Source organism: Lycium barbarum, chromosome 4 (assembly GCF_019175385.1).
Source record: "Lycium barbarum isolate Lr01 chromosome 4, ASM1917538v2, whole genome shotgun sequence".
Taxonomy (NCBI): domain Eukaryota; kingdom Viridiplantae; phylum Streptophyta; class Magnoliopsida; order Solanales; family Solanaceae; genus Lycium; species Lycium barbarum.
In genome coordinates this window covers 138,183,649-138,255,737 of record NC_083340.1, presented here as the reverse complement: position 1 = coordinate 138,255,737, position 72,089 = coordinate 138,183,649, and the positions used below count along the sequence as shown (strand labels likewise).

The 72,089-nt window shown below is 35.5% G+C and overlaps 3 protein-coding genes, 2 long non-coding RNA genes, 1 other non-coding gene and 3 pseudogenes across 9 annotated transcripts in view; 5 read left to right on the top strand and 4 right to left on the bottom strand.

Annotated features, from left to right (window-relative positions):
- The window catches only part of LOC132637892 (putative late blight resistance protein homolog R1A-10), a 4,102-nt pseudogene extending 2,743 nt beyond the window's left edge, over nucleotides 1-1,359 (bottom strand).
- A 176-nt stretch (nucleotides 1,360-1,535) lies between these two features.
- On the bottom strand, nucleotides 1,536-8,017 carry LOC132637889 (putative late blight resistance protein homolog R1A-10; annotated as a pseudogene).
- Nucleotides 8,018-12,514: 4,497 nt separating this feature from the next.
- Nucleotides 12,515-13,420, top strand: LOC132638692 (cysteine-rich repeat secretory protein 38-like). The gene has a single exon (XM_060355487.1). The coding sequence runs from the start codon at nucleotides 12,559-12,561 to the stop codon at nucleotides 13,291-13,293; it is 735 nt and encodes a 244-aa protein (XP_060211470.1). The 5' UTR covers nucleotides 12,515-12,558; the 3' UTR covers nucleotides 13,294-13,420.
- A 2,972-nt stretch (nucleotides 13,421-16,392) lies between these two features.
- LOC132638865 (U6 spliceosomal RNA) lies at nucleotides 16,393-16,495 on the bottom strand. The gene has a single exon (XR_009581930.1). It is a non-coding gene; the product is annotated as a U6 spliceosomal RNA (small nuclear RNA).
- Nucleotides 16,496-34,862: 18,367 nt separating this feature from the next.
- On the top strand, nucleotides 34,863-55,895 carry LOC132637888 (cysteine-rich repeat secretory protein 38-like; annotated as a pseudogene).
- On the top strand, nucleotides 36,324-41,828 carry LOC132636626 (uncharacterized). The gene is made up of 2 exons (XR_009581354.1): nucleotides 36,324-37,243; nucleotides 39,881-41,828. It is a non-coding gene; the product is annotated as an uncharacterized LOC132636626 (long non-coding RNA).
- LOC132636627 (uncharacterized) lies at nucleotides 43,927-51,863 on the top strand. Of its 4 annotated transcripts, XR_009581358.1 has the most exons (5): nucleotides 43,927-45,009; nucleotides 45,500-49,220; nucleotides 49,711-49,757; nucleotides 50,517-51,603; nucleotides 51,693-51,863. It is a non-coding gene; the product is annotated as an uncharacterized LOC132636627 (long non-coding RNA). The 4 variants fall into 4 exon arrangements; XR_009581356.1 differs by having other exon boundaries at nucleotides 49,711-51,603; XR_009581357.1 differs by having other exon boundaries at nucleotides 46,302-51,603.
- A 2,013-nt stretch (nucleotides 55,896-57,908) lies between the features above and the next one.
- LOC132638690 (cysteine-rich repeat secretory protein 38-like) lies at nucleotides 57,909-58,830 on the top strand. The gene has a single exon (XM_060355486.1). The coding sequence runs from the start codon at nucleotides 57,911-57,913 to the stop codon at nucleotides 58,643-58,645; it is 735 nt and encodes a 244-aa protein (XP_060211469.1). The 5' UTR covers nucleotides 57,909-57,910; the 3' UTR covers nucleotides 58,646-58,830.
- Nucleotides 58,831-71,082: 12,252 nt separating this feature from the next.
- The window catches only part of LOC132637887 (uncharacterized), a 1,299-nt gene continuing 292 nt past the window's right edge, over nucleotides 71,083-72,089 (bottom strand). Inside the window, exon 1 of the mRNA XM_060354908.1 lies at nucleotides 71,083-72,089. This exon is cut by the window's right edge and continues 292 nt beyond it. Coding sequence (XP_060210891.1) covers nucleotides 71,083-72,089 — 1,007 coding nt within the window.

Genomic DNA, 72,089 nt, shown 5'->3' with positions numbered 1-72,089 from the left:
TCCCTGTCGGGAAGACCAGAGTCCTATCTTCCATTCGATAGGGGATATTGATGAATTCTTTATCATCTTGCCAGCCACTCCTTTGCCATGACTAAAGCATTGAACTTTTCAAAAGTGAAGAACAAAAGAATGACGTAGGAAAGTGTTTCGCTCAACAATAATCCATACGTTTTGTTTCTGATATCTCCTTTGTGAAACTAAATAATATTTGTGCAGGTTGATCTCAGTCTTTCCAGGGCATTAATAGTAGATTGATATCACAAAGAAAATCTTGTTGCGGATTATTTAGCCAAAAAAGTTGTTTTAGGAGAAGCATTTGTTATGATAACTTTTGGCATTTTATATAGATATTCAGGGGAGGAACCAGTAAGGCTTAGGGGGTTCATTCGATCCGAATTTCCTTCGGCGGAAAATTACACTAGTTACATATGGTTAATTTTTATTTTTTTATATATAGTAGATGTTGAACCCCCTTTGATTTCTTCGTGCGTTTATTTTTCATATTTTGAACCCTGAACCCTCTTAGTGAAAAATTCAAGCTCCACCACTGATTATATTAAGCCTGCATGGTGTGAAACCATCTCCAATAAGAGCGAGCAAGGTACAATTCAGAATATAAGGGGAATATATTTAAATAATTAAGTATGGAAATTCATGGATTGCCATATTAGAGAAAATGAAGTAATTACAGAAGTCAGAGTCTTAAAACGATAGGTTAATTCAAGATACGAATTCAGATTTACATGTAGATATTCTTTGAGTGATCTAATAGTGTAAAATTTAAACTGGTTAATGGAAAATATTGAATTCCAAGTTGCCACTGGACAAGAATATATACAAAAAATAAACTTAGCGAAGACCTATAAGACACAACACCTTATTTGGTTGGAATAATAGAACATACATGTCTCTCAACAAAACAAAGATAGTTGAAACTTGAAATTAGAAACAAACCAAATACAACCAAAACACAACTTTGTGAGAATGAAACAAAGCAAATACAACCATAACAGAATAGAGAAGATGTTACAAACGTAGAAAGCAAACACCTACAGTATCGAGAACTCGAAATGCAGCAGTGAGCGCAGACCCAAGAAGCCGACAGTGGAGCGCATTTATTCAACATCTCCAAAACCACCCAGAGACGAAATTTCAACTTCAAAATTCTTTAATAAACAAAAGTCAAGCAGATACCAATGAACACCATATCAGGTTGTCCATGACCCCAGTAAGGTCAATATTGTCCTGATTCTCTCTCCTGCGCAAAGGAAGAAAATTAGCACGTGTAGGAAAATTAGTAGTAGTATGTATGAGGAGTTAAATAATGATCATGAATTACAGATACAAACATGGAGACATTCTACCAAATGAAACACACACACACATTATATACATATACATCTATAGATGCTGTCTCTTTATAATATTCTCTACTGAAAACGGATAGGGCCTGAGGGGACATGAATATATGAACATACACTTAGTGATCAAAATCATAATAATCTCAAAACAAGATGAATTCCACTAACCTTTTTGATGAGCTTGACCGTGTGGTGTTGCATTCAGCTAGCTGCTCAGTTGGATGATCTAGTGAGCTTGAATATGAAACTCTCTCGAACTTCGCTTTCCGCAGCCTGCTTGTCTTTGCACATCTTTTTCTTCATGGCTTCGATAACTTGTGCTGATCCCGATGCTTTCTCTGTGCTCTTCAGCGTCATCTCATGAAGGCTATTTACACCAGCGAACTCAGATGGAACGGCCTCAAGCTCACAACATGATATAAGAACAAGGCGCTTAAGTGTTCGGAATGCAGAGTTTGAAGCCGTCCAAGTTTCAAAATCTGCCCCGTTAATCCACAATACCGTGAGTTTGCCAAAACCTACTGAATCCCAGGTCTTTTCACTACGGGTCTTCCCACTAAAAGCATTTTCATTCAGCTTAAGGATTTCAAGGCATTCTAATTCCCCTAGTCTATTCGCATCACTCCAAGCAAACTTTGTTTTGGACAAAGTAAACTTCTTCAGTTTGCATAGAAACTTGAGGAATATTGGAGAAATTTGAAGTTGAGGAACATTGTTCCTGGAGCTGCCAGAAACATTCAACAGCTTCAATTTTTTCACGCACTCTAGCTTTTCAAAATTGTTGAATCCAGCCTTGTTAGTTTAAAAAAACTCAAACCATATTCCCTTGAATACTCACTTTTTTTGAGATTACAAGCCCTTTCAAACACATCTTCTCTGCAATTTCCTGGTTCAACTCTAGAAAGGGTTTATAGGCGAGATGATTCTACATATCTTTTCTTTTTAGCAGGCCTAGGGGATGGCAACTTCGCAGGGACATTGGTGTGCAGATGTGTCAACTTTAGCATGCTCCATATGTCTGCTTTTATATCGATGGTGCGCATCTCTGTATTAAAAATAAGAGTTTCTATATTCTGAAACTCACCAAAGCTGAAATCCTTTTTGAAAAAATAATTGAAAGGTTCAACGACCAAGAACCTAATCAGAGGAGATGCATCAGGGAAGGGTGGAATGCTATCAAGATCCACATTTCCTATTTGTTTTTCGAAAAAACATAAGAAAGACCTAACATGCTCAAGATTTTCTTCTTTGGAGAAAATATTGTTCCTGTAGGTGGAGGAAGAATCTTTCCTTTCTTTGGAAGAGGAAAGATCTTTCCCTTCTTTGGAGTAGAGATCTTTCAAAAGAGAGAATTCAATGCACAATCGACGAGATGTATCTAGATTATCTGATATATTAAGATCAGATTTCTTAGATACTTCTTGGACAAGACCTTCATTTTCAGCCTCCAACTTGCAAAACTGGTGCAACATGTCGTGTAGACGACATGTTTTTACTTGACCATCAGCCCTTTTTTGCATTACCATCACTAAATTCCTATTGACAAGTTCATTCAAGTAATACTCCGCTATATCCTCGAGGGTGCCCTTTAACTTGGAGTACTTTATCAAACCCTCGGCAAGCAGGAATTTCAAATCCTCGTGGAAAGGCGGCACAATACAGGAAGCACGGCTTCATCTCTTCGTCTAGATGATCATAACTCATTTCCACATATTTCAAGCAGCTCTCAGGGTCATCTTCATTTATAAGGTACTGTCCTACATTGTCGCTAATCATTTCCCACTCGATTTGGTTTGTACGTCCTCTTAGAGCTCCTTCAACCACCACTAGTGCAAGTGGCAGTCCACCACATCGTTCTGCAATACGTATTGCATGTCCTACAAACTCATCAGGACACCTTCTATTACTGCCAAAAACTCTTTTTTGCAACAATTGAAAACTTTCATTGTCTTCCAAAAACTTCAAATAGTGAGGATCCTCATTGGCATATCTACCAACAGGTTTCACACGAGTGGTGATCAAGATTCGCTGGCCTTTGTTTTCATCTTCCGGGAAAGCTTTCCTGACTAAATCCTCAACCTTCGTATCCCACATATTGTCCAACACAATGAGACATTTACGTCCTCTGGAAATGTGTCCACATATTATCTCCAGCAGTTCATTCTCTTCCTTATTCTGATGTTCTTCAGTGATTTTTGTGTACGTTTTCAGAATACTAAGGAGGACCTTTTTTCGTATGAATTCCCGGCCTACTCGAACCCAAATTCTCTTGTAAAAACCAGGAGACTCATGATCAAGATCTTTATAGACTTTTGTTGCCAGTGTAGTTTTGCCAAGTCCAGGCAACCCCACCACAGGAATAGCATCTAATTTATCGGTTCCTTCAACAAGTCGTTCGATCAATTTTCTCGCTACTTCGTCAAAGCCCACAACTTCGTTTTCTTCCAACAAAGTATTCTGTTGGAAGACATAAAACACTCTTAAATTTGTTTGGTTCCATGTGGTTGTGGACTAATAAAAATTAATAAAGCTGCAGAACTATTTGTCTTGTAAAACAACTTTACAAACTCAAAATAGATATACTCACAGTTTCTTTAGATCAAGAGGTTGAACATTTTGTGATATCTGTTTCTTTATAACTTGGATGTGACTCATTCTATACTTGATGAAATGCTCTTATTTTTATGAGAAAAAAAATATTCCATTTAATTTGCAGTTGACATTGTAGCGAATACAAATTGATTCATTATGAACAATCCTTAATTACATAAAGAAAAAGGTACTCCCTCCGTCTCAATTTAAGTGTCTTACTTTTTTTTTTTGGTATATTCAAGAAGAGTTCCTCTTTCGAAATTTAGTAAATCGACAATTCAAACATTCTACATGACAAATTTATAATTACAGGATTTAAAGAATATTTTAGTACATTATATACCTCATTAATTTAGGATAACAAGATTAAAAAATTTCTATTTATTTCTTAAATTCCGTACCTGATCAAACTAATAAAAATTTCTATTTATTTCTTAAATTCCGTACCTGATCAAATTTCTATTTATTTCTTAAATTGTTCAAAAAATCAAGCTTCTTCACCAGCTTTGACCAATGGGCAATTACCCCCTTATACTTATGTAATTTCTATTCTGCCCTTAATTTTCAATGCCACCGTGTAGCAATTATAGTATATTTTTATATTATATGTCATATATTATTTTTTGACTAGGTGCTTTACCTTGTATTTATGTAATTGTAGTTAATCTAATTTTACAGTGTAATCCTTCTATTAATTAGTTGAAAAATTTGTCACTGTCTTTTATTGCTGTTATTCTATCGTTATGTGCAATTGTGCATTAAATATCAATTTGAGTATCTAGTCTCTCTTTTATTCTCTAGATATTGTGTATATAGATTTTTGAGTTTTGTGTGTCTTTAATGAATATTTTTTAAATTTGTAATTTGAAGCTCAAAACTTATTTAAATAATAATAACTTTTTTAGGAATTTGTTGTAAAATCATTCTCTAATATCCAATAATTGTTTTGTATCACAGAAGTTAAACATACATATACATATACGCAGGGTCGGCTAATGGGTGAAGCAACTAAAGCATTTACTTTAGGCATCACCCTTTTGGGGGCCTCAATTTTCTTTTTTCTTTAAATTGGAAGTAGTGGAAAGGAAAATAAGAGAGGAGATTACAAGGTAGGGAATCGAACTTTCACCAACAAGGTGGAAGTTCAGTTCACCAAGCGACTGAGCTAATAAGATTCCCTGGGGGCCCAAATTTACCTAAAGTAGACTTATTTAAATTTCTATGGGGCATTTTAAGTAAATGGTATTCAATTCGTCTCAATTGATGTGATACAAATTTTTTATTAGTTCATTTTAAAAAGAATGACATATTTTTATATTTTTAAAAAAAATTGAAGTTTAAAATTTTCGTTTTACGTATTGGGCAATTCGCAGGAATGCCCTTATTTTGGGGTGGTTTTAATTTTTCCCCAGCAAATTAGTGGTCTTTAATTTTTGTCCTTCGCCTAATATCATGAGATTTGGGGTTCGAATCTCGGCTTAATAAAAAAAAAACGCAAGGCAGAGTTTTGTAGCAAAGTTAGGCCTATTCGGGCAAAAGTTAGGCCTCAGGTAAGATTTTGAATGCAAAACTCTACCTGCAGGCAGAGTTTTGCAAGCCAAAGTTAGTCCTCAGGCATAGTTTTGCAAGCCATCAGGTAGAGTTTGTCTAAACTTCTGCCTTGTGATATCATTTTTTTTTGTATGAGCGAGGGTTTGAACCCGGAACCCATAGGTTTTTAGGCAAAGGACAAAAACTAAAGATTTCAAATTTGATGGCTAAAAATTAAAGATCAATGCTTTTGAAGGGCACTCCGAAAAAAAAAAATGTTAAGTATTTCACCTTTAATGAAAAGCTTTTATAGTCCACACAAATGTTATGGAGCCACAAAAACTTTTCCCTTTAAACTTTTAAGAAAACAAGTTTCGAAAAACTTTTTTTTTCTACTAAAACTTCATACCGAGTGAAACTATTACATAAATTAAAACACCATGAGTATTCTTTATAAATAAAAAAAGAAAGATAATATTTTGAGTTTTGATTGATCCTAGTTTTCTCTCTTTACTTTTCCTCGATAGAAAATGTGTAGATTTTACAATCTTTTTCTTTTTTTCTTTACTCTTCCTAGGTAGAAAATGTGTAGATTTTATAATCTTTTTCTTGAATTCTCTAAAGAGTCAATCTCCTTTTACACCTTTCTCATCAGAACGTGCAATACATTATTTGTAATCAACTTCTTGAATCATATATTTTCGTGAAAGAAAATATTTTCCATCATGCCAAACACTCTTCTAGATGATAAAACAAGAAAATTATTTTCCAAACACTCTTCTAGATGATAAAACAAGAAAATTATTTTCTCAGAATATAAATGATTTACCTATTCATTTTTTTTGTATTTGGTACGCTAATTAGAATAGAGCATTTACATATATTCAAAGTAAAACATTATTAGTTTTTTTTTTTTTTTTTTTAAATTTGGAGTGCAACTTCTGGTGGTGGGGGGGGGGGGGGGGGGTAGGCAAGAGGTTAAGGTTAGGTGGGGTTTGGACTGGTGATAAGTTGGTATTTTTCCAACTTAATTAGCTCTTCTTTAATCTTAGACTTCTGATTTGTTTGATTGAGAAAATAGTGAATTTAATGTTGTTTACTTCCAGTTTATAGGTTTATAAGATTTAGAAGTGATCGGGAAAGAAACCAAGTGAAAACAAGTAAAAAAGAGGTCAAATTGAAGAAAATGAGAAAAGTGGCTAAAAATGCAAAAACGTCAGATCTTCAAATCTGAAATTTTTGGGCTGTTTTGGTCATATTTGGATGTGGAAAATTGGGAGCTATAAGAGCATGACTTAGGTAGACATCATTCTTATCTTTGGCTAACCCTTTCAAGCTTAGGAGCAAGAGGCACCAACCACAACTAGGGTTTGAAGATTTGGAGGCACACAATGAGAAATTCTTTACCCATTTCTTTAACTCTTGCTATGTATTGAATATTTTAGTGTGTAGTATTTCATTTCAATACTTGAACCTTGTTTATGGAAGTATACATTGTTAAAGTTTGGATTGAATCTCTTGTTTTGCTTATGTATTAAATGATTTTTATTTCTAATGAAATGGGTTAATGTTTCTCTATTTACTCTTCAAGCTTTAATGTCATTTAGTGGTTGCAAGCATTAAATGTGTTTTTTACCTTGGCTTTGCATGGAAAAGAAAGTTAAGGTTAGGAAAAGAGTAAATCTGCAACTTAAAGCTTTATTCTCTATTTAATATTTTTGGTTAGGCATGTGAACATTAGAAGGTTTTAGGCATGTGAACATTAGAAGGTTTTAGGTAACCTTAAAGTTACAATCACTAAGTTCAACTTTAATGACGATTAGACATCCAATTGAGCTTACACGTCGATAATTCTTTCTTTTTTACATTATCGAACTTTGGTAGACGAATCGGAGAAACTTCTCAATTGAATAAGAGAATGTTAGAATAATAAAGCACCAAAAATCTGTTCTAGAAGCGAAAAATGTCAAGAGAGTTTATCAATGTGGACTATGATTTTTTTTGTTTCCCACCCTCTGTAGGATATTTATATTAGGCCCGATTAATCAGAAGCCGAAAGTCTCACATTGGGTGTGTGTAGGGGGTGGGGGGGGGGGGGGGGGGAGGGTGCTTCCTAACAAAGACAGTTTCAAATTTAGGGCTCGAACTGAGACATGATGGAGATGGTTACAACTTTCAAATAGCCAATGTCAATCAGTGTTTTCACAGCTATTGACATGGACTAGTCTAACTTGTGAATTTTGAAAGTCCATAACAATGACTTATTTCAATTATGGGACTTAAAAATGGCTAAGCCCACGTACTATGGTAAAGATTTATCTCTATGGAATAGTTGAGTCAAACCAACGGATGCATTTTATGTATTTGTACATACACTAGTATCACTTAATTATGATTAATTAATACATATATTTATTACTTTAAATTACTTAATCATTGTACATTAATTTAATTTGACATAAATTTTCGGTGCACTTAAATTTTTACGCCGCCAGAAGTTCAACCTTATACGCTTGCAAATATACAGCCGCCATCGCACTGCGTCTCTGTGTACATTTATTGGTCATCTAATCCATTACATTATATCCTAAAAGGCAAAGGATCTAATTCTTATCCAAGTATAACTTTGATGTCATCAAAATAAGAGTTACTTTGCGAATAATTCATGATATTGGAAAGAGCACCTAGGGAAAAAATTATAGATATTTAAGTTTTTTTTTTCTCGCTCGGTGTCCGGGATCTGCATTGGAGCCTGACTAAATCCAGATTCATGCTGCATATGCCCATTCGGGGAAAGCGCTCCCTACCAAGAATTTTTCCATAATCAGGGCTCTAACCCGAAATCTGTGATGAAAGGAGGAGCATCCCTATCAGCTGCACCACATTCTTTGGTCGTATATAGATATTTAAGTTAGTGAGTGTGAAGGTTGTAAGGTCCAAGGTTTCACCTATCAATTTTGATGATAACAAACCAACATAATTATTAATAAAAGAACATTTACTTGTGGTAAATTTACTTTTGGTACAGGTTTATTTGATGAAGAAGGATTTGGTGAAGATTTAATCAAATATGGAAAAGAAGGTATTACGAGATGGAATTTACGGAAGAAGATGTAGAAGGAAAATACTTACTCAAATCAAGGTGTAAGAATTATGGAAAGAATATTTACTACGATCCTATGGAAGAAAAATATTCTAGAAAAGGGAAAGATCGAGATCAATTTATTACTTAAGGAAGGTCCACAATCTTGGAGTATCAAGATATGCCAAAAGTCTTAAGTGTACAAAAGTGTTCATGTTCGGAGTGATCAAAGTCCAACTACTAGAAGACAGGTGTGATTACATTCAAATTGATATAAATTAAGATCCAAGGTGAAATGAAGAGGATCTTGAAATTCTCTTAGGTTGCTTAAGTAAGATCTCATATTTGTACAAGCCAGAAGAAGAGTTTAGAGAAATTAATGGGAAGAATGTTCGTTATGTTGGAAAGAAGATATTCTATAAAAGGGAAGAGATATTCAAATTTAGATCTCAAATTTGAATACACTTGCTACAACTTTGAAAGGAAGGTGTTGGATTTACACTACAAAATTATGGAAATACGAGATGCTGGAGAATATATTTTTGGGTGCTCAAATAGAAAAGGAATATACGAGGATTATTATATCAGGTTGGATGATGTAATCTGCAAAGATATTTGCAAGTTTGATTAAAAGATCCATCATCAAAGAATTAAAGGGAAGTGCAAGAATGGTCAAAGACTTATAAAAGGAAAAGTGCTACGTGAGATGTGATCTAGTATTAAGTTAATGAAGGAAAGATAGATATTGTAATAAAGGAGCATAATTGTCAAAGCTGTACGTATGGAAAGATTACCCACCAAGATGCAAGGAAAAGCTAATTTTGGATAATGCCAACAATTATGGAAGAGGGTCTGCTAAGAAGGCAATACAATTAGAAGCCTTGATTCAAAGAAGACAAAATAGAAGGAAAAAGATCTTTCTATTCTACAGGAGCAGATTATACATGGAATGAGAATTCCTTCTCCATCAATACAAAATCTGGAAGCCGAATCAAGGGGAGCATTCAAAGGAACGTTGGAGAAGAAGTCAACAACAAAGAAAATTCTTTTCCAAAATTAGAAAACAGTTCAACGACTAGAATATTCACAGACTGAGTATAAAAAGAGAAGACACTACAATAGTCGAAGTACGCAGCCACTTATACTTTCATCTCAACCTTCTCAAGTTCTTTGCTCTACTTTTCATAAGCATTGTAATCCTGAGTGACTTACTGTGTAAACAAAAAAAGAGAGGAGAGATATAATATAGTTGGTGAGGCTTTGTATTGAGAGGTTGTGTCATTGTTCGTTTATTTGGTGAGCGAGTGAAAACCAAAGAGTCGTTGTTGGTGAGCGAGTGAAAAACAACCAAAGAGTCGTTGTTGGTGAGCGAGTGAAAAACCAACTTTGTATGTTGTTGGTGAGCGTGTCAAAACCAAACCTTGTTCGTTGTTGGTGAGCGAGTGAAAACCAACCTTGTAAACGTTGGTGGTGAACGAGGAAAACCACAAAGGCTGTACTCAACTCAAACTACAAAGAGCTTAAAGAAATAACCTCCTTGCAACCCGAGGGGACTGGATTAGGATACCACATTGGTTCTGAACCAATATAAAAATTCCCGGTGTCATTTATTTTATTGCTCTCATATTATATTCTGCACCCTTACTATTTATTGTGGTTTATACTTGTGCAAATCGAAGGACTGATAATTTTGTGCAGGTTGTCTCGCTATCAGTCGACTGGCACCAAACAGTAGTCGACTAGATTTTTTAACAGGCTTACAATTCACCCCCCCCCCCCCCCCCCCTCTTGTATTTTCAATACTACTTAATGCACCTACTAAGGGTAATCGAAGTTATCAGAAAAATTAATTCAAATGAAAAATTGAACCAAACTGATTAAAATACTGATATTTATTCATTTTTTTGCGTGGATTGCCCTTCAAAGGCGTTGGTCTTTAATTTTTGTCCTTCACTTACAAAAGTGACCGAAATACCCCGAGATTTTGGGTTTGAACCCCAGCTCAGTAAGAAAAAAAAAATCGCAAGGCAAGACTTTCGTGAAACCTCTAACCCTAAGGCCTAACATTTACCCAAAATTAGGCTTATTCAGGCAAAAGTTAATTAGTCATTAAGGCAGAGGTTTACCTTAAGGCCTAATTTTGGACAAAAATTTGCCTTAAGGCCTAACTTTTGCCTGAATAGGCCTAATTTTGGGCAAAGGTTTGCCTGAAGGCCTAACGTCTACCTGAACAGGCTTAATTTTGCTACGAAACTCTGCTTTGCGATTTTTTTTTTTGATTGAGCCGAGGTTCGAACCCAAAACCTCGGGGTATTAGGCGAAGGACAAAAATTAAAGACCACATCTGAATAAGGGAAAACGTGCAAACTGCCCATATTTATTTGATTTAGCTTGATTTGGTTTTATTTTTTTTTTAAAAAATCTAACACTATTTAGTTTGTTTGATCTTATTAAAACAATCGAGAGAAAATGAAATTGAAGTATTTATATAAAATGTAATTAAAGCTCTTATATCAACATGTGGTGTAAAATTTCCTTTATATATTGATCATGCATCCAACGACTTTAATTTCTTGAAGTAGTACTACTCTCTACATTATATCACTTGTATGGAGCTTGACACTAAGTGCAAATTTAAAAATGTGCACCTTAAAGTAGCAATCACTAAGTTGGAACTTCAATCACAATTGGAAAACCAATTAAGTTCACAAATGTATTGTTGTTTCTTTTCATTTATCTAACTTTGGTGGGTGAAACTTCTCATTTGGATTAGAGAATATACTAAGCACCAAAATTATTATAGTTCTAGAAGCCATGTATGAAAAGAGGAGTTTGTCAACGTGAGATTGTAATACATGGTCATAATATTCAAACTATTACGCTCCCATAAACTCAGCCTCCATTATACTCAGTCTTAAAGGCAAATGATTGATTTCTCTGTCACCATCTATTTTGACTTAGATTATTGTATCCAATCGGATGACTCTCTTGAAGAGCTACTCTTATAGTTTGATTAGTAATGTGAAGATTGATCCCAAGTTCAAAAACATTTAAATGACTAATCGTTAGACGGTAAGATTGATTAGATCAAGGAGAAGATACATATAATACAAGAGAGAGAACACGTAATATTCCATCTGCTCCAATTTATGTGTTATACTTTTGTTTCCGGTAGATCCAAAAAAAGTTATACTTCTTTATTTAGAAATAATTTTATTTAAACTTCTTTTATTATCTTTAATAAGATGATTTATACAACAATAACATACCCAGTATAATCTAACCATGCGAGGTCTGGGAAGGGTATGTAGAGTGTACGCAGACCTTACCCCTATCTTGTGAAGTTAGTGAGGTTGTTTCCGACAGACTCTCGGCTCAAGAATAGATAAATTTATAACTTCATTTGAACCATAAGTTCAAAGTCTTTCTTTGTTAAACTCCGCATCCAATCAAATACGAATGCTTAAATTAGAACAATGAGAGGATCTACAAACTACTTACGCAATTAACCAAAGGACCAAATACACAATACCTTTTTAAATTTAATCTTCTATAAAGGTAGTACTTAATCAACAAATCATCTAACGATTTTTCATGCCCAATTGTACATGACACCGTATCCCTCTATCATCAGAAGCATACCAATATGGCATGAAAAAAAAAAATTGTGGTCAACTAACATAGGATCTTAGTGATTAAAGAGAGCAATTGAACTAGTGCAGAAATTTTGTCATGCCTAACAATTTTGTATTTAATGAAATTTTCAACTGCATAACTGTTCAAAACTTCATTAATAAGAAGAGCATATCAAAGAGGATATAGTCAACTTCCCACCTAAAACAATAGGATAATGCCGAAAAAAAAAAAAAAAAAGAAAGAAAAAGTCGGCAATTATGGCTTTATTCACGATTGCCCACTTCTTGAAGTACTATATAAAATGATGCACCATATGAAGTTTTATACCATAGTACCATACTCATTTTCTCTCAAAATATGGCTTCCTCAAAGTTAGTCTCTTGTCTATTTTTTCTTTCATCCATTACAATTCTTGCACAAACAGTGATTTCAACAAATCCACTCTTCCATTTTTGTTCAAAATCAGGAAATTTCACAGCCAATAGTTACTATGCACAAAATTTGAAAAATCTCTTAGGTGATCTCTACTTAAAAACTCCCCTAACAGGGTTCTCAACTAGCTCAATTGGCCAAAATTATGATAAAACAAATGGACTCTCTCTATGCCGCGGTGATGTTTTAAGTGATGATTGCAAGTCCTGTGTATTAGATGCTAGTGAAGAACTTGGAAAACGTTGTCCTTATGATAAAGAAGCCATCATATGGTACGATAATTGTCTTTTGAAATATTCCGACAAAGATTTTCTAGGAAAAATTGATAATACGTACAAGTTTTACATGTGGAATCTTCGCGTTGTTAGTAACCCTGAATATTTCAATGCAAAGACTAAGGAGTTGTTGGGAAACTTAGCTGAAAATGCTTATAAAAAGAAGAATTTGTATGCAACTGGAGAAACAAAGATTGAAGAAAATAAGAAATTGTATGGATTGGTGCAGTGTACAAGAGATCTTACTAATGAGGATTGTAAGAAGTGTCTTGATGGTATTATTACTGAACTTCCAAGTTGTTGTGATGGAAAAGAAGGTGGACGAGTTGTTGGTGGGAGTTGTAACTTTAGATATGAAATTTATCCTTTTATTAATACTCCTTAGAACTTAAGAAAATATATACCATATTGCTAATTATAATGATCAATACAGATGATATAATATGGAGGACTTGAACTAAAAATCCTATATTGATGTAATTTAGTTTGAATATCTTGTACTTCTTGAGCTCTTCTTGTTGCATTATTATTTGCTTTATGTAAGGTGAATAAAGAATGGACAAATATGTTTCGTAAGGTCAGTATATTATACACATTTCTTTTTTAAATTTGTTTTACTCTTTCTTTTTCAGTTCCTTATTGTCAAAAATAAATTAGAGTTTAGGGTTGCCAATGCCCATTAGAATGTGTTCTTGATAGTATTTCATATCAAACTAACACATGGCAATTCAAATAAGGCTTTCTCAGTTGCTGTTTTGTCCCCTTTCTAATCAGTGGCGGAGCCAGAATTTCCGCTGAGGGGGTTCAAACTATAAAAAAATAAACATACGAAGAAGCCTAAGGGGGTTCAACATCTACTATATATACATAAAAAATAATTTTAACCAAGTAAAATAATATTTTTTTTCCGACGAGGGGGTTCGGACGGCTCTATGTGGCTCCACCACTGTTTCTAATAGAAATGAATTAAAACCATTTGTTTCCTTTTAGATGGCATTAATTTTAGTTGGTATAATAAAAACTACTCCCCCGTCTCAAAAAGATTGACACTTTTCGCTTTTGAGGGTCACACAAGTTGTTTTTTTACTGTAATTTTTTTATATGTCTTTTAAATATTTTAAATTATTAACTATGGTGACTTATAGTATTTTTCATGTAATTTCTAAATATGTAGAGTTTATTTCGAAAAACTTAAAGATTCTATATTTAAACACGCAGTCAAAATTAACAAGTTTGACTCTCAAAAAACGAAAAATGTCAATCTTTTTAGGTTAAGAGGGAGTAATTAGAATTATTTTTTCTTTTTAAATAATATTAACTGTAAAATAAAGCTTGGCTAATTATCTCTCTCTCTTTTAGTGGACAGGCTTTTGCGATGAAGAAACCTAGTAAGTTTGCTCATTCTTTTCTTTAATTAATTCATCCTTATATTGCCATGCAACTTAATTACGTATTTTCGAATGAATCTCCGTCGGAAATCTCATATTTTTGATAATTTTTTTCATTTGAAGTCCCGTTTTCTTGATGAATCTCCATCGGAAATCCCATATTTTCGACAAATCGACATAAAAAATTCCATACTTTCGATGGACCTCCGTCGAAAATAATTCGTTTGTTTTTGGTAGTTATCCGATAACGTAGGTTTGCAATTGCCTCCTTCACACTAAGCCTTAGTGGACATTTATTGGCATCTAATTAATTAAACTCTAAAGGCGAATAATATCTCTCTTGAGTTTAGATTATTTTTCAGATCTAATTTAATGTGATATCTTGGTATTTCTAATTACCACATGCAACTTATAATGCAATCAAAGTGGAAATTACTTGTACGAATAATCCATGATATTATTCTGAAAGAGCACTTAGGGGAATGGTTAGCGACAGATAGTTAAATTTAAGTTAGAAGAAATAGTCAGCTTCCCACCCAAAACAAAAAACAAAAACAACTTGCAAGCTGGCTTAAGAGTGGTAAAATTATCATATGAAAGTATGATCTGTTTAACCCGTTTAATTTAGAATTGGTCATTAAATTACCCATTTATTAATTCAGTTCATTTTAGTCCAACTCATTTCACTCCATCTAAATATTGGACTGATATGTAACCCAAATTGACCCATAGAAACTTTGTTAAAATATTTTCAAAAATATTTTCTTTTGCTTGATATGTTATATATAATCATAATAAAGTTTTATAAGGTACTTACAAAATTATAAAAGAACAAATAAAAAATTAAAACTTAGTAACAATTGTGCGGGTTGGTTTATGACCCGTCTTTTGGTTCATTTTAGCCTAATCCATTTCAACCCAGTAGTAACTTTTGAACGGGTCACATTTATTAACTTAGTCCATTTTGATACGCTCAAATCAACCGAACCTAACAATTTGACACCCATAACCTAGCGAGTTCTACCCTCTTCTTCCTTAACACCCATGGTGGTGGTTCTAACAAAAACTCCATTTGATCTCCGGTTGCGTTATTACTTCCTTGTTGTGCCAAAAACTAAGTTCACCCATTTTATTGGACTTGTTTCTTTTCGTTTTTTCTAACTTTGGTGGATCAAACTTCTCATTTGGATAAGAGAATATACTAAGCACCGATGTTTTTGTTTAATCAATGGTTCCCTCAGAGGGGATTCAATAAATGCATGGAGGGGGGCTTTACCTGACCTCCGCATTACAATACTATAGTAAGGGGCACATCCTTACACGCTAGCTTATCCTACTAAAAAGAAAGAGAAAGAGGAGGGTTGCTTCTCACATAGGCGAATCCAAGATTTCAAGAGCGTGGGTTCACCTGCACGTTAAAGGTTGCTTAGAAATTTAGAAAAGAAAAAGACACAAAAGTGCTTATAGTGGGTTCGATCCTGCAATCTTAAGGGATTAAACCCAACACTTAACTGGTGCGCCACTCGGTCTTGTTTGATCATGAGTTTCTTCAGTTAATATTAGATATATTTTAAGAATTATATACATAATATACCGAGTTTAGTCGGGTGACTATGGTTTCACATGACCCATTTTTCTACATAAATTCGCCCCTAGCTCCTCGTCAGATAAGCTCCTTAGAACTAGAAGCAACCAAACAAATTCAGCAGGGTTGAATATGAAGTTTCCCTCCTTCACTCGAATTCTAATGTTGGGCTTGCCAACTACATCATTCTTCAAGGTAGATATAATCTTAGAAGGAAGATTTATAGCCTCGGTGAAGAAGGTAGTTGTTTTGCAATGTTCAGCCATATTCGCAAGCAAATCAGCCATAATATTACCTTATTTGAAGGTGTGAGTAAAAGAGAGAAATGACCAAGTGAGCTCATGGATTGAATTTGATGAATATCACCTTTTGATCTGCCAAAAGGGGCTAATCTCACCCTTAACCATCTGAATAATTAAGAGGGAGTCGGATTCAATAGTAACTATGTGAAAACCATGATCTAAACGCCATGTCAGGCCAGTCTTTAGAAATAGAGCCTAAAATACTAAAAAAAAAATTGGACCATTTCTCAATTTGTGCGTGTCAACCTTCCACAGGAGTTATGCTAATCTTCTCTATATCGTTCCAACCTTATCGGATGTCCCTGAAGGGACAAATCGATCTAGAGATGAAATTATTATAGTTCTAGAAGCCATAAATGTAAAGAGGAGTTTGTCAACGCGAGATATGCAACATATAGAGAACTATTCAAAACTCAGACTATTCTGGCCATAGCATTATATTCAACCTTTTACTTTTGTTTTTTGGTCAGAATATTCAAACTTTGACGCTCCCATAAACTCAGTCAAAAGGCAAATGATTGATTTCTCTTTCACTATCTCTTTTGACTTACATTATCGTATCCAATCGGATGACTCTCTTCCTCTTGAAGAACTACTCTTAATTGTTTGATTAATGTATCTATGTGAAGATTGACACCAAGTTCAAGAACATTTGAATGACTAAATGTAAGATATTAAGATTGATTAGATCAAGGAAAAGACATATATATATATATATATATATATATATATATATATATATATATATATATAAAAGAGAGAAAGAAACGGAATATTCCAATTTATGTGTCATACCTCTTTCTTTGGTCGATCCAAAAAAAGTTATACGTCTAATTTAGAAATAATTTTAATTTTAAACTTCCTATGCTATCCTTATCATAAATGTATGATTTCTATTGAACCACAAATTTCTGAAGTCTTTCTTTCTTAAATTTGACATCCAACCAAACATGGACACATAAATTAGAACAATAAGAGTATATACAAACTGTTTACATAGTAAACTGAAGGACAAAATCTAGAAAATATATACGAGTATACACGAAAACCTTTTAAATTTAATCTTTTAGAAAGGTAGTACTTAATCAGCAAATGGTAAAACGATTTTTCTTGCCCAATTGTACATGGCACACCTGCCACACCATATCCCTCCATCATGAGAAGCATACCAATGTGGCATGAAAAAAATATTGTGGTCAAGTAGCAGGATCTTAGTGAATAAAGAGAGCAATTGAAATAGTCCAGAAATTTTGTGACAATACTTCTGTAATATTTCGTGAAATTTCCAACCTCATACTGTTCAAAACTCCCATAAGAAGAGGAGCATATATATCAAAACGGAAATAGTCAACTTCCCTCTCAGAACCATTATAAGAAAAGAAAAAAAAAAAAAAAAGTCGGCAATTCTGGCGTTATGCACGACTTTTACCCTCTTCTTAATTGAAGTATTATATAAAATGGGCTTAATACCTAGATGGACCCTTAAACTTGGCATGTTTTGTAAGATAGACATATAAACTTACAAGGTGACCAGATAGACACTTAAACTTGCTCAAAGTGTATTTTTCAAACACATTTGAATTGAACACCTGCGCGTGAGGTCCAAACGCCAATTATGTAGCGTGGGGTTAAGTTTTGTCAGGTGATGTTTTTGGTTTTGCGTCTTGCGTATTTCAGAGGTCCAAACAGATCCCTCTTTTTTGACTTTTTGTGTTTTAGGCTTTTACCTCTCCTTTTCATATCTCTCCTTCTACGTGTCTCATTGTTTTTAATTACTTTCGCAAAGTTAATAATGAAAAATACATCTAAATGGTTATTTTTTTACCCTTAAATAATTTTTTACCCACTAAAAATTATTCGTATTATTTTTGTAAAAAAAAATTATCCGTATTATTTTTGCTGGAAAAAAAATTATCCGTATTATTGGCTTAATACCTAAATGGACCCTTAAACTTGGCATGTTTTGTAAGATAGGCATATAAACTTACAAGGTGACCAGATAGATTTTTATCCTAAGCGCGTGAAGGATTTTAAAATTGCTAAGTCAGAATACAAGCCAATAAAAAAACGGAAAAGGCTCTTCGTTATACTTTAGGGCCAATTATACCCTTAAAGTTATACTATGTGGTCAATTATACCCTTATGTCTAACTGCTGCCACGTGGCATCATCCCAGCCCTTCAAAATTATTTTACCCTCAAATAATTTTTTACCCACTAAAATAACTCAACCCGACTCGATTTTTTTCCAGCAAAAATAATACGGATAATTTTTTTTTACAAAAATAATACGAATAATTTTTAGTGGATAAAAAATTATTTAAGGGTAAAAAAATAACCATTTAGATGTATTTTTCATTATTAACTTTGCGAAAGTAATTAAAAACAATGAGACACGTAGAAGGAGAGATATGAAAAGGAGAGGTAAAAGCCTAAAACACAAAAAGTCAAAAAAGAGGGCTCTGTTTGGACCTCTGAAATACGCAAGACACAAAACCAAAAACATCACCTGACAAAACTTAACCCCACGCTACATAATTGGCGTTTGGACCTCACGCGCAGGTGTTCAATTCAAATGTGTTTGAAAAATACACTTTGAGTAAGTTTAAGTGTCTATCTGGTCACCTTGTAAGTTTATATGCCTATCTTACAAAACATGCCAAGTTTAAGGGTCCATCTAGGTATTAAGCCTATAAAATGATGCACCATATGAAGTTTTATACCATATTCTCATTTTCCCTATGAATGTGTTGGAAATAATAATTCAAAATTGTAGGAGACCAAAATTGGTTAGGATTTGGTATTTTAATTTATGTCTAATTAGGATTTATAGTCAAATTAGTATAGGAATAGGTTTTTCTGTTTTGAGTTAAATTAGGTTTTATACTATTATAAATAGGGTTGCTGCTATTTATTTTATATTGTAGAGATTGTAGAGAGCATTTAGAAATTCAAAGAGTTTATCAATGGAATATTTTCCTTCAAAAGATTGGGTGTTGATGAGAAAGTCCATCAACAAGTTGGAATGTTGGAGAGAAACTGCTCCAACAATTGTGAAGGTTGAAGAGAAAGTGCTTCAACAACTGAAGGTTGATGAGAAAGTCCATCAACAAGTTGGAATGTTGGAGAGAGTGCTCCAACGATTGTAAAGGTTGAAGAGAAAGTGCTTCAACAACTGAAAGTTGATGAGAAAGTGCATCAACATAATTGGAATGCTGGAGAGAAAGTGTTCCAATGATTGTGAAGGTTGAAGAGAAAGTGCTTCAACAATTGCAGGTTGGTGAGAAGGTGCATCAACAAATTGGAATGTCGGAGAGAAAGTGCTCCAACGATTGTGAAGGTTGAAGAGAAAGTGGTTTAATAATTGAAGGTTGGTGAGAAAGTGTCACGACCCAACCCCGTGGGTCGTGACTAGTGCCCTAACTGGACACCCATACTTATTCACTTACCAAATCGACATATCAAAGACTTATTCATATTTAACATACGTTATTTTGCACAAATACTGAGAACAGACGTCGTCTTAAGCGGTCACCTGTAACAGAAATATCATACAAAAGCCGGCAGGCTGGCGGAATACACATCGCCCGAATATACATACATATACATACATATGGGCCGTTTCGGCCATAATAGCAAACGGGACCGCTTAAGGCACAAGTCACAGACATAACCGAACAAACACGACCCATGACCCACATATATGTCTACAGGCCTCTACAAACCACAACAGAAACATATGACGGGGCAGGGCCCCGCCGTACCCCAAATAGTCATATATACATAAACATGTACAACAAAAGATATGTACCAAAAATATGGGCTCCGGATCAAAGGAGTACCCCAAAATAGCAGAATAGGGATCCTACACTGGCGGGTCGCCAGAACGAACGTTTGCACCTGCGGGCATGAAGCGCAGCCCCCGAAGAAAGGGGGTCAGTACGAAATATGTACTGAGTATGTAAAGCATGAAATGCAGTAATCCGAATCATAACTGAAGTGAAAAGTATAGAAAGTGGTTACAGAATTAGTATATCAAAACCTGGGCTGAAAATATAAATAATGCAAATAGAAAATCATGCATAGGGCTCAGGAACGTGGTCGCCACTTCGACGCTGGCGCCACAACACATCATACTCCAGAAAGTTTCAAATCTCCGTACAAATCCCCGAACATATCGTATCATCATAACATATCACAACATCAGAACACATCATATGCCATATCATATCATAACGCCATATACAAGCGGTACCCGGCCCTATGGCGAGGTCTCGGGAACCGTAACACATCATACTGCCGAATATAACATAGTGCGCACGATCACGAAACCGGTCCGGGATCCGGCGAACGATATCATCGTAGTATGCACGAGCGGAGTAGTGAGGAAACCATATGCATATAAGTACATAAATAAATTTCAAAACTCGATGGACAAATATATTTACCGACATCTGAAGGCACAAAAATAAGATTCGGGTCAATCGGAATTAGTATAAGAAAGTTACGAGCTTTTGAAGTACAGAACTTTCTGAAAAACGTTTCATAAGCCATACTTGGAAATTCAAGTATCATTCATATTAGAAAACTTTCGAACATCATTATGGATCAAATATTCATATTAGGAAACTTTCGAATAACATTATGGATCAACTCAAATGGAGACTTTTGGACCATATTTACGTACCAAAATATTCATCAAAGACTTTAGTCATCTCGATTTTCTTTCGAACAACATTCGGAAACATAATAACTAGAGTCTTCGAATATCACAAATATGTATCAAGCCATATGAATTAGCTTATGGAAGTCAAAGATGTTAGCCATCCTAGTGGCTCTAAGAATAGGATTTTCTTTATAAGCATACATATACATTTTGTTCATTTCAAAAAGGGTCATGCCAAAAGAAAGAAAGGTAGGCTCTACATACCTCGATCGCTTCCTAAGCTAATCTCAACTCAAGTATCGGGCTCTCTAAGATCTACAATAACATAATTAAATACCAACGTTAGCTACAAGTACTTAGGAATTCAATCCTAAGCTAGTACTTGTCTATAGAAATTTCGGCAGCATTTCCCCTATATATTCGCCTATCCGAATTTTCAATTGCTCTCCTGTTGACACAGAAATACCAACAATAACATATGGACACAACCATATCTTCAATTCTTTTATTTCAACAAGAACAAGAACATATCAAAACAACCCCCAACTATAACATAACGATGCCCGAAATTCTAACGAATACTTACAATACACCAAGCAGCCCATATACACTTCTTATACCTTATTTCATGCAATCTTTTCAGCAAATTTAATGAAATACTACAACAGCTACACCATAACTACATCATCTATCCATATGCAAGTAAACCACATTATTATCATTATAATCCCTACAACAACCCACAATAAATTTAACTCCAACTCTAACCATTAAATTCCTTCATTCTCATCATATAATCCATGATAACAACAACAATAATCATATGAACATAATCATACCCTCAATCCTTTCAATTCAGCAAGGATAACAACATGTCCATAAAACAACACAACTTTAAATTTAACCATTTAATTCCTACATAATGCTACTAAAATCAATTCATCATTCTTACTCAAAACACCCCCCTTACACGGCTCAATTTATAATTCAACATCAACATACATAACCCTTTTGTATTCAACACACATCTACCAAGCTATACAAGCCTAAACTACCTCCAAAACATGTAGAAAAGAATTAAATCTTACCTTAGAGACAAGCTCTAATTTTCACCATGTAGTGTCTTCAAGAAAGCCATGGCCGTGAGTTGCCATGGCTACCATGATCTCCATCTTTTTCCTCCTCTTGATCTTCAAATCTCTCCAATTAATTGTGTAGAAGGGGGCAAAAATGGGCTGGCCGTGAACAGTGCGCCGCCGTGAATAGTGCCCGTGAACAGTGGCGCCGCCGTGAACAGTGCCCGTGAACTTCTCTCTCTTTATGTTGAGAGCTTCTCTCACTAAAATACACTTTGTTAAATCTGAAAAATGAGATATATGACTCATATTTCATGAATTTATATGCCTCCCCTTGGATTGACATGTGTCCCATTATCATCCATGTACCAAATCAAATTTAGCCACATGTTGTGGGGCCTACTTAGTGTTCTAATTAACTTAATTAATCTCCATTTGTCACTAATCCGCACTTAATAATCCAATCATGGTAAATTATTCCCAAATCTACACTAATATTTCCACTAATTGTAATTAATTAGCAAACCGTGCAATTATTAAAATCAGAATTAAAAGTCCTTGTCTCCTATCCAAAAATAATCTTGTCCTTGGATTTATGTTGATTAACTTACGAATAATCCGTCGTATAAAAATACGGGGTATAACATCCTTCCCCCCTTTATAACATTCGTCCTCGAATGTTAAACTGGTCCTGAACTCCCAATACTTCCTTAAACGTTCTTTTACTAAATTATGTCCTTCGCATACCTCTTTCCTTTGTCGATCCCTTTACTTTATTATAACGTATTCCAGATCTCTACATAACCATTCCCGTAATATTTCCTCCTTTCGTTGCTTCTCGAGGTAATTATCCCACGTCGTTGTCTGTACTCTCCTCTTTATTTCGCAGTCGGTTGTCAGTTGTATTTCGAGCTCTCCTGCTGAAGGGTTACTCTTTCCCTTGTCTACATACTGTTCAGTTGTACTGTCACTGATTGATTCAGACTTGTATTCCTGGTGCACTTAGTCATGACTCGACTTTTTTTTTCTTTTTTTTTTTCCATTACTCCCTTAAGATGATGATTCGTTCATTTCTGTTTACCCTCTTATCTTTAAACAAGATCTTGTAACGCGTAGACGTCCCTCGTCGGTTCATTAGACTTTAATATCCCTAGAGTATTGCATGCCTCTGGTAACCTGTAGGCCCTCCGCAGGTTCTACGAGTAAAACGAAATTTCCGATAGGGTAACATTTTTGTACTCCAATATCCTTGCTTTACTCTGCTGTGACAGTCCGTATTTTGGAATCCCCAACATCATGTGTTACTTTCTGACCTTCTTTTAAAGGTCTTTAACTATCACTTGCTTTTACTTCTTGATCTCGATCTTTAGGGTTGGTTATCAAATAGCGCTAGGGTCCTCTCATATCATAACTCTACTGTCATCCAGTAACCAGTAACCCGCTTGTTCTGATTGTCTCGGTTAAATCATTTAGTAATTTCCTTTACCCTAACTGTCAATACTTTAGGCATATTATCTAGTGTCGTTTCTCTATTTTTGACTCAAACTCTTCGATTGCTCCTTTACTCAGATTTGCTCTTAGTTCTCCCATCACGCATCCTATTGCAATCTTTACACGAGTATGTGTAGGTGCTCAAATCAGCTTAGAAAATACCTTAGCATCGCCACGCTAGTCTTTATGTAGACCTTATACTCTTCTCTTATATCTTTCAATTGATATCAAGGCTCAACTACGACTTTTGCCCTCAATACTAATTATACCTCTGTAGTTTTGCTTCAAACTAGCTTATACTTTTCTTTGATGTATCCACAATATCACAATCACATTGTTGTTACTGACTTCTTACCCTTCTTATCAAGTACTTACTTGGTCTCATCCTCAGTATACAAATGTTCGTAGGTTGCATAACTATTCTTGTACAATTCGTATAAAGGGTATCTAATCATAGTCATAGTCCTTCCTTCTCCTGGTTCATCCTGTTTTACATATCTTATTGTGCTATCACTCACTCGCTGTCTATTTCGCCTTACTCCTTTCCCTTCCTCCATTCACCATTTGGTTTTCTCATATCCTGCTATAGGAGAGATTTCCTATTCTTTCTCTTTTGCTACTTATATGTCACAATATCATTAGCCAATAACTCTGTTGTCAATATCTTAACCTCTAATCCAGTATAGCCTTGCTATCTTTTATAATATCTTTAAGTTACTCGTTACCATTCTCTTGTCGTATTCTTCCTTTTTACAAGCATCCACTTCCTGATGTCATATTATCCAAGACCCCTACCAATAATTCTCAGCACTGTCTCCAATACCATCTTGACTTCTATCCACTTATTGTTGGCCTTCAAATCTTACTAACTTGTTTCTGCAAGGGATCTCACTTAAAGTTTAAGAATTCACATTAAACTTGTTGCAGTGTCAATTGTTTCCATTTATACTTACTTTACTTTCACCTGCTTCCCCCCTTTGGGATTGTACTTATACCATATCCATGTCTTTTCTTTATAATCTATAACTTGATTATCTTCGTACGAGACCTTAACAAAATCACGAGGCGATGAGAACTCTCGATTATATAGTACAAAATCTTATCTGATGGTTGGTACTCAAGTAATGTAGCAATTTATCCGAGGCCACGTTCCATTTATTCCGATCAGTAATTAGCTAGTGCTTATAGTCGTTTCAAATTCTCCATTAGGTAGCACTTATATTCTAATGATAAATGTCCCAAACTTTCTTATAACACTTTCTTTATCCCAACGAATATCGTCTGTTTCTTCTAATAAATTCACAATACATCAGTTGTTTCGCAAATCCACAATCCTTCTCCTTTAAAGATTTCACTATTCCCGAGGTGAAGTCACATATGTTGACACCCAATTTTGTCCCTCCTTTATTTTAATTTACTCGGGCTTCTAAATTTACTGACGAGCTAAATACTTTATTTTCACTATTTTTTTTTAATTATTATTGCTACTACTATTAATACCGCTGCTGTTATTTTCAACACTACGAGCATTACTTTACCACAAATTTTAAATGATTCGTCATCATTTCATTTTTTCGGGTTTGGACTCGTTAAATTAATTATAGAACAACACTTTGTTAAATCCTTATTTTTTAAATATTAATTATTAATTGTCTTCATATAGTATATGTTGTACTGATTATTAAATTAGAAACTCAAAATTAATTAAATAGAGGAGGAAGGATCAACAATTTTCAGCCAAATTAATGACCCAAAATACAAACACAATATTTTCAACCCCAAATTATCAGCCCATACTCTAATTAATTCAACCAACCCACATTATACCATACCCAAAAACAATTCAGCCCACTTGATTAAAACTAAATCAGCCCACATTTTAAATACCCAGCCCATTACCCATCGAAATAAATCAGCCCACCAGTCCATATTTGATTATTTTCGGACCAGCCCACATATTTTACCCGACCCGGTCCAGCCCACTTATTCTTTTTGCCCTAAATCTCTTCCTCTTTCTTTCTCTTACTTTTTTCCGCCTCTCTCTCTCTTTCTCTTCTTTCTTCATTTCCTCCGCCTCATCTCACTCTCTCTCTCCCGCTCCCTTCCCCACCTCGCCGACGACCCCATCATCGTTCCCCACACCACTACCCCACTCCGCTCCCCTCTACCCTACTTCCCTTTCTTTTTTCTCCTTTCATCATCATCATCGCCGCACCCCGCTACCCCACTCTCCACCCACAGCCGACACACGCTTCTCTCCAACACCGCCGCCTACCCTACACCGCTACCCCACTCCACGCTCCTCCTTACCCCACACCGCTCCTCTCTCTCCCCACTCTATAAAGACAGAGGAAAGGAGATCGAAAACCCAGGTTTGGAACCCCAAAATCCCCCTACAAAATACAAGTTCTAATCGCCTCAAATTTTCCAGAAATCTTTAGGTTTTACGACTTTCATTCGTTCGATTATCGGTCTAACTTTAAGATCGTTAAGCATTCAATCTGTCTCGGTCGACTTTAACCACGATAGGGATTTTTGGATCTTAGTGGTGTCGAGTCCTAATCTATTCATAACGAGAGAGTAGATTCGACGTCGTCGACACCCACTTCACTGCGCACAAAAAAGGTAAACTTCGACACATTTATCGCTTATCGTCTTTGATTTCTGTTTTTGGTTAAGATTTTAGTTTATTCTGCCGTATGTCTAATGATTATATAGTTTATTTGTCGTCGCGTTATTTGTTTGATGTTTGGGGGCTGTTAGGATAGGATATTAATCGTTAATTGAATTTGAAAGGTGTCTATTGTAGTTCGGATGTTTAAGACTGAATTTCCAGGATTTAGGACACATTTAAAATCGAGTATACACATGATATACAGTGGATTATCAAGATAAGAAAAGATATACATCTGATATACATCCGATATACATCTTTTGGTGTGTATATCTTAGGTATATTATGTATATGATTAGAACAGGCCGGCACTAGCTCTCTTTTACCCTATCCTTTCAAAGAACATACCCTGTCATGAATATAATTGGCTTTGAGTTTATGGTTTGCATTTCTTATTTAGTTATGTATATGGCATGTTCTGTTAGGGAGTTATGATAAGCATTAACATATTTAGATATAATTCTTGCCTTAATATGTACTGGATGTCAACTTGGTTATTCTGCTATCATACTTAGGTAGAAATCTGATTTAGTTGTTCAAATGATTGATTCAGAATGACTATTTGAGTACTGATTTAGACCATGTGAATTTTTGACATAACTGTCCCTAAACTAGGAGTCTATGTGAAATGTTATTTGATTATATGCACTCTTAGTATGAACAGTCCTGCTTATCTACCATTCTTGTGTGGCATAATTCAGTTTTTTTTTTCTTCTCAGTACCTGTTAAACTTGTCGAAGAAATCTTACACATATAACTGCTTCTGCTGGCTTTTATTTCTGAATATTGTGTATATCATTCGTAGCCAATCTCTTAAATGGCTTCCGTGAACTTCTTAAATATGTAGAACTTGGAACTCTCAATGTTTTATAAATTGTGTTGTAGGGACTTTCTTTACCTAACAGTGCTCTTTATAATTTTAAATGCTCTGTTTGAGATGGCTGTTATGAAGTGAATCACTTGTTTGGTATAAACCTTTGGGCCTTGTTAGTTTGGTGCGAGAATCGTCATGCAGATTACATTTAGTTTTTTTTTTTGGCTGTTTGTTTAGCTGGTTTAGTCTGCCCCTTGTGCTAAAATTGTTCAGTTCGTTAAAGAAACATGATGCCCTTTAGGTGCTAGAGGAATTCTGGAATTGTTGGCATACTTTAGTTATTTTGCTATTGCATTTTTTTAGGATGAAACTGCTGCTGCATTTTTTGTCATTCTACTGCTTTATGTGGGTCTATGGAATATTGCACTTTAGCCATTTTTCAGCTTCACCTCCTATTTGGTCAAATTCTTCCTTGTTAATGTGTTAGATATCTGATTATAAATTGTGTTGCTCGCATGCGCCAAAGGCTGTTTAAGATTTTAATTTTAATGTTTGTAGTCTTAGAATGAAGCTGGAGCAAGAACTTTATTAGTTACTGATGGGATTATATTCAGAAGTCCAATTTGTGTATTTTTCACGCATCATTGTTTGTCTAAAAGGATCTGATTCGATTGAATTAAGGTGGTTAGATGTTGTTTTACATTTCCATCAATCTAGCTATCTTTTAAACATACTGGCCATTTCTGGCAGCCTTAATATATACTCAAATATACATAGCATGTATACCAGTCACTGATTTGCTTGCTTTGAATTTTATATTTTATAGCCGTGTTTATTGATCGTACACTAAATCCTTTTTCTTTTATTTTTATGCATGACCACCGCATACGAGTCTGAGAGACTCGTTTATCTCCCGCATTCGGTGTTGGGCTAAAACCCAACGCAATTTCTCTTTCAAGTCAGCCAACCTACAGCCAAACAAGGAAATAAAATTTGGGCCAAAGCCCAATCAATGTCAACAGCAAACAGACAGCCACAGCAGTCCAAAATGACTGGGCCATAACCCAACAGTAGCTTAGTTACAGCAGCCATAAAAATGGGCTGGAGCCCATTTAACCTCTTCACTCTTCTATTGTTATCTTTGTGCATTTAATTTGTGTTGTGTGACTAACACTTTTGTTTATTAATCTAGATGAACTTTAGCTAATTAGTGGAGTTTAATTTAATAATGGGTAGTAATTTAAGGAAAGTTAATAATAATCAATTCCACAGAATTTTATTTTCTTCTTTTTATATTATGAGAATCATTTATGGTATCCATAATATTTACCTTTTTTAGAATAATTGATCTTCAATAGCGCAAATTCATATTTATTTGAGTTGAGCGAATCAAGATTCGCTTTTACTATCTTATAAATTCAAAACATTATATATTTGACACTAATGCTAACTCATTTGAGAAATAAAAAGGCAAACTAATCTAACGGATAACTCTTTCACTTTAGCTCTTTTCGACGCTTCAAACGTATATTTGTTAAAACAATCTTTACATATATATATATATTGAACTATTAGTCTTTATATGAAACCTTCAAAATTTATTTAACATTAATCTTACAATAACTCTTTTAATTTGTGAGTCGGCATAACTCACGTTTTCTTCAAATACATATAAACATCACATGTCTTGTTTCTTTTAGTTTATTTTAAAATCTTTATGCAACTATTATTTTTCTACAAGTATTATTTTAAACAACACTATTATATTCTCGTTTAAACCCTTAACCACATTTATAAGTCATATTTTTAAAAAATAGCATTAAAGGTACTCTTTTATACAATTTGTTATTTTCCACAAGTTCTATTTTAAATATCATTCTTATATGTCTATTTATAACTTTAGTCATACTTACAAAGCTACTTTCTTTTTTTCTATAATACTTTATTTACACTTAGCCTAACTAATCATAAGTCCGGTCGGTTAACCATTGTTAATGGGTCTTAAAGGGTGCCTAATACCTTCCCTTTAGACTAATTGAACCCTTACCTAGAATCTTAAGTTTCGCAGACCTCAAACAGAGTTAACTTTAAACATAACTTTAATAAACTTTAGGTGTCCTAATTCACCATAAATAATTAGGTGGCGACTCCTTAACAACAAACAAAAAAGCAGGAATCACCAATATGTCGTACTTCTAACTTTAACTCTCCGGGGTTAAAATGGGGTGTGACAACATATACGCAGTACTCTTTTATGCCTCATACTCTTTCTCTCTTGTTGTACATCAAATGCTAACTTCTAACTTACTCGAAATCATATCGAATTTGTCTTAATAGTGGTCTTGTCTTAGCATCGTTTCGTCGCACTACATCTTTAAGTCCATAACTATATGTTTCCCTTTTATTCTATACTCATACTCAATTAATTACGTCTGTCTTGGGTGCTTCCTTTAGTATTCCTTTCATTTATCCAGTCTACGTCCATCTTTTATTTTGTGCACGAGGAATCTCATGCTATTCCCGTATCTTTCAGAAAACACAATTTATACATAAGCCCTTCCTCATTTTCAAAACATATTCTGTTCATCTCTATTTGTTCTTATCATACCAGTCATTTCTGGTATTTATTCTGTCTTGTTGCTCATCTTCTTTTAGGTTGGTCTTTCGCAATTCTGTCACTTGTATTACTCGTTTTCCAAGCTATACATGTCATAACGCATCGCTGCACTATAATCCCACTCGCTTTCTTCCTATCTCATTCTTTCGATTAACTCCTTCTCTTCCTGTGCTCGCTTTCACTTTCATTACCACCTGATCTCTATTCTGAACTTTCCCTATAGGAATTTGTAAGTCTTTCTTATTCGTTCTATATTTGCTTTTCCGTTCTCCACTGATCACATCATATCCTTTAGTTACTTCCTTGCTAGGCTTTACTCATTTCTATAGCAATCCTTATGGTGTTCACAGTACATCCTGTTCGTAATCCATCTTATAACGTAATACTTCTTAATCTTATTCACGATTCTTCTACACTCTACGGACTAGGTGTACTTGACCCTTCGCCCCTTTCTGATCAATCATATCCTTAATATCTTACAAGCTGTCTTATCAACACCTTGAAGATTTGGTATAACTCTTCCTCTTCTGTACTTTTATCTCAATCATACTGTTACTCTTTTTAATTGTAACTCGTCGTAATTTATCCCTGCTTATCGGTTCACTCGATACCTCAATAAAATGTTCTGTTACGAGTTGCCACCCTTTCCTAGATCATCTTTAGTATTTCACCAACAATACATGAAATATATGATCCTAGACAGCCCACAAGTTTAAGTTTTTCTTCCACAAATTCCATCTCCAATTAGTCTATGAACTGATAAAATTTTACTATGAGGCATTCTCCAACCACCAGCAGAAGAAAACTAGAGTCCGACAAGCACCACAGAACTTCTTAGTACTTGATTCATATAGTTTACCTCCATATTTATTTTTGAGTCGTGAGCGAATCATTTAATTCCCAACTGCTTGTCATACGCTTTGTATTCTTCCAATAAGGTGAAACTTAATAGCCAGACATTTTTGCCCTTCAACATAGGATTTTTCTAAAGCAAAATGTGGTTGGAACGTATTCTGGTCCATTTAAATGAATTGCGAATTCGCTGCTCATATATGCTTTCTCGAAATAAAATTTCCCAAATAAGGATGATGCTTCTTACGAATGACATGGAGGATATCTCTTAAGCTTTAATCCAACATAATAAATTTACCTTATCGGTATCGACTTTCAAGACATATTATGAACTTATATCTCATTCTCCTTTTTATATTTCTGGGAAAATTTGGGTAGAGGTTCCTTTGCACTTCTTACTATCCCAAAACCTGCACGCAGGAAATACCAACAATGCCTCACAGGGCCAACATATATACGTATATATCATATCATATCATAGCCACACAGGGCTAACAATTTCAAGTAAAAGTATAAAGATGTCGAGACTTACCTCACATGTTCAACTCAAACTGCACCTGTTACACTTTCCTGTTTACTTTCCTATCTACCTTATCTTTCATTCTTCGACCTTATATTTCAATCATATCTCAATATTGTTACCTTATCCAACATGCCCCTTTCGCACCGTTGCTTACCTGTGTACAGTGTAGCTTCCAAAATCATCAGCCACTTTCTTCTGTCGATACCGTTTTTCAGCTGAAATTAAGGGTTAGTAAAAGGAATTTCATTTCCTATGGCTGGGCTCTATCGCACGATCTTAGATATGAAAGAAAGTTAACATCCTAAATGTCATGTAGCTTCCTGTTTATAGATGTGGTGCACAACACACCGATAAACAAGACTCTACTAGACACGGCCTGTAGACATTCCGAGGACAAACCGCTCTGATACCACTTTTGTCACGACCCAACCCCGTGGGTCGTGACTAGTGCCCTAACTGGACACCCATACTTATTCACTTACCAAATCGACATATCAAAGACTTATTCATATTTAACATACGTTATTTTGCACAAATACTGAGAACAGACGTCGTCTTAAGCGGTCACCTGTAACAGAAATATCATACAAAAGCCGGCAGGCTGGCGGAATACACATCGCCCGAATATACATACATATACATACATATGGGCCGTTTCGGCCATAATAGCAAACGGGACCGCTTAAGGCACAAGTCACAGACATAACCGAACAAACACGACCCATGACCCACATATATGTCTACAGGCCTCTACAAACCACAACAGAAACATATGACAGGACAGGGCCCCGCCGTACCCCAAATATTCATATATACAGAAACATGTACAACAAAAGATATGTACCAAAAATATGGGCTCCGGATCAAAGGAGTACCCCAAAATAGCAGAATAGGGATCCTACACTGGCGGGTCGCCAGAACGAACGTTTGCACCTGCGGGCATGAAACGCAGCCCCCGAAGAAAGGGGGTCAGTACGAAATATGTACTGAGTATGTAAAGCATGAAATGCAGTAATCCGAATCATAACTGAAGTGAAAAGTATAGAAAGTGGATACAGAATTAGTATATCAAAACCTGGGCTGAAAATATAAATAATGCAAATAGAAAATCATGCATAGGGCTCAGGAACGTGGTCGCCACTCCGACGCTGGCGCCACAACACATCATACTCAAGAAAGTTTCAAATCTCCGTACAAATCCCCGAACATATCGTATCATCATAACATATCACAACATCAGAACACATCATATGCCATATCACATCATAACGCCGTATACAAGCGGTACCCGGCCCTATGGCGAGGTCTCGGGAACCGTAACACATCATACTGCCGAATATAACATAGTGCGCACGATCACGAAACCGGTCCGGGATCCGGCGAACGATATCATCGTAGTATGCACGAGCGGAGTAGTGAGGAAACCATATGCATATAAGTACATAAATAAATTTCAAAACTCGATGGACAAATATATTTACCGACATCTGAAGGCACAGAAATAAGATTCGGGTCAATCGGAATTAGTATAAGAAAGTTACGAGCTTTTGAAGTACAGAACTTTCTGAAAAACGTTTCATAAGCCATACTTGGAAATTCAAGTATCATTCATATTAGAAAACTTTCGAACATCATTATGGATCAAATATTCATATTAGGAAACTTTCGAATAACATTATGGATCAACTCAAATGGAGACTTTTGGACCATATTTACGTACCAAAATATTCATCAAACACTTTAGTCATCTCGATTTTCTTTCGATCAACATTCGGAAACATAATAACTAGAGTCTTCGAATATCACAAATATGTATCAAGCCATATGAATTAGCTTATGGAAGTCAAAGATGTTAGCCATCCTAGTGGCTCTAAGAATAGGATTTTCTTTATAAGCATACATATACATTTTGTTCATTTCAAAAAGGGTCATGCCAAAAGAAAGAAAGGTAGGCTCTACATACCTCGATCGCTTCCTAAGCTAATCTCAACTCAAGTATCGGGATCTCTAAGATCTACAATAACATAATTAAATACCAACGTTAGCTACAAGTACTTAGGAATTCAATCCTAAGCTAGTACTTGTCTATAGAAATTTCGGCAGCATTTCCCCTATATATTCGCCTATCCGAATTTCCAATTGCTCTCCTGTTGACACAGAAATACCAACAATAACATATGGACACAACCATATCTTCAATTCTTTTATTTCAACAAGAACAAGAACATATCAAAACAACCCCCAACTATAACATAACGATGCCCGAAATTCTAACGAATACTTACAATACACCAAGCAGCCCATATACACTTCTTATACCTTATTTCATGCAATCTTTTCAGCAAATTTAATGAAATACTACAGCAGCTACACCACAACTACATCATCTATCCATATGCAAGTAAACCACATTATTATCATTATAATCCCTACAACAACCCACAATAAATTTAACTCCAACTCTAACCATTAAATTCCTTCATTCTCATCACATAATCCATGATAACAACAACAATAATCATATGAACATAATCATACCCTCAATCCTTTCAATTCAGCAAGGATAACAACATGTCCATAAAACAACACAACTTTAAATTTAACCATTTAATTCCTACATAATGCTACTAAAATCAATTCATCATTCTTACTCAAAACACCCCCCTTACACGGCTCAATTTATAATTCAACATCAACATACATAACCCTTTTGTATTCAACACACATCTACCAAGCTATACAAGTCTAAACTACCTTCAAAACATGTAGAAAAGATTTAAATCTTACCTTAGAGACAAGCTCTAATTTTCACCATGTAGTGTCTTCAAGAAAGCCATGGCCGTGAGTTGCCATGGCTACCATGATCTCCATCTTTTTCCTCCTCTTGATCTTCAAATCTCTCCAATTAATTGTGTAGAAGGGGGCAAAAATGGGCTGGCCGTGAACAGTGCGCCGACGTGAATAGTGCCCGTGAACAGTGGCGCCGCCGTGAACAGTGCCCGTGAACTTCTCTCTCTTTAAGTTGAGAGCTTCTCTCACTAAAATACACTTTGTTAAATCTGAAAAATGAGATATATGACTCGTATTTCATGAATTTATATGCCTCCCCTTGGATTGACATGTGTCCCAATATCATCCATGTACCAAATCAAATTTAGCCACATGTTGTGGGGCCTACTTAGTGGTCTAATTAACTTAATTAATCTCCATTAGTCACTAATCCCCACTTAATAATCCAATCATGGTAAATTATTCCCAAATCTCCACTAATATTTCCACTAATTGTAATTAATTAGCAAACCGTGCAATTATTAAAATCGGAATTAAAAGTCCTTGTCTCGTATCCAAAAATAATCTTGTCCTTGGATTTATGTTGATTAACTTACGAATAATCCGTCGTATAAAAATACGGGGTATAACAGAAAGTACATCAACAAATTGAAATGTTGGGGAGAAAGTGCTCCAACGATTGAAGGTTGAAGAGAAAGTTCTTCAACAATGAAATGTTGGAGAGAAAAATGCTCCAACGGTTGTGAAGGTTGGAGAGAAAGTGCTCCAACGATTGTGACGGTTGAAGAGAAAATGCCACAAAAAATTGGAAGATGGTGAGTGATGGTTGAAGAGAAAGTGCTTCAACGATTGATGGGTTAGAAACAAGTGCCTTGGCAATTTGAAGATTATGACAAGTGGTTCAAGAATTAGATATATAATTTTGAATTACAGGGAGAATGTTAGAAATAATAATTCAAAATTTTAGGAAACCAAAATTGGTTATGATTTGATATTTTAATTCATGTCTAATAAGGATTTATAGTCAAATTAGTACAAGAATAGGTTTTCCTATTTTGAGTTAAATTAGGTTTTTATACTATTATAAATAGAGTTGCTACTATTTATTTTATATTACGGAAATTGTAGATAGCATTCAGAGATTCAGAGAGTTTATCAATAGAATATTTTCCTTCAGAATGACTTCCTCAAAATTGATCTCGTCTATTTTTCCTTTCACCCATTGCAATTATTTCACAAACAGTAATTTCAACAAATCCACTTCTCCATTTTTGTTCAAAATCTGGAAATTTCACAGCCAGTAGTTACTATGTACAAAACTTGAAAAATCTATTAGGTGATCTCTACTTAAAAACTCCCCTAACAGGGTTCTCAACTAGCTCAATTGGGAAAAATTATGATAAAACAAATGGACTTTCTCTATGTCGCGGTGATGTTTGAAGTGATGATTGCAAGTCATGTGTATTAGATGCAAGTGAAGAACTTGGAAAACGTTGTCCTTACGACAAAGAAGCCATCATATGGTACGATAATTGTCTCTTAAAATATTCCGACAAGGGTTTTCTAGGAAAAATTGATAATACATACAATTTTTACATGTGGAATCTTCGCGTTGTGAGTAAGCCTGAATATTTCAATGCAATGACTAAGGAGTTGTTGGGAAACTTGGCTGAAAATGCTTATAAAAAGAAGAATTTGTATGCAAACGGAGAAATGGAGATTGAAGAAAATAAGAAATTGTATGGATTGGTGCAGTGTACAAGAGATCTTACTAATGAGAATTCGCGACTTTTGTAGCACAAAAAAAAAAAAAAAAAAGTTGAACCAAACTAGTGTTGACACCCAATTTTGTCCCGCCTTTCTTCCAAAATAGTTATTTGTGCTTCTAATATTTTTGATAACTTAAAAAACAATTATTTATATTTTATTATAATTTAGCTTTTGCTAATATCGTCGTTTTTCATAATCCAATTATAGTCATTGGCTATTATCATTTTATTATTATTATTATTATTATTATTATTATTATTATTATTATTATTATTATTATTATTATTATTATTATTACCACCACCACCACTACTACTACTACTACTATTATTGTCATTATTATTATTTTCATTATATTGCCATCACTTAATATTATAATCGTCGTGATCACTTTAACATTTCTTTTTATCGTCTTATGCAAAAAATGCATCGCATTTATTTTTACTACTTACTTTTGGACTTTATAAATTTTATCGCGCAACTATTACGATATCTTGTAATAAATAAATTTTTAATATTTTAGCATGCGTTAATTCATAATTAACTAAGAGGGTCTTTCATCTTAATTTAGGAGCCCAAATAATGTAAGGGCAGAAAGCATATTAAATAGACTTCATACTAGCTCAATTCATATGAAATTTGATCCTATTTGGTCAGTAACAGCCCAAAATGAGTAACCCATTTGGCCAAATAAATGGCCCATCTGAACATTTCTTAAAAAATAGGTCCAAAATCAAAAGCCCAAACCCATGCTAATATCCAGCCCAAAATAATAACCAGCCCACTACCCGTTTCAACTGACCCGACCCGACCCGTCATCTGAAAAAAGGAAACAACTAGGGTTGCGTCGTCTCTCTTCAGACGCGCCTCCCCTCTTCTCTCCCTCTCCATTTTTCAGCCTTTTCATCAGCCATAACCAGAGCTTGCACGTATCAGTTCAAGAAGAGCTTGGGCTTTTGGTTTATTTTAGAGATACTTTTGAAATCTCAGTGTAAAAGGGAGTCAAAATCTCCGGTTCAAACCAAGATTCCTCCATTTCGAGTAAGATTTTAAATCAAATATTCAGTACAAGACAATTCTTGGTGAGTTCGAGCAAAGTTGACTCGCGTTTGCCTCTATACTTCCCTTTATGTTTTCCTTTTTTAAACAAAGAGATATGATTTTGCTCTGCCCAAAATATCACCACGAGATTGGCCATTTTCTACCGTTTGCAATCTTTATTTTTCAAATTCCCGCCCAAAAACACCCCAAAACCTTAGCTCGCAGTTATAAATATTGGTCTTGCATCCATTTTAGGGGGAAGTTTTTTTTTTTTTCGGAGCCATCACCCCTCACTCTAAATTACTATCGAAACCAAACTTCACTCAAAAAAGGGTAGTTCTGTTTCTGTCAAAACTTTCTGGACTCAAAGGATTTTCCAAGTTCAAAGTGGTCGAAGTTTGAGCTTAGATCGGTGACCTAAAAGCCCTAGTTCGCTGCACCCGAAAAAGGTCAGTAATTCTCCCTTTTCCTTTTATTTTCTGCTTCATCTATGTTTCTTTAATTGTTGTGTAGGTTTAAAGCGTGCTAATTAGTCAGATTAATTTAGTTTAATGGATAAGCTTGTTTGTATGTTGATATGAGTCAGGACTTAATCAGTCTCGTATGATGGTTTAGTTAATCATGTTGTTGGGTTAGTTCTGTTTGTTTATTTAAACATGTGATAGTTTAGCTTTAGCTGGTTCAAACATGTGAGTTATGTCTTTCTCACTTAGTTCAAGCAGTTTTAATCAAATGGTCTTACATGTTGGTCTAATGTGTGTGAGCCTGTTCATGTGCCAGCTACAAATTAGATGAATAATCTCTTTTTTCTCTGCCTTGGTTTTGGTTTGGTAAAGAAACTTGTTTATACACATTGATTTGGGCTAGTTTCAGTAACCCTATAGACCATCTTAATTGATCTTCCATGCCCTACCTACCTGTTACAACTTGTTATATTAAATTTGGATTGGTTGTTAGTTCAGCCTGTTAGATTAGGTATAGATTTATAGTGTCATTGGTTAGTTTAAAGAGGAACTTGTTGAATCCAACCAGCGTTTTCTTCTTTGTTGCGGGATTCTGGAAAGTGTGTTGCTAAAGAGTTAGTATGCTTAAACTACTGGTTGATGCCCTTTGTTGACATCAAATGTGGCTTGGAGGGTTAGCTTTCCCTGGCTAGTTAACTTATTCTCAAAAAAATGATTCTTGAGGACTATTATGGACATGTTTTGGGTACCAAAAAATAACTTTAGCCATGTTAAGAATCAAGAACCTCCCTTAAAGTAAATACGATATTCTACCTCTTAATCTGTTGTAAAATCCTTCATTGAAATTGGTGTGTGGTTTGTGTGCTGAAGAGTGACATGTTCCCCAGAAAGTAAGCTAGCGGTGACTTACCTAGTAATTAAAAAATGCTCAGCTGATCCATAACTGATTTTTCCCTCTTATGTGTTTCTTTAAGAGCTGTTTGGTAAACTTAAGACAAATGTGTTCTGACCTCTATGAAAAGTCACTGATTCTGCTAAAACCTGAAACTTGAGCTTCTCTTTATAAAACCATGATGACGGTTGACACCCCCCCAAATCTCTGAATTTTCTTTTAAATTACACAACTTCTAAGTTGAAATCTTGAATTTCCGGAATAGTTCAAATATAATCTTTGCGCTTGAGTTTTGTTGGTGCTCAACTTCTAAGACAAATTTTAAAATATAGTTTTAAAACTTCTCCCTGTGTGTTGTACTTGATCCACAGTTCAGCTTAGTATTCTCTATAATAACATCTTTATCTTCTTTTTCAGTATGCATGATTTTGTATGAACTACTTTTTAATACGAGGATATTCTTTTGAGTCTGCCTTAACATAGTTTGTCTTTTAAACTAGTTAAGAGAAAACAAATATAATGAATGTAACTTGTGCTCAGATTTCAACTCACTTCAAAGTATTAGCTGCTATTTTTGTCCAGATTTTCCCTCAAAATTAATTACTTCTTTCAAATTCCAGTTTTCTTCTTGTTCTTGTTAATGGTTACAAAATTGAATTTTTAAGATAAAGGGGAGTTCCTCATGATGTAATGTATAATTATTTTGCTAGTTTTTGTTTTCCATCCATTTAAATTCAGAATCAGTATGACTCAGTTAATTTAATATCATGATTGTTTTAGCTTTGTTGGTTGCCTCCATGTATGAAGGAGTTTGTTGATGGTTTGGTCGTCGAATTACTGATACGCCAATCAATACTTAATTGTTTGAAATACCTTTCTTTGAGTTTAGCCTCTGTTTGAATGTTAATGAATCCACTTTTACCAATTTAGTCTCATATAAATCAATGTAAAAAATAACTGGTTGAATATATGTGTCAAGAAGGAGGGTATTTTCAGCCTGCTCTAGCTATGGAATTTGGTCTAGTGCTTCCTAAATTGCTGGTTTCTCTTATGTGTGTTAATTGCTTAAGTGGTGACCTAATAATTGCCATACACCCATTTAGTGAGAGTATTGCCATACACCCATTTAGTGGCGTACATTAGGGTGATCAAGGACATGTATGAGGGAGCCAAAACCAGGGTGAGGACAGTAGGAGGAGACTCAGAGCACTTTCCAGTTGTGATGGGGTTGCATCAAGGATCAGCTCTTAGTTCGTTTTTATTTGCCTTGGTGATGGATGGATTGACACGGCAAATTCAAGGTGAGGTGCCATGGTGTATGCTTTTCGCGGACGACATAGTCCTGATTGACGAGACTCGTAGCGGAGTTAACGCTAAGCTGGAGTGTTGGAGACATACTCTGGAGTCTAAAGGGTTTACGCTGAGTAGGACCAAGACAGAGTACTTGGAGTGTAAGTTCAGTGAAGCACCTCAGGAGGCTAACTTGGAAGTAAGGCTTGGTACCCAGGCCATCCAGAAGAAAAGTAGTTTCAAGTACCTTGGGTCTATCGTGCAAGGCAGCGGGGAGATTGATGATGATGTCACACATCGTATTGGGGCAGGGTGGATGAAATGGAGGCTTGCTTCAGGAGTGCTATGTGACAAGAAGGTGCCACCAAAACTTAAGGGCAAGTTCTACAAAGTGGTGGTTAGACCGACTATGCTGTATGGGGCGGAGTGTTGGCCAGTTAAGATCTCTCACGTTCAAAAGATGAAAGTTGCCGAGATGAGAATGTTGAGATGGATGTGTGGCCACACCAGGAGTGACATGATTAGGAATGAGGATATTCGGGATAAGGTGGGGGTGGCCTCGGTGGAAGACAAGATGCGAGAAGCGAGATTGAGATGGTTTGGGCATGTGAAGAGGAGAGATACAGATGCCCCAGTGCGGAGGTGTTAAAGGTTGGCCATGAATGGTTTCAGACGAGGTAGGGGTAGGCCGAAGAAGTATTGGGGAGAGGTAATTAGACACGACATGACGCAATTACAGCTTACCGAGGACATGACCTTAGATAGGAGGGTTTGGAGGACCCAAATTAGGGTAGAAGGCTAGTAGATAGTCTCGTTATCCGTTCTTATTAGTAGTCGCATTATTGCAATATAATTTCTTGTGCTCCGATTTCTGCTATTATCTGTTATTTCCTGTGCTTTGGTTATCTTGTGTCATCTGCTCCGATTTCTGCTATTATCTGTTATTTCCTGTGCTCTGATTATCATGTGTTATCTGTGTCGCTTGCATTATTTCATTTCCATATCGCTTTAAATCTCTTATCCGAATCTCTTAACCTTATCTGACTTCTTTTTATGCTTTTATTGAGCCGGGGGTCTTTCGGAAACAGCCGTCCTACCTTGGTAGGAGTCAGGTCTGCGTACACTCTACCCTCCCCAGACCCCACGATGTGGGATTTCACTGGGTTGTTGTTGTTGTTGTTGTATCGACTCTTTCCCGCAGTAACTTTTCTTCTCTTTATTTTAATTCTCATGGCGGTGAAAGTGTCATTAGCTCTCGTCGTTTGTTTAAGCCAAATATCAGTATGCTATGTTTAGACTTCAATTTGAGTTTTCTGCAACCAGCAGCTAAATGGATTTAGGCTTAATACCTAGATGGACCCTTAAACTTGACATGTTTTGTAAGATAGACATATAAACTTACAAGGTGACCAGATAGACACTTAAACTTACTCAAAGTGTATTTTTCAAGTTTTCCAGTTGTTTTGAAAATAAAAACTATATTTTTCAAACACTCACAATTTTCATGGCCAAACAAGCCCTAAATATATCACAAAATATTTTTTTTAAAATGCAAAAATAAGGCAAACGCATATACATGAGACTATAAATGTGCACTTAAACCAATAAATACTCGCTAATCGCAATTTTGCAGCTTTCAATTAACTCGGATTTTTTTTTACACTTGAATAATTAAAAAACAATAACTTTAACCAATAAAAATCCTTAAAAAAAGAAATTTCAAATTAAGAAATTTCCTTTTTTAAGGATTTTCTTCTCGGCTTTACAGTTTTCTTAATTTGAAATTTCTTTTTTTAAGGATTTTTATTGGTTAAAGTTATTGTTTTTTAATTATTCAAGTGTAAAAAAAAAACCGAGTTAATTGAAAGTTGCAAAATTGCGATTAGCGAGTATTTATTGGTTTAAGTGCACATTTATAGTCTCATTTATATGCGTTTGCCTTATTTTTGCATTTTAAAAAAAATATTTTGTGATATATTTAGGGCTTGTTTGGCCATGAAAATTGTGAGTGTTTGAAAAATATAGCTTTTGTTTTCAAAACAACTGGAAAACTTGAAAAATACACTTTGAGCAAGTTTAAGTGTCTATCTGGTCACCTTGTAAGTTTATATGCCTATCTTACAAAACATGTCAAGTTTAAGGGTCCATCTAGGTATTAAGCCATGGATTTATTAAAACCAAGATGTAATTGTCTCTCAAAATCTCTTTTGAACTAGTCATGTAGTTAAGTGATATTTACTGTATTTTATTTATGTTTGTTGTCTATTATAAAATCCTGTCTATTATAAAATCATTTTACTGCTCTAATTCTCTCTTTTCCGATTTTTTATTTTGCATGACCTCCGGAGTTGCGAGGAGTCTCAAACGAGATTCAATATCATCAGTACATCCAAGAAACTTGCATTTCGTCCTCTCAAGCACCTCTCTCGTTCCCTTGTGATACCTCCGAACAAAAATGAAAGGAAATAATGGGAAATATAGAACCCGCGTCTACTTTTCCGCTCGCTCTTTTCCCTCGTCGGAGAAGAAAGAGCACCTGTTGCATTTTTAACTTGTCCAAAATTAACTGTCTTTGCTTCTTCTTATTTGTGACTGTTCATGTGATTCTTTTAAACTTATCGACACTATGACACTTAGTTTTGGGGGGATAGATATGGGCATATTATTTCAGCGACTGTCAAACGTAATATTTTTCTTTAATTTTTTTTTTTTTTTATGAATCCAAATAGTTTACAACAACCAGATTTTTAGTTCCCAATAAGTTTAATTTAATGTAGGAGCAATCCAAACGGGACTTGAAATCATCTCTTTAAAACCAACTTCATTTCCTTTAATTGATCCCTGGTCAAATTGAAAGCTTGGATTTTAATTCGGTTGACAAACATTTTAGAATACTTTCTTGCTACTTATTTTTAAACACGTTTTAAAACAAAACTGGTCACGTGACTTTCTTTTCCAAATTCTAAAAGAAATGACCAAGCCCTTTTTTCGAAAGGAAAAGTTTCAATTTTAAATCTTTTAATCTGGCTTTTCTTAAATAGAAAAATCGTTTGGTTAATTATGGGTCACTTCTTAATTCATTTTGAGGTTAAAAAGTGTTCTTTTGTTTTCCAAATTAATTATTCGCCTATTTGATATTTTAAGACAAATATTTATTTTGATTTCAATTAACCTAAGTTGGGCCCGTTAACCGTATTTAAGCGGATCTTAAAGGATGCCTTACCCCTTCCCTTTAGGATAACTAAGAACCCTTATCTAGAATCATTAAGTTAAGTAGGCTATTAATCGGAGTTAAATTTTTAGCACTCACTTAGTTAAAATAGGTGTCCTAATTCACAGTTAAAATAATTAGGTGGCGACTCCTTAAATTAAATAATTAGGAATCATCAATATGTTGTACTCCGCTTTGACCCGATTGAAATGAGAACAACTAGCACAAAAAAAAAAACATTAATAGGTTTCACGCACTAAATTAGTGCGTGAAAGTACCAAACTGCAAAAATGCAACTTGGGTCTTTCACGCACGAAATTCGTGCGTGAAGGAGGCAACAAAAAGTCGCCCCCTCCTTCCCCACCACAGATCCCGACCATTTCACCCCACGACAGCCCGCCATTGACGCGGTCCCCAACCCCCCAAAACGCTATTTTTATGTTGTTTTTCAATCCAAAACTCAATATTCTTGATATATTGAAGTGTAGGAACAAGTTTCTAAGGTTAGATTTTGGAATAGAGCGGCGCGGAGCTCATTTTAAAAACTCAAAAACACCTTCATTCTAGGTATTTTACTACGAATTTTTTATTATATTGCTAAATATATTATTACCTTAGGTATGGTGGGAGGGATCTGGGGTGGATTGCGCATTTATTTTGTGCATTTTTGGGCACTCCGCAGTGGTGACTGCCCTCTTTAATTTTTTTTTTAATTTGTTTATCTATTGTTAATTAGTTAATTATTTATTGCTTGTTTATTTAGTATTTGTTAATTGTTCGATTAGCGACTTAAGTATTTATTAATGTTAGACTAGCTATTTCAATTGTTAGACTGACTAATTATTTATTTAGTTTTTGTTAAGCCTATTGTTTATTTGTTAATAATTTCTTAATTGTTTCATTAGTTAATTAATTTTTTATTTGTTAAATATACGATAATAATTTATTAATTTTTTTATTAGTTACTTAATTGTTTATTTATTAAATATATAATAATAACTTGTTAATTATTTGATTAGTTAGTTAATTGTTTATTTATTAACTATTTATACTAATTGTATGCTAACTAATTGTTAATTATTTGACTTATTAATTTTTAATCTTTATATTTTAGGATTGAAAACCCTTAGTTTAGGATTCATAACCCGTAGCTTAGGATTGAAAACCCTTAATATAATTTTCGATAAAAGATTACATAACTAATATTACTTGTTAATGATTTATTTAAAATACGTAAAACAGATGGGTCACCACAATCCTTAATAAAATTTTCGATAAAAGATTACATAACTAATATTACTTGTTAATGATTGATTTAAAATACGTAAAACAGATGGGTCACCACAATCCTTAATAAAATTTTTGATAAAAGATTACATAACTAATACTACTTGTTAATGATTGATTTAAAATGCGTAAAACAGATGGATCACCACCCTCTTGATCTGAGGCCCTTCGACTGAGAGTTACTGTATCTTCAGCCCGAGCATAGGTCGCAACATATATGGACATCCGACCTGCAGCCTGAGTGTTACATCCCGTATTTTCGTGCATTGAAAAGCGTGCGAGTTAAATGACATTAGTAACGGAAGCGAGGTTATCCCTCAACCTTATAGGCGGTATTGATGGGACAAATGTGTTATAAATATTAGAAGTTAAACAAAGCTAAGAAAATAAGTTTCGTCGAGGTTCGAAATTTATTTAAATGAAATACAGTCCAAGCTATAATATCCTGTATTTTTGGACTAGGAAATCGAATCGTCCAGCATGAGCAAATTGTACCGACTGTAAGTTTTGGTCATAGTCAAACATGAAAATAAAAGAATTCGGTGTATACGAGAAATGGAGTCCCGAGATGATTTAAGAAGGAAAAGTGTGACGATGATGACTGGAAATAATATTTTATGTGTACCAAAAGGAAATATAAACTAGTGTTATGTCACATAATTATGATAATGAGTATATAAAGTGTATTAAAAATAATTGTTATAAAGGTGAATTGAATAAATATTACGGGTGCACAATTATGGTGGGAAACAAAGTGAGGCAATTTAGAAACAAAGTGGACAAGTGTAAAGATTGATGAGTTCATGTGGGCCATGAAAAAAAAAACCAAATATCAAGCAATGCATGGCTGTACTATATATTATTTGGTGGGTGGACAGTTGGGACAATTACAATTAGTAAGCAAGAATGGGGCTGGACCCCACGACATCAGGAAAAAAAAAGGTGGCATTAAAATATGCAGATGGGAGTGATGAGTCATGCACATTAAAGTGCATAATGACACGTACAAAAGAAAGGATGCTGAATCCCTTTCTCTTTTTAAGCATTCAAACTTAAACCTTTCCCATTTTGCCATAATAATAAACGTACCACACCATTATTTTCTCTCTAGCTAATTATTTTGTTGTTTCAATATGCAAGGAAGCAACAACGTGACTTCCATTTATATGGAAACAACGCAGTTTTGAATTGATAGAGCACCAACGTGACTTGGTATTTTACGGAAGAAAAATGTAATTTTTTTTTCTCAAGAACAATATTCGAATTTTGCTCACTGCTTCGATCTCGTTATTCCGTCTTATCGTATTGTTGAATCCGGGCTTTCTTCGTAGTGAAGTAAGGTGGAAGAAGATTATTTCTTGGAATATAAGGTAAGAATTCTCCTCTACTAGATATATTTAAATTCATCCAGGCCATAGTTAAATTGAGAGACGGGAACTACAAAATTAATTGCAAAAAATCGGATAAATTGTTATTATTACCATATGGACTGTTTGGTGGTTGTCATAAATTGTTTGGTGTGCTGGAATATCGTGAGATGGGCTGTAGTAGTTGTTGTTGTGTTTATTGTTATATTATAGATATACGAAAATAAAGAAGTGTATACAAGCATTGGTATACGAATGTATATTGGGCTGTTTTGGAAGCGATTTAAGAATGGATTTAATTCTAATTTGATATGAAATTGTTGGTATTGTTGTTGCTAGTATTTTTATTGATGTTTGGCTAAGTTGGAATTTCGAGGATTGTTAAGTTTACAGGGGAAATGCTGCCCGAATTTTGTTAAGTTCCTTTCGTACTTGGATTGGTTAGTAAGTGATGTGGATAATCTAATTGTGGCCTATGTTGTCTTAATTTTAGACCTGCGAGCTCGAGAAGTAGACGTTGGACATTAGATAGAGTTCAAGGTATGAGAGGCTAGTCCTTTCTTTCTATGGCATGAATCTTATAGCTTGACTCTCTTTTTGTCCATGAGTTTCCTTAAGTTCAGGAAAATATGAGTCTATGTCCATAATTAGCCACACAAGGTAAGGAGTAAAGTATAGAAATCCCAATAATCATGTTGTGATGATCATATGATGTTAATGATGCTAATTATTGCTTACACTCACCTTATATGCTAATTCCTTCAAGGTGAGGCAGGATGTCAATGAATGTTCCATAATGACGTCGGAAGGCACCGACCTTACGTCACTCCGATATAGTTATGACTTTTGATTGGGCTCTTATGCATGTTTTATATATATGTATGTATGTATTTTCTCACACCGCGTCGCGCTATAGTCGGCCGGGCAGGCACGTAGATGTGCACACCACTATAGTGGGCAGCTTATACCCCGGACGCGGGAGGCCTGGACGCAGGCTATGATTATCACACCGCTCATACGTGGACGGGCAGCTTATACATTATCACACCGTACCTATATGGACGGGCAGCTTATATATGTATACATACATGACATGATAATGATTATGAGTAAGTCAGCATGCATTATTTCATTTATATTTGACAGCCAGTATAGATTGCTCTTTCTTGATGCTTCCTTATTTCATTGATGCCTTCCTATTTCATTGATATATTGTTATTGTTTATGCTTCTCATACTCAGTACAATATTCGTACTGACGTCCGTTTTCTTCGGACGCTGTGTTCATGCCCACAGGTAGACAGGGAGGTGAACTTGATCCAGATTCTTAGTAGCTGTCAGCTGATTGAGAGCACTCCATTGTTCGGAGGTGCTTATGATTCTTCTTTTGGTATATATGTATATTTTGGGCACGACGGAGTCTTGTTCCATCTATATGTTTAGTATGTCAGTAGAGGCTCGTAGATACGCAGTGTGGGTCAGATGGTCTCACAAGATGTTATTATTATGTATATATTATTTTGGTGGCCGAGAGGCAAAAGTGGTATAAGTATTTATGTTTCTATATAAAATATAATTTTCCTACAATTCGTGTATAAAATTGGTAAGAGAGCATTAAATGAGTAAGATGAGTATTAGAGCGATTGGTGCTCGGTGGCTAACCCCGGGTACCCGTCACGGTCCCTAGCTGGGTCGTGACAAAAGTGGTATCAGAGCAGTTCGTCCTAGGAAGTGTTTACGAGCCGTGTCTAGTAGAGTCTTGTTTATGGTGTGTAGCGCGCCATGCCAATAAACAGGAGGCTACCGGGCATTTAGGAAAAATGACCATCTTTCATCTTAAGAGATCGTGCGATAGAGCCAAAAGATAGGAAATGGTATCCCTTATATAGTGATATTTGATTTCAGCAAGAGAGTGGTGTCGACAAGAGAAGACAAATAATGCTACTGGAAATTACAGAGATTAATATTTCATTGAGGTTACGTTATCAGAAATTGTATATACGGAATGGCGACTGGTCATCATCACGGTTAGTAATTGTGAATATAGTAAGAAAATGGATTGAATGTATATATATTGATGATAAGTTCAGTTACAAAGTGTGAACAGAAGAAGCTGAAGAAATTAGTAAAAAGATAAGTAAGCAGGGTATATGTTAGATATAGTGCGAATGTTGCAGGTATGATTGAAATGTCGCTAGAGATTAAAAAGGGAAAGTGAACAGAAGAGTATAACAGGTACAGTTTGAATTGGACATACGAGGTAAGTTCATCATTTCCATACAGTTGTTGATATCGGGAGCCCTGTGTGGCTATGATATGCTATATATATGTTGGCCCTGTGAGGCATTGTTGGTATTTTCTGCGTGCAGGTTATGGGATAGTAAGAAATACAGAGGAAACTCTGTCAAAATTTTCTTAGAAAAAGAATAATAATAATAATAATAATAATAATAATAATAATAATAATAATAATAATAATAATAATAATAATAATAAATCTTGAAAAGTCATGTCAACAGTAGTGATAGGATTTGATCAAAGAATAAATTTTATGCATAATTGATTAAGGGGGGCGTCTAGTGGAAGTAAATATATATCGATTAATAGATAAGTTTTATTAAGGAATATGTAATCCACGTGCCACTGGTAAAATAGGACCAAGAGATTATTTACTATTAGGTATAGCTAATGGTGACACATGTAGGACCAGACATTATTTCTTCAGAGTAATAGCAAAAGAGGGGGAGACCCCACGGTCCACTAATATTCTATAACTATTGTCATACCAATATACTTACCTCTTAAGAATGTATGTGTAAATGTTCCTATGACCAGCAAACGATGAGCTAGTATGGAAAAATATGTATTCTCCTTTTTCTAAAATTAAGTTAGGCAAAGTCCCCTTTAAAAAAAAATAATTGTGTAATTGGCTAAATGAGAAATATAGTGGAGAATGGTATTAAGTTAAGCAAGGAGAGACACGATATGATAGAAGAGTAACTGATTCTTCATAAGATCACCATGTCCAGTATACTTATACAGGACTAGTTTAACATTCGAGGACGAATGTTCTAAAGGGGGAAGAATGTTCCATCCCGTATTTTCGTGCATTGGAAAACGTGCGAGTTAAATGACATTAGTAACGGAAGCGAGGTTATCCCTCAACCTTATAGGCGGTATTGATGGGACAAATGTGTTATAAATATTAGAAGTTAAACAAAGCTAAGAAAATAAGTTTCGTCGAGGTTTGAAATTTATTTAAATGAAATACAATCCAAGCTATAATATCCTGTATTTTTCGACTAGGAAATCGAATCGTCCAGCATGAGCAAATTGTACCGACTGTAAGTTTTGGTCATAGTCAAACATGAAAATAAAAGAATTCGGTGTATACGAGAAATGGAGTCCCGAGATGATTTAAGAAGGAAAAGTGTGACGATGATGACTGGAAATAATATTTTATGTGTACCAAAAGGAAATATAAACTAGTGTTATGTCACATAATTATGATAATGAGTATATAAAGTGTATTAAAAATAATTGTTATAAAGGTGAATTGAATAAATATTACGGGTGCACAATTATGGTGGGAAACAAAGTGAGGCAATTTAGAAACAAAGTGGACAAGTGTAAAGATTGATGAGTTCATGTGGGCCATGAAAAAAAAAAACCAAATATCAAGCAATGCATGGCTGTACTATATATTATTTGGTGGGTGGACAGTTGGGACAATTACAATTAGTAAGCAAGAATGGGGCTGGACCCCACGACATCAGGAAAAAAAAAGGTGGCATTAAAATATGCAGATGGGAGTGATGAGTCATGCACATTAAAGTGCATAATGACACGTACAAAAGAAAGGATGCTGAATCCCTTTCTCTTTTTAAGCATTCAAACTTATACCTTTCCCATTTTGCCATAATAATAAACATACCACACCATTATTTTCTCTCTAGCTAATTATTTTGTTATTTCAATATGCAAGGAAGCAACAACGTGACTTCCATTTATATGGAAACAACGCAGTTTTGAATTGATAGAGCACCAACGTGACTTGGTATTTTACGGAAGAAAAATGTAATTTTTTTTTCTCAAGAACAATATTCGAATTTTGCTCACTGCTTCGATCTCGTTATTCCGTCTTATCGTGTTGTTGAATCCGGGCTTTCTTCGTAGTGAAGTAAGGTGGAAGAAGATTATTTCTTGGAATATAAGGTAAGAATTCTCCTCTACTAGATATATTTAAATTCATCCAGGCCATAGTTAAATTGAGAGACGGGAACTACAAAATTAATTGCAAAAAATCGGATAAATTGTTATTATTACCATATGGACTGTTTGGTGGTTGTCATAAATTGTTTGGTGTGCTGGAATATCGTGAGATGGGCTGTAGTAGTTGTTGTTGTGTTTATTGTTATATTATGGATATACGAAAATAAAGAAGTGTATACAAGCATTGGTATACGAATGTATATTGGGCTGTTTTGGAAGCGATTTAAGAATGGATTTAATTCTAATTTGATATGAAATTGTTGGTATTGTTGTTGCTAGTATTTTTATTGATGTTTGGCTAAGTTGGAATTTCGAGGATTGTTAAGTTTACAGGGGAAATGCTGCCCGAATTTTGTTAAGTTCCTTTCGTACTTGGATTGGTTAGTAAGTAATGTGGATAATCTAATTGTGGCCTATGTTGTCTTAATTTTAGACCTGCGAGCTCGAGAATTAGACGTTGGACATTAGATAGAGTTCAAGGTATGTGAGGCTAGTCCTTTCTTTCTATGGCATGAATCTTATAGCTTGACTCTTTTTTTATCCATGAGTTTCCTTAAGTTCCGGAAAATATGAGTCTATGTCCATAATTAGCCACACAAGGTAAGGAGTAAAGTATAGAAATCCCAATAATCATGTTGTGATGATCATCTGATGTTAATGATGCTAATTATTGCTTACACTCACCTTATATGCTAATTCCTTCAAGGTGAGGCAGGATGACAATGAATGTTCCATAATGACGTCGGAAGCCACCGACCTTACGTCACTCCGATATAGTTATGGCTTTTGATTGGGCTCTTATGCATGTTTTATATATATGTATGTATGTATGTATTTTCTCACACCGCGCCGCGCTATAGTCGGCCGGGAGGCACGTAGATGTGCACACCACTATATTGGGCAGCTTATACCCCGGACGCGGGAGGCCTGGACGCAGGCTATGATTATCACACCGCTCATACGTGGACGGGCAGCTTATACATTATCACACCGTACCTATATGGACGGGCAGCTTATATATGTATACATACATGACATGATAATGATTATGAGTAAGTCAGCATGCATTATTTCATTTATATTTGACAGCCAGTATAGATTGCTCTTTCTTGATGCTTCCTTATTTTGATTGATGCCTTCATATTTCATTGATATATTGTTATTGTTTATGCCTCTCATACTCAGTACAATATTCGTACTGACGTCCGTTTTCTTCGGACGCTGTGTTCATGCCCACAGGTAGACAGGGAGGTGAGCTTGATCCAGATTCTTAGTAGCTGTCAGCTGATTGAGAGCACTCCATTGTTCGGAGGTGCTTATGATTCTTCTTTTGGTATATATGTATATTTTGGGCACGACGGAGTCTTGTTCCATCTATATGTTTAGTATGTCAGTAGAGGCTCGTAGATACGCAGTGTGGGTCAGATGGTCTCACAAGATGTTATTATTATGTATTTATTATTTTGGTGGCCGAGAGGTAAAAGTGGTATAAGTTTTTAATTTTTCTATATAAAATATAATTTTCCTACAATTCGTGTATAAAATTGGTAAAAGAGCATTAAATGAGTAAGATGAGTATTAGAGCGAATGGTGCTCGGTGGCTAGCCCCGGGTACCCGTCACGGTCCCTAGATGGGTCGTGACACTGAGTCTCAGGTCCGTACCGGTTAGGGGACTCAGCATGGGAGATCTTAGCTGCTCGCCCCCCACATCCTCGTGTCCTGGATATACTACGTTGGGACGGTATCTACCGGTGCGTCGATGTTGGTCGGGTACATCACGATAGGTCGCTAGTGACGTCATTGATTGAGAGGTGGCGACCGGAGACGCACACATTTCATCTCCGCACCGGTGAGGCTACCATTACCCTTCAGGATGTGGAGGTCATTTATGGGCTACAGGTTGATGGACGCCCATTTTATATTGAGGAGCCTCCTGTGCTGCCGTCTTACCGGGATGAGTTGACTAGGCTCACCGGTTTCGCGGCTCTGGATGGTCATATTTCTGGCCAGAGTCGACTTTTGTTCTTGGCCCTTTACGCTCACTTGCGCCTCACAGACATGCAACATCCGATTGGAGAGGACACGCCTCAGGCTGATGTTGATCGACGCGCGCGTCTATACCTACTCATCATATTCGGGGTCATCCTGTTCCTGAACACTTCGGGTTCGCATTTGAGCTTGAGGTATCTTCGGTATATCGACGATCTCGTCAAGATAGGATGTTATAGTTGGGGCGCTGCTGTACTGGGCTACATGTATCGAGGATTCTCCCGATGTTCTATGGGCACGAGGGTAGAGGTCCCTGCATTTTGCTTGCTCCTTCAGGTAATATATTTAAGTGTGTGTAATTAAACACAAAATATATTTTTTTTAAAACGACGACTGATAAAATATTTTTTAAATGACTATATCAGATATGGGTGTGGACTAGGTTAAGACCTTTTCAGCCCATACCAGCTCACCCTCCCGCTGACTATCTTACTGTGCCGATTCCATATGCGCGGAGATGGTCGCGAGGCGTAGCCGACTTGCGGAGACGCACCACAGCCTTCTCCCGTTTAGGGATCAGCTAGACCGCATGACGGCGCAGACTGGTATGTTCATATTTTGGATCCACACGCTAGACCACATAGCTACTATTTTAGTCTTTTATTGTTAACTAGTTCAATTCTTTTTACAGGCTTTTATATGGACGCCGTATGATCATATTTTGGATGAGCTGCCGGCGTTTTGTAGGGCTGATCAGCACATGTAGATGTCGCGGTGTCCATTGATACATATGGATATCGTTGAGTATCACGCGCCCGACCGCGTGTTACGGCAGTTTGGGTATGTACAGAATATATCCGCGGCTACGGTTCGGGAGCATGACCACTATGCGAGGGACAAGCGTGCGGGCGTCGATGATGCATGGCGACTCCATATGCAGCAGCAGGTCTAGAGTTGGGATGTGAGGATGACGAGCCTAGCGGTGGTCGGACATGACACTCCGATCCATGTATACATGGAGTGGTACATGCGGATCACTCGCACCATTATTGGCAACCCCTCTAGGCGTCGTCCAGATGGCCTGGGATATGTAGCTCTCGCAGGAGCATACGAGGCGCTGGTAAGTTTTATTAGTGTTAAATTTAAACCATCGTCTTATGTACTACTTTACAAATTTATTCAATTGTTAATATTTGCAAACATATGCAAGTACGGACCGTTCAGACGATGCGCTACTGAGAGCACTGCCCATACTGGAGGCCCCCGAGATGACGGAGTATGCAGCACGGATGATTGAGCTTGCCGAGACTGGTATGAGACAGGCACATAACTTTGAGCGTCTCCAAGAGCGTGTTCCCGGTGCCCCACCTGGGGTAGCAGGTGGTCGTGGTCGCCGAGGAGTTAGTGGCTGTGATCCACATGGGTGAGCGGCCGGTTCGTGATCTACAGGGTGAGCGGCCGGTTCGTGATCTACAGGGTAGCCTACTATCTGCACTTCGACGACTCCATGTTCAAGGACTTCGTGTTTGATACGGACACCATCTGCATCTCCTGCTCCTTCTCCACACCATGACAGTGCTTATGAACAATAGTAAGTTCATCACCTTGATATTAAATTATCTATATATATATATATATATATATATATATGATGTTGGTATTTAAAATATGTTACTTTTCGTGTAGGAGGATGAATGCACTTGATAATGAAGATTTTCCTAATTATTATGAGTCATCATCAAGTGATGACGATGAAATAGCTAATAATGCATAGGTAACCGATGATGAAGAAGATGATGATGTTCAAGTTGCTATGACCAACAATATTCCTCAAAGCCAAAACCAACAAGAACCAATGCACCACTACGTACCACCACAGATGGCTGAAAACCCAACTTCTGAAAGCCCAATTCAGTGGCATTCTAACAATATCCCTTATCTTGACAGCTTGCAGGGTCGTGATGATGCATTTGTCTTCACAAGAGAAGATGATGATAGTCGCCTAAAAACCTGGATTGAACCAAAGCATCTCAACAAAGATCGATGCTACCTTGCAAAGGGAATGTTGTTCGCATCCAAAAAGGCGTTGCAACGGGCTATCAAAATTTATTGTTTTAAGGACGTGAGGGAGTTTAAGGTTGATCAGTCAAACACAAAGATATGGAGGCTAGTTTGTAGACGACGGTATCAAGGCTGTGAGTGCTTGCTTCGGGGAATTGTTAAGCCTGATGGTATGTGGGCTATCACAAAATTCCGCGAAAGACACACTTGTGATATGGAAGAAAATTGAGCAGATCATTGTAATTTAGATACAAACATGATTGCTCAAGTGTTACTTAAACACATTGCCGAAACGCCAAGGTAACGTATCCTACCTAGTACATTATATGTCCTATATCAATTGAAAGATCATTACTACATGTTGTTTGTTTAAACTTGTGCAGGTTCCCCATCAAAGATTGTATTCGAAACGTTCAAACCATGTATAGTAAAACTATAAGCAACAGAAAGGGATTTCTCGGGCGTAGACGCACTTTTGAGATGGTCTTTGGAAATTGGCATACTTCTTTTCAATCGCTGCCAAGGTATATGGCAGCTCTACAACATTTTAATAATGGTACTATTATAGAGTGGTGGCTTATAGAGGGTAAAATCTTCAACTTCGTATTTTGGACATTCAAACCATGCATTGATGGTTTTGCTCACTGCCGACCAGTGATATCCATAGATGGTACGCATGTATATGGTGCCTACGACATCAAGCTCCTAATTGCAATAGAAATGGATGCCAATGGGTCAATATTTCCTCTTGCTTTTGCAATTGCCGCTAACGAGAGCAACGACATATGGGGGATATTTTTGATCCATTTGAAAACTCATGTTATTAAGGATCGTATCAGTCATATGCGTGCTTGTCTGATCGTCATAAAGGCATATTGCACAATATGGATAATTTACCGGGGTGGCAGCCTCCTTTTTTTACCATCGCTATTGTTTAAGGCACTTGACGTCAAATTTGTAATCAAAGTTTCACAATGGCACTCTAGACAAATTGATGTGGGGGGCTGCGATGGAGCATCAACAACGAAAATGGGCTGCAAAAATGGATCTGATCAGGGCAGTGAGTGAACTCGCATACGTTTGGTTGATGAAGCTCGAAGTTGAAAAATGGACGCTTCATGCTGATGGAGGCAAAAGATGGGGCATGCTCACAACAAACAGCTCAGAGTCTTTCAATGGCTTGCTGAAATCTGCTCGAGGACTACCTGTCACCGCAATGGTGAGAATGACTTTCAAGCAGGTTGTGGAGCGATTTGTTGTTAGGACAAGGAAGGCCAGAGCGATATTAGCCGACGGCGAGACATGAATGCAAAAACCCTTAAAAAATATGGAGCATTATAGAAAAAAATATGAGCATCACCAAATGACCAAGTATGACCCAATTCAACATGTGTATGAAGTTAGGACGGGCTATTACAACGGTAAGGGTGGAAACGTGCATACCGTTTATGAGGCAACAAGAACATGCACTTGTGGTAAGTGGCAAACATACCACATGCCGTGTTCTTATGCTGTCAAGTGCTTCGAGAGAATGAGAAAAACGGTAACAAGTTATGTGGCGGGGGAATACAAGTTCCACAGTTACCTTAGAGCATATTCCGGCCAATTCCACCCACTTGGTAATGAAGCTTATTGGCCAAACGAGCCGTTTTCGATGGTTGCTAACAAGGATTACATCAGGAAATTGGGCATTAACTCACGGAGTCGTAGACCCAATCAAATGGATGTTAGTGAAAGAACTTACTCTCGCAAGTGCTCTACATGTAAGCAATATGGCCATGACAAGCTTTCGTGTGGGCAACAAGGCCGTGGTAGTACAAGCACGTCTCGAAGTAATAGAGCCTCTAGAACTTGAAGATTGTATTGTTATTGTAATTTATTATTGTATTGCTTTGAATTAGTATTGTAATTAAATGGAATGAATTATTTTTTAATTAGTATAAACCCCTCGTATTGGATGAATTATTATTAAATCAAATATTTATATTTGTACATTCAAATATAATAAAACACTTAAATCAAAACCCTATAAATATGACAAGTTTCAAAACTTACTTCGGGGCACTTTAGAACCCCTAAAACGCCGATCCAAACGTTTAGGTGGACTTGATGTAATGAGCCGACATTATTGTACGCAAAAAAAATAAATTAAGTTTTATATAAAATATTGATATTTTGGGGTTTTGAAACATGACTAATCTTTGCCCAAAGTATGGAAAAAAACGTGATTTGAAAGGTTACACCCAAAAAAAAAAAAAAAAAAAAAGACCTCCTTTTCCTGCGTGAAAGGCCCAAGTTGCATTTTTGCAGTTTGGTCCTTTCACGCACTAATTTAGTGCGTGAAACCTACTAATGTTTTTTTTTTTTTTTTTTTTTTTTTGTGCTAGTTTGGTTCAACTTTTTTTTTTTTTGGTGCTACAAAAGTCGCGGATTCTACTAATGAGGATTGTACGAAGTGTCTTGATGGTATTATTACTGAACTTCCAAGTTGTTGTGAGGGGAAAGAAGGTGGAAGAGTTGTTGGTGGAAGCTGTAACTTTAGATATGAAATTTACCCCTTTTATTAATACTCCTTAGAACTTAGAAAATATATAGTACACTAGTATAATTGCTATTGCTCAAAAGATGATATAATATGGAAGGCATTGAACAGAAATTCCTATATTGATGTAATTTAGTTTGAGTACCTTGTACTTCTTGTTGTTGCATTATTTGGCTTAGTATGTACTATGTAAGGTGAATTATGTAAGGTGAATAAAGAATGGACAAATATGTTTCATAAGTTGAATTTATATATACAAATTAATACAACGTTTCATTTCGTTATTCCCATGTTCTTTTTTTAAAAAAAAAAAAAACTTGTTTTACTCCTTTTTTTTTTTTTCCTCAGTTGCTTATTGCCAAAAAATTGTGGAGTTTAGGGTTGCCAATGGAATGTGTTCTTGATACTATTCATGTCAAGATTAATATGGACATGACAATTCAAATTAATGCTAATAAGGCTTTCTTAGTTGCTGTTTCTCCCCATTTCTAACAGAAATAAATTAAAACCATTTGTGTCTTTTTAGATGGTATTATTTATAGTAATAAAAAATTAAAATTATATTTTTCTTTTTGAATATTATTAATTGTAAAATAAATCTGTACATATGTTTTTTGTAATTTAGCGCTTACAATTAATTTTTGGATAGATTAGCCAACCACAGTTATTAAAAAATCTAAAAACAATTCATATATAAAACACAAAATTTTACTCTATTATTTATCTGAAAAACTAGTTTAACAGAAGTATTTCTCAAAATAAGCAATTTATAGATGTCTCGCAACTTTACAGCGACTTGGCTAATTATCTCTTTCTCATTTAGTGAACAGGCTACCGTGACGGAGAAACTTAACAACTTTGCTCCTTCTTTTCTTTAATTAGTTCATCCTTATATTGTCACTTTTCATGCAAGTAACCCTGATTTTCATGGAATACATCTATAGATTTGATGGTAACCTCTGCCTAGACTATGTGATTCTTGTCATCATATTTTGGGAGGCATTTTCAGTTGTTTGGTTGGGGATCAATCTCCTACAATTTGATGGGCGAAAATTTCCAAAGGATGTTTGTTGAAAATTGGCTCGTCAAAAGCTTTTTTGACGAATTTTCCATCAGAAATCCCATATTTTCGACGAATCTCCGTTGGAAATTTCGAAAATAATTCATTTGTTTGTGGTAGTGATCCTTTAACGTATGTTTGCAAATTGCCTCCATCGCACTAAGCCTTAGTGGACATTCATTGGCATCCAAGTCATCAAACTCTGAAGGCAAATAATATCTCTCGATCAGATTTAGATTAACCTTCAGATCTAATCAATGTGATCTTGGCATTTCTTAATTAGCACATGTAACTTATGATGCAATCAAAATGGGAATTACTTGTACGAATAATCCATTATATTATTCTAAAGAGCACTAGTTAGGGGAATGGTTAGCGACAGATAGTTAAATTTATGTTAGAGGAAATAGTCAGCTTTCCACCAAAAAAAAAAAAACCTTGCAAGCTAGCTTAAGGTGGTAAAATTAGCCCATGAAATTATGATCCGCTTAATATGTTTAGGTTTGGATTGGTCATTAACCCGCCCATTTATTAGATCATCTCATTTTAGCCCAACTGATTTCAACTTGTCTAAAAATGGGGTTGATATGTAACCCAAATTGACCTATAAATAGAAACCTTGTCAAAATATTTTCAATTTGTTTTTGTTTGATATGTTATATATAGTCATAATAAAGAAAAAAATAGTTTTATAAGGTACTTACAAAATTATAAAAGAAAAAATAAAAAAACTTAGTAACAATTGTGCTGGTTGGTTTATGACCCGTCTTTTAGTCAATTTTATTCTAACCTATTTCAACCCAAGTAATTTTTGAAAGAGTCATTAATTAACTCAGTCCATTTTGACACGTTCAAAGTTAGTCCAACCTACCCATTTGACAACCATAAGCTAGCTAGTTCTACCCTCTTCTTGAAGTACTAGTATAAAATAGTGCACCATATGAAGTTTTACACCATATTCTCATTTCCCTCCTCAAAATATGGCTTCCTCAAAATTAATCTCTTGTCTATTATTTCTTTCAACCATTGCAATTCTTGTACATGTAGTGATTTCCGCAGGTCCACTCTACCATTTTTGCTCAAAATCTGGAAATTTCACAGCTGATAGTTACTATGCACAAAACTTGAAAAATATCTTAGCTGATCTCAACTCAAAAACTCCACCAACTGGGTTCTCAACTAGCTCAATGGGGAAAAAACCTGATCGATCACACGGGCTTTCACTATGTCGTGGTGATGTTTCAAGTGACAATTGCAAGTCATGTGTACTAGATGCTAGTCAAGAACTTGTAAAACGTTGTCCATACGACAAAGAAGCCATCATATGGTATGATAATTGTCTCTTGAAATATTCTGATGATTGTTTCCGAGGGGAAATCGATAATAGGTACAAGTTTTACATGTGGAATAGTGCGGTTGTGAGTAATCCCCAGTATTTTAATTCAAAGACCAAGGAATTGTTGGGAAGCTTGGTTGATGAAGCGTATTGGGTGCAAAATATGTATGCAACGGGAGAAATGAAGATTGGAGAAAATGAGAAATTGTATGGGCTGGTCGAGTGCACAAAGGATCTTTCAAACGAGGAATGTAAGAAGTGTCTTGAGGGTATTGTTAGTGAACTTCCAAGATGTTGTGCTGGAAAAAAAGGTGGAAGAGTTGTTGGAGGGAGTTGTCACTTTATATATGAAATGTACCCTTTTGTTAATACTCCTTGAAAATTAGAATACATTGTCAATGGTTAATAGATGATCATATAAATGGATGGCTTGACCTAAAAATCCAATATCGAGGTAATTTAGTCTAATTAATTTGCAAGTCCTTTGTAGTTGTTGTTGGTGTTATAATTAGGTTTAGCTTAAATATGTACTTTTGAATGATCAACCTCTTTCGACAATCCTCCTCTTTTGTGTGAACTCTGTGTTACGAAGGCACCATTGGAACTGTCACGTACATTTGAATCTAGCTAAAGGAATATATTTATTGGAAAAATTAGTAGCGGGGCCATATATTTGTGCACTATGAAATAGTTGTTAATATGGATGAATAAACATTTAGCGTTCAAAAAAGATTTATTATTAGCGAGTCAATATTACCACATTTTCAGAAGTACTTAAAAAGTTTTTTCTAGGTAAATTGTAGTTCAAATTTATGTCAAAGGCCTGGTAAGGTCAATTTCAACCCTTACTTTACAAGGTCTTGGTTATGATCGGCGATTGTTGGAGTACAAAATATATAAACTTAGGGACTAAACTGTCTATATGGGAACTTAGTAACTAACTATTCAAATGCTAGTTAAGCCGTGTACCTTGGTCAGTTAATGATCATTAGGCTAAGTGATTAATTAGTTAGTTACGATTAGTTCGATTGTGTATATATACATTGGATTGAATACTTGTAAAGGTAATGAAGTAAGATCAATAAACAAGATATTTCTCTCTCTACTTGTGTATGAATGTTTCTTCTTCTTTAAGCTTCTAACTTCCATCCTCTTCCTTATTCATCTTGGTCTTAATCTTCATGAATTACGACACATAAAACAACATGGTATCAGAGCAGAAGTCATGATTACTGATGACTAAGTTCGATTCAAAACCAATTAATTTCCGCAAAACAAATATGTGTCAAGAACTTCAAGGTTTGACAGTGTTCATCAATGGCAATCGAAGATATACCTAATGTAACTATAAACAATGCGAACAATTCTCAAGCTAACAACAATAATACTCAGAGCAATGCTCAGCCAGATCTAAGTGGTGGATCTACACAATATGCTGGAACTCAAGGAGTGGAGATTGATTATAATCATCCGTTGTTTCTGTCTCCTGCTGATAAAAGTGGAATTCAAATCATATCATTTCAACTAACTGGTGTGGAGAGCTATTCAATCTGGTATAATTCAATGCGTCTTGTCCTTCTGGGAAGGAACAAAGTAAGGCTGATTGATGGATCGTGCAGTAAAGACAAGTTCCCAGAAACATTGTCGAATAGGTGGGGAAGAGTGAATGCAATTGTCTTATCGTGGATAATGGGATCAGTTGAGAAGAATATGTTAGGAGGAATCATGTACGCAACAAATGCACAACGAGTATAGGAAGATCTGTATGAAAGGTTCAATAAGATTGATGGATCAAGGACCTTTAACATACATAAAGAGATAGCAACACTCACACAAGGTACAACTACTGTGTCTGCTTCTTTTTCTAAGTTGAAGAGTTTATGAGAAGAGTTTGAGGCACTAATTCCAATACCTAGTTATAACTGTGAGAAGTCTAAAGAGTTTGTGACTCATCTGCAAAAATTGAAGTTGTTTTAATTTCTTATGGGGCTAAATGAAAGCTACAATCAAGCAAGGAGTCAAATATTGTTGATGTGTCCTATGCCTAGTTTAAATCAAGCCTATGGTATGGTAACCAGTGATGAAGGGCAAAAATCCATAGCAGCAGCATCTGGATCTTTAATTACCAATCCTATCTCCATGGGAAATGTAGATGTGGCAATGTACTCTAGGAATAACACTAATTCAGGAAATCAGAGGTATAAGAGGAACTTTAATCAGAGTCAAGGACAAGGACAGTTTCAAAGTCTGTGGTGTGAGTTGTGCAAAATGAAAAATCACTCAACTGAGAAGTGCTTCAAAATTGTTGGCTATCCTACTGACTATAGACCAAAGAAGAAGCAATTCGATATTGCAGACCACAACTATAGACAGACTAATAACAACCATCAAAGAAATTCTGGTGCTAGGAATGCAGCTTACAATGTCAGAGCTGAGAATGAGGTGCAAGGAAGTTAACTAGGTTCAACTGGATCAATGTATAGTCCAAGCAATGTGGATGGAGGTCATCAAGTTGGACCATATGGGTTTCCAAAGACTCAGTATGAACAGATAGTGCATCTTCTGAAGAACAAAGGTGACACTGATACTGCACTATCAGCAGTAGGAGGTATGAATTCTAACTCAACCATGTCACAGATCATGAAAGTCAAAAAGATGCATAAGGCATCAAGTATATGCAAAGCATTACTGCAATATAAAGACATAAATAAAGCTCTAATGAGTTGTAACAGTCCAAGAGAATGGATAATTGATACTGGTGCTACAAACCACATGGTAGCAGACAAATAGTTGCTTGATGTTAATACTATAACTTAAATAAATGAACCAAAAAAGGTGCTTCTTTCTAATGGAGATGAATCACCAGTTACACACACTGGAGCTAGTACTATCTCAGACAGAAGTGTCATACAAAATGTATTTCATCTTCCACAATTCTAGTATAACCTAATGTCAGTGTCTCAAATAACTAGAGAACTGAACGGTTCAGTAAACTTTTTTCCTCTCTTTTGTGTTTTCCAGGATCTCTTCACTGGGAAGGTGAGGGATATTGGTAAATTTGAAAATGATCTATACATTCTGGTGAACCAGTCTCTGAATCAAGGGAATAAAGTAGCACTAACAGCTGGAAGTACAACTGTTACCAAGCATATACTCAGTGAGGCAAGCAACATTCGTCTATGGCACAAAAGAATGGGATATATGTCTGCAGTTCCCTTAAATAAGATGTGCAAAGTTAGTATTGACTCTATTACTAAACAGCTAGATACATGCACTATTTGTCCTTGTGCAAAATAGGCTAGATCAAAATTTCCTACTAGTTCTATTAAAACTATTGCAATATTTCAATTAGTACATTTAGATGTATGGGGTCCATACAAGTATCCAACTTCTGATGGGAACATATATTTTCTTACTGTGGTAAATGATTTCTCTAGAATGACATGGCTATTCTTGCTAAAATTGAAATCTGATGTTTGTGTAGTCTTAAACTAATTTGTGAACTTTGTGCAGACACAATTTGGCACTATTGTTAAATGCTTTAGATTAGATAATGGTACAGAATTTGTAAACAGTGTGTGCGCTACACTGTTTCAAAGTATGGGCATTATACATCAAACTAGTTGCCTTTATACTCCTCGGCAAAATGGAGTGGCTGAAAGGAAGCATAAACACATATTAAAATTAACTAGAGCCTTAAGATTTCAAGGAAAGATCCCTGTCAGGTTCTGGGATCTGTGTGTGCAGGCTGCAGTTTACTTAATCAACAGGATGCCTAGTAGGGTACTACAAGGAAAAACTGCTTATGAGCTAATGTATAATAAGCAGCCTATGTTGAATCATCTAAGAGTGATGGGTTGCTTGGAATTTGCAAAAAATATGCAGGAAAATGACAAGCTTACGTCTAGGTCCAGAGTAGCTGTCTTAATGGGATATTCAGCTACTCAAAAAGGATATATCTTATATGATCTTCATGAGAAGTCAATATTTGTTAGTAGAGATGTACAATTTAAAGAAGATATCTTTCCTTTTGAGACATACAACATCAAGGGTAGTAAACAGTTTCCTACTACTAGTATTGATATGTACACATATGAATATGAGAATTAAGCTGGTCCGCATTTCCGTCATACACGTATAGTGCCTGAGAGTATCACTACCAGAGACTCACAAGTACCAGCTGAGCATAAACAAGTGCTGGTATCTGATTCTGTGTCACTACATGACAATAATGCTATATTGCCCATTGATGTACAGTCATTAGAACTTACACAAGCTATAGCTAGTGGTAATACTGATAGAAAATCTACTAGACAGAAAACTAAACCTGTATGGATGAAGGACTTTGTGTCCTTAAGTACACAATGTAACTATCCTTTATCTAATCACATTACTTATCACAAGCTATCTGCTGAATATAGAGCATACATTATCAAGACTACTAATGATATTGAGCCAAAGAATTACAAAGAAGCTATGCAGGACCCAAAGTGTTTAGAGGCAATGAAAAATGAGATAGATGCTCTAGAAAGTAATGGTACATGGGAGATAGTCAAACTGCCCCAACGTAAAGTGCCCATAGGATGTAAGTGGATCTACAAGATTAAGTATAAAGCTAATGGAGATATTGAAAGATTTAAAGTCAGATTAGTGGCAAAAGGTTACAGCCAAAAAGAGGGCATTGCAGACTCTTAAGTCCTTGTATGGATTAAAACAAGCTCCAAGACAATGGAACACAAAACTTACTGAGGCACTAATAGAGATATAAGTTTCAGCAAAGTCAATTTGATCACTCATTATTTATAAAAAGATCAGACGAAGGAATTACCATTGTATTAGTCTATGTAGATGACATGTTAATAACTGGCAGTAGTCTACAATTGATCAAAGAAACCAAAGAGAATCTGCAGAAGGCATTCAAGATCAAAGATCTTGGTGAACTAAGGTTCTTTCTAGGCATTGAATTTGTCAAGTCCAATAGAGGCATTTTAATGCATCAGAGGAAATATGTACTAGAGCTGATTGCTGAAACTGGATTAACAGCAGCAAAACCATCTATGACACCTATGGATACTAACATCAAACTTACAAACAGAGAATATGATAAGTATCTAGAGAAGCAAAACCAGACAGATAATGATAATCAAGCCAAGTCTGAGAAACATATAAATCATATGTCTCAAGACACACAGGCTGATCAAGGTCTATATCAAAGACTTATTGGCAAACTGTTATACCTTACTATGATCAGACCAGATATATCCTATAGTGCGCAGACATTAAGCCAATTTCTACAAGAGCCTAAGCAATCACACATGGATGCAGCCATCAGAATTGTGAAATACTTAAAGAATCAACCTGGACAAGGTATTCTCCTCTCAAGCACTAAGAATCTAGACTTAACTGCATATAGTGATGTTTATTGGGCATCTTGTCCTATATCTAGAAGGTCAGTAACATGCTATCTTGTTAAATTAGGAGATTCTGTAATAACATGGAAGTAAAAAAAAAACAAACTTCTGTGTCCAGAAGCTCTGCAGAATCAAAATATAGAAGCATTGCTGCTACAGTATCTGAGATCATCTGGTTACTTGGCTTGTTAAAGGAGTTTGGTATTGATCAAAAGAAACCTGTAACACTTCACAGTGACAGTAAAGCTGCAATTCAAACTGCAGCCAATCCAGTATATCATGAAAGAACTAAGCATATTGAGATTGACTGTCACTTAATAAGAGAGAAATCATGCAAGGAATAGTGAACACACAATACATGTCCACTCATGAACAACTAGCAGCCATTTTAACAAAAGGATTGACAAAGTTACAACATGACTACTTATGCAGCAAACTAGGTATGGTCAACATCTTTGCAATATCCCATACTTAGTTTGAGAGGGAATGTTGGAGTACAAAATATATAACTTAGGGACTAAACTGTCTATATGGAAACTTAGTAACTAACTATTCAAATGTTAGTTAAGCCGTGTACCTTGGTCAGTTAATGATCATTAGGCTAAGTGATTAATTTGTTAGTTATGATTAGTTAGATTGTGTATATATACATTGGATTGAATACTTGTAAAGGTAATGAAGTAGGATCAATAAACAAGATATTTCTCTCTCTACTTGTGTAAGAATGTTTCTTCTTCTTTAAGCTTCTAACTTCCATCCTCTTTCTTATTCATCTTGGTCTTAATCTTCATGAATTACTACCCATAAAACAGCAGCGATGATTTTCATGATGTAACCAAAAGCAATGATGTTCTTAAAGTACACATTATTGAGGTGGTCATTAATATTTTCAAAATCCAAGAATATGGGTGCATGTCACAGGCGGCCCTAAACTTAATACAACCCTTATTACTAGGTATGATTTTCGCAAATTCCTTCCGAATGATATTAACTAAGGGTCTAATGTGCGAGAACTTACCTAATATAGTCCATTTACAGGGATGAGCAAGTAGATCATTTTCCTCTTTAGGAAGACTACCACGGGCTTCCCCTTTTGCAGTTCATATCCCCTTGGAAGCAGTCGAATCCGAAACTTACCAGCAGGTCTGTTAGCCATGGCATTTGAATGTGAGAATTGAACATTGTCTTCATACATAGGGGTAATTATACCGGGGTTGGGATTCTCCGGCATTGAAAATTTCCAGTTCGGTAAGGATGTTAGGAAGGGATTTGGTGTTAGGGGTTCGATCAATAAGGTGAGGTGTTTTAGAAGGGGGAAACAGCTGGGTAGCAGGGGAACTGGAGGACCAGCACTCTCGGTTGGAGCCGAAGCCCGATAGGGTAAAGGTAACTAATGTCAAAGCCTTTTTTAGTGAGAAGTGGGATCTCTCTCTAGATCGAGTATGAATATGACAAAATACTTCATAAATGAATTGGTCAAACACGAATTGCAACTCCGTAAACTTATTTATCTAAAAAGTTGTTTTAAGCAGTTTGTAGAAGTTTCGCCAAACAGACTCAAAAGTGACGGTGTTAATTATTTTCATCTCTTTTAGTGGGCAGGCTATTTTAATGGGGGTTATTACAGTAGTGATGGAGAAACTTAGCAAGTTTGCTCCTTTGAAGGAAAATCTTTTATAGATAAATTCTATGAATCTCTGAATGCTCTGTACAATCTCCATCATATAAAATAAATAGCAGCAGTCCTATTTATAATAGTATAAAACCTACTTTAACTCAAAACAGAAAAACTTATTTCTATACTAATTTGATTATAAATCCTAACTGGACATGAATTAAAATATCAAATCCTAACCAATTTTGGTTTCCTACAATTTTGAATTATTATTTCCAACATTCTCCCGTAATTCAAAATTGTATATCTGATTCTTGATGCACTTGTCACCAACATTCAATTGTTGAAGCACTTTCTCTTCAACCTTCACAATCGTTAGAGCACTTTCTCTCCAACATTCCAATTTGTTGATGCACTTTCTCACCAACCTTCAATTGTTGAAGCAATTTCTCTTCAACCTTCACAATCGTTGGAACACTTCCTCTCCAACATTCCAACTTTGTTGATGCACTTTCTCATCAACCTTGTTTTTTCTTTTTTCTTTTTTAACCTCACTTCTCCAATTTTTAGAGAAGATCATTCCTTCCTCTTGTGCAAATTTATTTGCACCTTTTGAAACCTGCAATGTTTTTTTTTTCCAATCATTCTCATCATGACTGTTTTTCACATGCATATTATTGGCCCGGCGTGTGCCAACAAAATCATTAGCCTGACGGGCGGCATATATGGTTTATAGCCGCCCGCCGGCAGCGGAAGTTCTTTAATTCTTTACCAGGATCGTAGAAGCTCTGATACCAATTTGAAGGAAAATCTTTTATAGATAAATTCTATGAATCTCTGAATGCTCTCTACAATCTCCACCATATAAAATAAATAGCAGCAGTCCTATTTATAATAGTATAAAACCTACTTTAACTCAAAACAGAAAAACTTATTCCTATACTAATTTGATTATAAATCCTAACTGGACATAAATTAAAATATCAAATCCTAACCAATTTTGGTTTCCTACAATTTTGAATTATTATTTCCAACATCCTTTGCTTTAATTAGTTCATCCTTATATTATCCATGCAACTTACCTAAATTTTCATGGATCAAATCTATAGACCTCTGCCTAGACTAATTAAGTGATTCTTGTCATCATATTCTAGGAGGCATTTACAGTTGTTTGGTTGGGGATCAATCTCCGTGTTAAGTTTGCGGGCTTGACCGGGGGTTGTAGGGGGCTGTATCATTGTATGGACGAAGCAAGGGGTTAGGATTTTTTCACAGCCTATATAAACTTGGATTTTATATATATATATATATATATATATATATATATATATATATATATATATATATATATATATATATATGTATGTATTTATTTTACTATACCGAGCAGCGCTATAGTCAGCTGGGTACGTCACCTATAGTGCACACCACTACAGTTAGGTACGTTATGATGATGTTAGCCCCACAGAGCGGCTTGATATATATATATATATATATATATATATATATATATATAGATGTTATACCGGTGATGTGTTGGGACTCTTCTGCATGCACGTTATTTCCCTACTTAGATGACTGCTTTATTTCTCTTCAAGTTCTAAATGACCATGATATAGATGTTAGTAGACTATGTGGTGCTCGGCAGGTAAGGCCCAGGTGCCGGTTGTGCCCCTCCAGCCTGGGGTGTGACACTTTGTCTCAATTTATGTGATACATTTTCTTTTTTTAGTCTGTCAAAAAAAGAATGATTCATTTCTATAGTTAGAAATAATTTAACTTAAAACTTCCTTTTACCCCTAATGAAATGATTTACAGTCACACAATTGTCTATGATTTGTTTTAAATCACAAATTTCAAAAGTCTTTATTTATTTCTTAAACTCCGTGTCTAGTCAAACTATATCAATAAATTGGGACGGAGGGTGGTATTTAAGGGTTTGTTTGATTCAAAACATAGTCATCCTAAGATTAATTCTGTGATTATAGCCAAAATAGTATAATCCCGCCTTTTATATGGGATAAATAATTCCATGAAATTTTATCATGATTTTAGTTAATACCCACAATCAAATACTAAACCAATTTAATTTCAAATTTTATATGGGATAATCTCCTAATTCCTATTACCAAAGGGCCCCTACGTTTTCATCCACTCATTAACTCTGATTTTGCAAGGAGAGAATCAATAGTGTGGCCCTGTCCTAAATTAATCAAAAGCTTAGCCTTTTGTTTCCTAAGTGGTGTTTTGTGTTTGCAGTTTCCAATTGGCCGAGAAAGCAAACTGATCTTCTCAGCATGGGCTAAGTTATTTCCCTTCAAAGGCGCTGATCTTTAATCACCCCCCCCCCCCCCCAAAAAAAATTGTTGGTCTTTAATTCTTGTCCTTTGTTTAAAAAAGTGATCGAAAATATCTCGAGATTTTGAGTTCGAATTCCCGCTTAGTAAAAAAAAAAAAATCGCAGGGTAATGGTTTCCTCGAAAAGTCTGCCTTATAAGGCCGAATTTGCCTTCAAATTCTGCCTTAAGACCAAAGTTTGTCTTGCAAAATTTCGCAAGGCAGTTTAGTGTTTTTTTTTTTTTTTACATTTGCTGGAATTCTACAATAATCTATCCGAATATGCCTAATTTTGCTACAAACTTTGCCTTGCGATTTTTTTTATACTGAACCGGGATTCGAACCCAGAACCTCGAAGTATTTTAGGCGAAGGGCAAAAATTAAAGACCAGTAATTTGAGGAGCAAAAATTAAAGACCACCCCCAAGTAAGGACAATCGTGCAAACTACCCCACCATATTTGTTTGGGTCATTGGCACTTATGACCTATTTTGTGTTGGTCTTTAATTTTTGCTCCTCATAACAAATAACTTTTTTCGGGAATATAAATTTATATTTTTGCATCATAATATTTCATAAATTATGCCCGCATGACTTTTGTCCCACTAGACATAGGTTCGATCGCTAAAGGGCAATAAAATAAAAGACCAACTCATTTGAAGGATAAAAATTAAAAACCGCCGATTTGAAGGAGAATTCGTGCAATCTATATATATATATATATATATATATATAATTACAGGACTTAAGCCCGGTGACGTGACACTCTCTAAGGCCAGTATTACCATTTATCTTTTTTGTCAAATTTTTTACCTTTTATAATTTTTAATTACCCTAATAAAAAGACAACTTTTCGCGCCTCAACCCAACTGTTCATACGAACGGGTGTTATCCTTGCTAGAAGATCATTGTGCTCTTACTGAAAAGCTACATCACTTAAACTGTCAAAATCTCGAATATACTCCTCGCTACAGAAACTGAGAAAGTCCTCTATACTGTGCATAGCAGGAAAACAAAGGTAGAAAACAGCATGACGCTAATCATTGGTTTGCGGCCGTGTGAATCCAACCACATCAGTTCTTCTTAATCGCTTTTCTCCTAAACTGGTTAGCTTCTTAATCACATTAATTTATTTAGTCTTTCAAGTTTATTGAAAATAATGTCTATATTTTTGCTTCCTCATTAGTTTAGTTGTATTCGAAAAAATTGTCAAGAAAAAAATCCATGAATAAAAAAGAATATATGCCTTGCATCAGTTGTACTAATAAATATTGTTTTGTTTATACTTTGTAAAATTGCATACCGCGAGTCTCATTCCATATTCTGTTTTTTTTTTTTTTGGTAACTCTCCTCCTATTTAGTAACATGTTCTTTTAACATGTTAGATGGAATTATCATCTCAATTTGTCATATCTATGCTTAGCGATGGGTTTTTTTTTCCCGGAAATTGTCAAAAGAGATAAAATCAGTCTAACAGTAAAAATAATGAACAAACGTAATCTGAAGATTTGCTTGAATTTCTCTATATTTATGCGATCAACTTGGCATTTAAATCTATTCTATTAATGTGTAATGCAGGATGACAATTCTTAGGACCTGTTTGTCATGAGAATTATTCGTTATTTTGCCAAAAGATCAACTATATGTCATATTGAGGGACTAGGATTAGCTGTTCCTGTAAAATTTGTAAAGTCGATAGTATATACATATAGCCAACTCCTTTTTGTGTTCTTATTTATGTAGCATTCTAAAGATACAATTATGTGAATATGGCTTAAATGTTAAGTACTATAAGTTTTCTAAAATCATGAACTATGCCTCTGTTCTGATCATAATTACTTAAAAGTTTAGACTTGTATTCTAAAATTTAGGGCAATAAAGAATCCTCACTGCTTCAATTACATAGCAATAAAGTTTGTATTTTTTGGTTTTTGTTCCAATTATGTCGCAGTAAAGTTTGTATGTTTTCGTTATTTTTCCATCCATTGGGTGGGATTTGATTAATCTTGAATGTATTCACTAAATGAGTTTTTCGTCTAACGCTTTATGCATTGATGATGACACCAAAATATTTATTTGTTGTTTTCTTGTATGTGTTTGCTCGATAAGTACTTTGCTCCATATCTTCAAGTATTGTTTGGGTGTTGTTAAAAGCGTTTCTAGGAGAAAGTTGAATGTTCGAACTTCCATTGACCGACTTCTTCAACAATATCAAGGAAGAAGTTTATCATCCTTGCGAAATATCTGAAGGTACAAGTTCTTCATCTTTTGGTTGGTGTTTCATTTCATGTATCTCTATATTAAATCTTTTCTTTTTTTCCTTTTTAACATCAGGTTTTGGCATAGTATGAGTCCAAGTATGAGAATTTGGCGAAACTTTTTCGCTTTTCTTCTTTTTACTTTCGATTTCTCTTTCACAGTATTTGTCTTAAGAGTGAAATTATGATTTGGTAGAGTAACTTGATTATAGGAAGATAAAATTGGTAATTATTTGCTCCATATGTTGCTTGATTCAGTCATTATAGTTTTGATAGTTTAGCAAGACTCTATCAATAGCAATTTTAAAAGTCTTGAATCTTTGTCCGCTACACTTCAATGGTTGGATAAAATAGTGCACTACTGTCTTCTTGGAAGCAACTATTTTTTATTTAGATTTTCTTCAGCTTATGAAACAAAAATGAAATTGTATATGGCCGTCCATGTATATTTTGGTTTATTTACCCTGCATGTGGGATTTCGCTGGCTATGTTGTGGACTATGGAAGAGTAACAAATAACATCAGGTAAGAACTTATTCTCTTTCGCTTTCCTCTTTCATGCTAAAAATCTAAATACTAACTAATTGTAGAAAACTAGGGTGAACAGAGATTATATATAAATAAATAAAAAAAGGTAATGAAGAAGGGGAGGAGAGACTAGGTTTAGGATTCTTAATGGGGATTTTTATTTATCTTTTTTCATAATTGTTTGGGTTTTCTCCTATTCTTCCATTTTTTTTTTAAATAAAGCTTACCTTGTAGAGTAGGGTAGTGTTGTATTGATATGAAAGGAGGAGGGCTAGACCATACCTCAATATAACATTACAACTGGTGATTTATTCACCCAAAAAGTGAAGGTATGCCCAGGGGACATAGTCCTTCTTATTTAGCAAAAGAGACTATATATTCAACTAACTCTAAAGTTAGATTTATGAAACCTAGTCCTAAGACTTGGCATTTGCCATTTGTCTAATTGAAAAAGTCCCTTGGAGGCATTAGGGAGCTGATCAACAGAGAAAAACATCTTGTAATGGTTCATGTTAGCAGCAAGTTTGGCCAAAGAGTCTGCAACTTGATTTCCTTCTCTTAAGTTGTGGAGGAAAGTGACATTGTTGTTCCCTAGCACTTTGATGGTTCTATCAATGATCATCTTCAGCTTGAGGTTGTCGGTGACCTTTGCTTTGAGCATGTTAGTAATCACTTGAGAGTCAAGTTCAATTGAGAAATTAGTGTATCCTTGCAGTGTACACCATTTCCCACCGAACTCAGCAGCAAGGCTTCGACAGTATTATTACTGTTGCACTGTACAGCTATGGAGAAGGCCATTATGAGATTCCCATTTGAGTCTCTTACTATACCTCCAATTCCAGCTTTACCATTTGAGGGATTATAACTACCGTCAGTATTTACTTTGATGTTTCCTTGACAAGGTTTTTGCCATAGGACTCGAGTAATTACAGGTGAGGGTCTAAGGAGTTCAATCATCTGGCATAGTTGAGGCCACTGTCTGTCCATGTCCAGGCAAAGTGCCAAACTGTTGATAGCATGTTTAAGACTCCAAAGACATTGTTGTTCCTTCCTTGTGAAATTGAACTTTTTCTGTGTCCCGTATCTACAACCACTGCTCTGCTTCCATATTTCCCAACAAATAATGGTTGGCGTGATTTGTAGGATCATCTTGTGCACTTTGTTCTCTGATTTTGCCTCCCACCATTTCCTGAAAATAAAAGAGACAGGTGCATCAGAGTGCTGAATACCTAGTGGTCTGCCAAGGTTATTCCATAGCCTGTGAGCAGTTTCACTAGTCACAAACGCATGGTGACTTGTTTCGTTCTTGGCTATCCTGCAACAAGAACAATCAAATCTTAGATTAGAGGCAAATCTTCCGACAGTATCACTAAAAGGTAGCTTGTCCCTTAGCAGTCTCCAAGAGTTGAAGGAGACCTTAAAGGCCAAGTTCTTGTGCCAAACATTTCGGATAAAATGATTTTTGTTACTCTTGACTCTTAACAGATTCCATGCGGACTGATTAGAAAATTGACCATTCTCGGTCAAATTCCAAACTGGATAATCTGATTTGCTATTATCACCAATATATACATTGCTAACATATTGAGTAATGTGAGGTGAAAGTGTGTTGTTAAGCTTGTTGATGTTCCACTCACCATTTAGGATAAAAGAGTTCACGTTAAGTTTAGCAGATT

Bases quoted from the DNA above. Each gene is read 5' to 3' on its own strand.
- LOC132638692 (XM_060355487.1), top strand. From the start codon at position 12,559: ATGGCTTCCTCAAAGTTAGTCTCTTGTCTATTTTTTCTTTCATCCATT.
- LOC132638690 (XM_060355486.1), top strand. From the start codon at position 57,911: ATGGCTTCCTCAAAATTAATCTCTTGTCTATTATTTCTTTCAACCATT.